The sequence below is a fragment of the Chrysemys picta genome, chromosome 1 (genome assembly GCF_011386835.1).
Source record: "Chrysemys picta bellii isolate R12L10 chromosome 1, ASM1138683v2, whole genome shotgun sequence".
NCBI lineage: Eukaryota > Metazoa > Chordata > Testudines > Emydidae > Chrysemys > Chrysemys picta.
In genome coordinates, this window is record NC_088791.1 from 56,215,672 (window position 1) to 56,287,760 (window position 72,089).

Genomic DNA, 72,089 nt, shown 5'->3' on the forward strand with positions numbered 1-72,089 from the left:
CAGACCCACAGCCCTCACCCCTGCATCCCCTCCTATCCCCAAACTCCCTCCCAATCCCCCTCCCTCTTCCCACACACCCCCTCCTGCCCTCAAACTTCCTCCTAAAGCCTGCACCCCCTCCCTTTGCACCGCCTCTCACCCCCAAACTCCATCCCAGAGCCTGCACCCCTCACCCCCTCCTGCACACCCACACCCTGCCCCAGCCCGGAGCCTGCACCCAGCACCCAAACTCTATCCCAGAACCTGCACCCCTCCTGCACCCTAATCCCCAGCCCAGGACCTGCACCCCAGACCTCCTCCCCCCACCCAACCCCCTTCCCAGAGCCTTAGGCAGGTGGGGTGGGGGGTTCTGGGCACCACCAAAATTTCTACAACCCTGCCACCCATGCGAGTGGATAAGGGTCAGGGCAGTCAGGGGACAGGTAGGGTCCTGGGGGGGGCAGTTAGGGTAGGGGGTTCTCAGCAGGGGACAGTCAGGGGACAAGAAGCAGGGGGGGTTGGGGTTCTGAGGGGAGCAGTCAGGGGGTGGGAAGTGGGAGGGAGTGGATGGGGCGGGGCGGGGCTAGGGTGGGGCTTCCCCCCCCAGTGTCCTCTTTTGTTTGTGGAAATATGGTAACCCTAGGTTCAAGCCCCCGCCCCAAGCATGGGGCCGAGCTGCTGGCCCCCTCACCCCTGAAGCCCCCGCCCCAGCCAAGCTGCCGGCCCCTCAAGCCACTGGGCGAGGCTGAGCTGAGCGCTGGGCCAGGTTGGGCCAGGCCGAGACGCCGCGCCCTCCCCCGAACACCCGCCCCCAGCTGAGCTGGGCCAAGCTGCTGGCCCCTCGAGTGCCAGCGCCGGACCAAGCCACAAGCCCCCCAAGCGCCAGCACCAGGCTGAGCTGCCAGCCCCCCCGAGTGCCAGGCTGGTCCTAGCACCAGGCCGAGCTGCTGGCGCCCCCTCTGACTGAGCCCCCAGCACCGCCCCCCCAGCACCGGGCTGACCCCAGCAACTGGACGAGCTGCCTCACTCCCCCCGCCAGATGCCCCCGCTTCCCGCTGGCTTGCCGCATCCCTCCTCACTTGCCCTCCCAAGAGGAGAAGGGACGTGGTGAATAGCAGGGACTTCCAGAGGGTGGTGGTGGTGGAGTGGAGGCCACTGAGGCAGTGGGGGCCTCAGGAAAGGGGCAGGGCCACTGTGGCCCAAGTGTCCAGTGGTGGGTCGGCGTCAGCTGTGCCAGGAAAGGTTTAGCCTTCCCTGGTCTATTATACCTGCCACCTGTGACATCAAACAAACCAGTGTGGAAGATGGCTACTTAACACTCTCAATAGGGTAAGGAAGCTGCAGCTCCAGGAAAACTTCCTGCCTGCTGAAACCAGGTCATTGAACTTTGGAAGACATTAGCAAGGACCGAAAGCCATTTTGGCACCCACTACTGGGCATATACAAGAGGCCAGAGCTCTCGTACATCTCAGAAAAGTAGAACCTTTCAGCCCAGGGGGTTGAAAGTCTCTGGAAACTGAATATTAGTGAGCAACCTGCTTAGACCAAGGCTGTAATTCGCTGAAGTTAAATTTAGTCACTAGAAAGCATGTTGTTTGTTGTGATTGTAACTTTTCATTTCGCTTTCACTCTTACTAGAAATCACGTCATCCCCTGGTGACCAGACATATAAAGTTTAAACCACAACTCTCTTTATTAGTTACACAACAAGATGGCCCCTACACACTCTCAGCATGCAGCCCCTAAGTCTGTCTCCCCCTATTGAGAGACCTCTGACAGTGACTAATTTAAAAGAGACAGTACCACAATATACTGCATCTCCCTTCATTCTTAAAATCCCTCCCAATAAAAAACTGAACTTCCCAATTAAACAATGTCCTCAACACCAAGCCTGCGGCATGAGTAGAGGATACCAGCACAGCTGACTACTCACTGTTTAATCTTCATCTGTGTGTCGGTCAGAGCTTCTTAACACTTCACCCCATTGGAGCCCAGTTTTTACCAATCCCAGTCTGCTTTTGCTTGTAGCCCCTGAACAAAATTGTCATACAAATATCAGTACTGTGCTGGCACGTGCCCTGACATCCACTTCTTGTGAATTTACTTTTTGATGGTTCTGATACAACCCATGTCTCAGAAGATGTTGATGCTGATTGCTGGTTTTCTGGTACAGGTATTGCTGCTGCCATGGTGGTGTAATCTCGCCCTCTGTTACTCAGCTGCAGAGTACTGTGCCTTAGTAAAATTGCACACAAAATGGATACTGATCTCAATCGATCCTGTTGGATCAGCACAGAGACTTTGAAACCAACTCCCATGCTGTTGCTATACTGCCTTGCAGTGGTATTTGACAAAGGCACTGTTTTCAATCTTCAGAGCCTATCACTTTTGAAACCATGTCTATTGTACTGGGAAGGACAAGATTTTCAGCAATGCTATGCTTCGTACTGTTGTACAGTTTGTAGATACCAGATTAGGGTGTTCATGCTCAAAGGCAGATTATGGGTTTGTGGGGCCCTGGGCCAGAGCAAGTGGGGGCCTCTCCCCACCCTTTCTGATTGCAGTCCTCCCCACTGCCCCCCGGAGCTCATGCTGGGGAAATGGGGTCAGAGCGCGGGCAGTTGGTTCATCCCCCTGCCCGGCGCTCCTGCCAGGGAGCAGCACCGGGGCATGGGGCTTCCTCCACCTGCCTGGCGCTCCTGCTGGGGAGCACAGTTGGGGCGCGGGGGTCCCCATTTTTCCAGGGGCTCCCCAATTGGCCAGGGCCCCTAGGCACAGGCCCTGTTAGCCCAGTGGCTAATCCGCCACTGTGCATGCTGACATAGTCATTTTGAGTAACCAAGTTTTACTGATTTTTTTTCCCAGGGTTTCAGATTCTCTCTGAAAAATTGTTAGGATTTCCCCTCTTCCCCCAGTGGTCACTGTTTGGTTTCTAAATATTGCAACAACTTTCAAGCGTTCAAATTTTTCAGAACACACTACCCAATGCAGTTTGGAATCAGTCAATGTAAAATCATACCACATATATTTGTCATAGTATTTTCACATTTATTATTTCTTTCTGAGCTGTCATTGGAACAGCTTGCCACCATCCTTTTCAGTAAACGATCTGCCGTGCAGTTGGGTGAGGTTCAGACTGGATCTTTGGGCCTTGATGAGTACAGTTGACATGTCCGGCAGTCCAATTCAATTATACATTTTTTCTGAGCCCCCGTGCATTTGCACTTTGTGTTGTACATAATAATGTTTTTTGTATTTGGTATAGGGTAAGACCAAATACACACAGGGTATGTGAGTGTTCAAATAGCGCAGGCAGATATTTTTGACATCACTTCTCTTAGAGCACAAGGGTACGAAGAAAGAGGGAAAACATTTAATTTTGGATGCTGCTAAATTATCTTGCGAAGAAGAAAAAATAATTTTGCTTATTTTTCATGGAAAGATATTGCTGTACAATTTGATTTGATTGATGTAGCTTGCATATATTTCTGTTGGATGATATGTATAAATTATTAAACCACTGAAATACCAGCAACAAAGCACGGGCACAGATTTGTCATAATAGTGCACTGTTATTCTTCTGAGATAAATTTGTTAATAATTTATAACTCTCAGCCAGTTGAAGTTTGGCTTCTGCGCTGTTGTCAGGGTATGGAATCCCAGCTTTTATATATGCGTGTGTTATCTCAGATCTTGCATTTGTCTTCCTGTTTGTACATTTTGAGGTTTTTTTCCCTTTCTTTTTCTCTCCAGTTCCCATGGAGCACTGCTATACACCAGTGACCAATGTCATTTCTGTCTTCTAGGAAGAATCTGGGTCTGTACTCTGACCCCTCAGCAGGGTGAATGATGTTTTACAGTGGCTAAGAGACCAACCAGGTGGAAAATAGAGAGTTAATTCACTTTGAATCACTAATGCCTTCCACAAGGTGACTTTTGTGGACTCTGAAGCACCTTCTGTAGGTAGAGAGAATAGTAATTTTAATAAATTTTATGCAATATGTGCCAGTTATACCACTTGCTGTGTGGGACTTATATTTAAGTTGAGATGCCTTGTATAAAATGAACACATTTGTAAAAAGACATGTGGGAGGCATGGTACAGATGTAATGCAGCCAGCTAATTAAGGGTTTGGTGATTGTACCTTTCACATACACCTTTCAGCTTTCATCTCCGCTTGTGTACTTGACACAACTGTGCCCTTTCCTTAGATTACAGTGCCTCAAAAGTCAAACAAAACTGTGTTCTTTATGCTACTTAGCCTTCTATATAATGACACCTTTTGGTTTAAGCAACAGAGGATTATAAACCTTTTCCCCCAGACTGGAAATGCACTTCTGCTCAAGAACACATTTGAAAAGGTTGTTGTTCATTGCACATTGGATACTTACTTGAAGATAAATACAAGTTAAAACTTATTTTATAGGTGTCTTCTGGAAAAAACTAAAATAAGATCAATTTCCACATAAAGCTAAATTTTAGGAAACTACAGTAATGCACCTCTTCAGGGAGCATATGTAAAGATTGGACTGAAATGAAAATAATGATTGCTAAAATATTGAAGGTACTGTACGTACCAGGATATTTTCAATATTTACTACAAGTGTAAAGATGAGTTTGACTTTCCTCTAGACATAAATCACATGCTGGGAAACTGTCTGCTACTTTATTCAGTTACTTGGTGTACATTCCCAGCACTCTTTTGCAGCTTAATTTTCACTTTTTAGATCAGGCCAGCACCTGCCAAGAGATCTACTTTTATTTGTAGATATCCATAAACAGAAATCTAGAGCCACGTTCCATCCTGGAGAAGTTGTTTCAGCCAAAAAACCCTTTACAAATTATTTTAAACCAGGGGTTCTCAAACTGGGGGTTGGGACCCCTCAGGGGGTCGCAAGGTTATTATATGGGGGGGTAGTCACGAGCTGTCAGCCTTCTCCCCAAACCTCGTTTTGCATCAAGCATTTACAATGGTGTTAAATATATTAAAAAGTGTTAATTTATAAAGGGGGGGGGGGGAGTTGCACTCAGAGGCTTGCTATGTGAAAGGGGTCACCAGTACAAAAGTTTGAGAACAAGGCCTTGGCTACACTTACCCGCTAGTTCGGCGGCTGGCAATCGAACTTCTGGGTTCGACTTATCGCGTCTAGTCTGGACGCGATAAGTCGAACCCGGAAGTGCTCGCCGTCGACTGCGGTACTCCAGCTCGGCGAGAGGAGTACCGCGGAGTCGACGGGGGAGCCTGCCTGCCGAGTGTGGACCGAGGTAAGTTCGAACTAAGGTACTTCGACTTCAGCTACGTTATTCACGTAGCTGAAGTTGCGTACCTTAGTTCGAATTAGGGGGGTAGTGTAGACCAAGCCCAAGTGTTTTAAACCTAGTTGCACATTTGAAATAATTATGTGGCTGGAACATACTTCTCAGGTACTGAATATGATTTGAGCTGTTGGCTATGACCCTCTTCAAATAATTACTTTGCATCTTCCTGGAGGTTTTATTGTGTGTGAAGGTGTGAGAACTGAGGGGAGAGGGATAGCTCGGTGGTTTGAGCATTGGCCTACTAAACCCAGGGTTGTGAATTTAATCCTTGAGGGGGCCATTTAGGGATCTGGGGCAAAAATCTGTCTGGGGATTGGTCCTGCTTTAAGCAGCGGGTTGGACTAGATGACCTCCTGAGGTCCCTTCCAACCCTGATATTCTATGACTCCCAGAGGTAGTGCTGGGAATTGGAAATGAGCCTGGACCAGCATACTACCCTGTGGGGTTTTTTGTTTGTAGGGGTGAATTTTGAGCTAAGAATCCAAACTCCACATCATGGGGAGGAGGGATAGCTCAGTGGTTTGAGCATTGGCCTGCTAAACCCAGGGTTGTGAGTTCAATCCTTGAGGGGGCCACTTGGGGATCTGGGGCAAAATCAGTACTTGGTTCTGCTAGCGAAGGCAGGGGGCTGGACTCGATGACCTTTCAAGGTCCCTTCCAGTTCTAGGAGATGGGATATCTCCATTATTATTACGATTTTGATCTATTTCAGGAAGGAATCCTTAAGCCCCTTTTGCCCTGAAATGAGCCATGCTTGTGGGCAGTTGTACCCTACACCAGATGCTATCTACAGTCTCCTCAGGACTCTCTCCACCACCAACAAAACCCGTCAGCTCTTGAGTGCCTGAAATCAAGTGACTGAAATCATACACAGGAGAAATTTTTGAAAATCTGGCCAATTTCTTATCCTAGGGTATAGCATGTTTTCTAAACGCAGTTATATCACAGCTTGGTCTCACCAACATTGGTTGCACCGCCTTATGCTACAAACTGGCTTGGCCATAGTTGAGTCTGGCAGTTATTGTTTTAGTTTTGCAGATGAGGCCAAAGAGAGAATAGAGCCATAAAGGTGACTCTTTAAAGCTACATTTTGTCTTTAAGTATGACTTGCATATCTTATGTTTTTGTATAACATTCAGCCATGTCAAAGAAAACATGATGTTATTTGGCATTTTTCAGTCAAATGGGAAGTCGGAAAGCAAGTCAGAGAATTTCATGAGCTTTTCAGAAACTTTTTGCAAGAGAGGTAATGAAAAAGGGTCAGAGCAAGAACCCGCCCAAATAAGAATGTTCCCTGTCAGAAATATTCTGCATTCTTGGAAAAATTGGGTATGGTAGTTAATGTTGCTCCCAGGCAGCTCTAACTTGCATGAACAGCACTTACTCAGGAGATCTCTACAGATGTCACTGACCTTGGCAGAATTACAGGGATCATATTTTCACACTGAAAATTTATTTGGATGTTCTTTGGGAAGAACATTGTAAAACCAATGCCCACCCACCTAGCTGTATAGAAGATCCATGAGAAAAGAAAAATACACACATACAAGCAAAAAAAGCCACCAAATGCTGAATATCCCCTCCCCACCTCAGAATGTTATTTTAGCAACCCTACGTGAGCATTACTCTAAAAAAAAGTTGGACAATTGAATTTGTCATGCCAGTGGGTAATGAAGTAACCTTCTCTGAAACAGATGTGTCACTTGCACACAACTGACCTCTACTTCATTTTAATATTCACATGGGAAATAGATGAAATGTGATGCTGTTAAAACTGTCTCACAGCTCTTAGATTTTTGTCTTTGCAGTTATAAAATTTCACAATGTAACTAAACTCCTGACTAGGTCATGATCCAGAAATTAAAATCCTGTAAACTAAAGTAGACAACAAATAAGGCAAGGCAACCATTGAAACAGAACCTTTATTCTAAAAGTCTTTGGCCTTTTAAAAAATACCAGACTAACTTTGATTTATGCTTTTGTATTTTATGTATGTATGACTTCTTTATTTACTTATTCATTTTTCCCCTAGAAAAATCAGCATCAAAATCATGCCTAGAGGACATGTATAAAAATTGAAAACCCAAGGCAGACAAGAATAAACAAAATCCATGCGTATCGTTGTCAGTCATGTGCAGGATGGTTTGGAAATGCTGTCTGTAAATATTTTTTCAAAAGCTGAGCTGGATTTATCCTAACAGTGTCTAAAGAATATTGTCACGTCTGAAATATTGATGAAGTTGTGTGTTCTCCTCCTTCCTCATCTGAGTTCTAGCTATTGTTGGGAACTCTAACCCTTACCTCTGAAACACCCTTCTGAAGATACTTCATGGGCAATTGAAACAACCATGACTTTGGACTTGTCTGCATGGTGCATTAGCCCACCCTACAAGGGTATAAGTTCTAGTGTGCACCAGTAACTGGCCTTTGTGGACCCTTCTGGCACACACTAAAAGTTCATCTCTATGCATTGATGTATATACTGTTTGAAATGGGACTACGTTAACATGCCTGAGGGACCTTTTAGTCCATGCCAGCAGGGTTCACATAGGCCAGTGAGTGTGCAACACCTAGTGTGCACGAGAATTTACATCCTTCTAATGCAGACTAATGTACCATGTAGATGAGCCCTTTGAATCCATTTCTGGCTAGAGCCAGCACTCGGATCCATTCTGGCACTTCTGGAGGCAACATAAGACTTTGGAAACATTAGTTGCACTGGGGCCCTGCCTCTGGCAAGAAGCAGCCAGAGGCCTGGCAGTGGTCCAGAACTGATTATTCAAAGTCACTGTAGTTCTTTCTCTCTAGATAGTATTTTTATAGGAGACAGGGAAGGGGAAAGATAATTTTGAGCTGTGCATTGGGCCAAAATGTGTCCTTAATATAGACCTGCTCAAATCTATTCTTTACCAAAATGCTCTCTAACTGTGCAACAGAGTCCTATAAAGTCATTTGTATAGACAGAAGTCTCTGTAGCGATCATGTATCTGGCACATAGGATTTATTTGGATGGCTGTATAGAATACTTGTTGTAAGAAAGTGTTCTGTAGCAATACCTACAGTATTCATCTTAAACTAACTTTTCTTTAGGATCTTGAAAAGTTTGCAGGTTTTAATGGTATTTTTATTATCTTAGCAATAAACTTAAGCTGCAACTCACTGACCAAGAAAAGAAGATTGTTGTTACAGTAGAAAATTCCTTTAAATTTTTAACCCAGCGGATGGTTGTAGTACAGAAGGCAAACAAGGTATTGGACTGCACAAGAAGAGGGATAGTATATAAATCAACATATGTGATATTGGCACATAAAACAATAGTCAGTCCCCTTTCAAAATACTGTTCACAAAGTACTGTGTTGGGCCTGATTCTGCGCTCCATTACACCATCACACTGTAAAAACTTTGATTTCACAAGAGTTCAGTGAAATTACACCAGCATGGAACTAGTGTAAGGAAGTAGTGAATCATGCGTATTGGCGCTAATCTTGCTCCCTTTGAAGTCATTGGCAAAACACCCATTGACTTCGACCTGAAAAGGGTTAGCACCACCCATGGGAAATAGCCCTGGAAAAGGTATAGTATAGGACAATGATAACATGTCTCAAGAATCTATGTTTTGAGTAAAGATTAAATTAGGTTTAATGAGTCAAATTAATCCTTACTGTGTTTCTATTGGCTTCAGAATCTGGTTTCTTTTACCTATAAAAGAGAAGGAACCATAACTTTAACTCTTCACAATTAGAATGGCTTGTGATAAAGTTAACCTATGTAAATTATTTACTTTTGTGGCATGTTCAGGATCTAGGCCATATTCTCAATAGCTCTATGGTACATTGTATAGAAGCTACATAAAATTATTTTAATTGAATGTCTGTAAAATATCATGCATTTTATAGACATTTATAATCTATCTTTTCAGTCATTTCCTTAACTTCAGGATACTTTCTTCTCCCAAACTGTCCACTACTATTATTAGTATGTAATATACTGGTAGACAAACAGTAAACAAACTAGGACACCCGGTTTTCTAACAAAGAGCATGCACATCTATTTATTGTGAGGTAGTCACAGCTGATGGTATCTGCAGAAGCAGGTAGATATGCAGCAAGAGAGTGTGAGAGTATCACAAAATTAGAATGCAGTCCAGAGTCCTAGGATAGATAAACACAAACAATTGAGGTTAATCAGAGGTCTACAAAAAGAAACACTTAGCTGATTTGGATGTGAGTGTATGCAAACAATGGTGCTATGTACCATGATGAATAGCAATGCACATAAAGTATTAATTTCTGCTGCACCAGTGCATACCTGCCAGCTCTGGAATGGTGATCAAACCCCCACACATGTTTTTCATGTAACCTAATCTAGATCTGAATGCAGGTCTTTAGAGGTGGAAGGATAATGCATTTTTACTTTTTATTTATTAGGGCTCAGTCCACATCAGAGAAGGACAAACCTCTTAAAGTAAAGAAATCTGACAATGCAGTGGGATGATCTGTCTAGAAGAAAACCTGGCTCTCCAGCACCAGGTCATACAGAAAACAGCCCTTCTGTTGTTGCACAAGTGTCCAAATCACAAGTAGCACAAAGTGATACCCTGGTTCTCAGTCTCAGGAGAGACCAATGATAGAATGTACATGCAAACCAAGCCTAGAGGTGATTATGCCAGCCTGGAGGTTTGGGGCAAATTATTGCAGGATTATGGGGCAAGTTTGTATTGCTGTTCCCTGTGCTATACCAGTTCTGTGACTTAATAGTCTCCAATACTCTTAATCTATCAGTTTGCTCCATGACTAAATCCACATTACAGAATAGAAATTAAGAAGAAACCAAACACCTGTGACAAAAAATCCCGGTGAAGAGTGAGTGAGGCATGAAGAAGATGCATGTGCACTGAATGTGCAGCATTGCCAAGCAGTTTGAGAAGGAGACCAACATAAGGGATAGAGAATTAGTTATCTCTGGATAAAAAGGTGAGGTGTAAAACAATCCATAGGAGGACGGTAAAGGTGAACAATGACCTTAAGAAGTCACTTAAAAAGTGATCATCTAATACTGGGGTGAGAACCATCAGAAATGCAATAGGGACTCAGGTGAGTAGGTCTGGGGCAGGGCTACACATACTGTCATAAACAGCACTATTGTGCCTTGTAATCACATAGGGCCAGATTTTTAAAGGGAATTAGGTGCCACTCAGCTGAGCAGAGTATTGCCTAGCTCGTAGTGGCCTGCCACCTAGTGGAATTTTCAGCCCCACATTAGGTGGCCCCATGCCACCTATGTTCTCTGTAGACAGGGCCGGCTCTAACATTTTTGCTGCCCCGCCGAAACACCCCCCCCCCCCCCAGTGCCGCCCTGCCCCGCCCCGCCGAAACACCCCCCCAGCGCTGCGCCCCGGCCAAAACAAACAACCCCTGAGCGCCGCCCCAGCCCAAACAAACAAACAAAAAAACCTCGAGCACCACCCTGCCAAACCAAAAACAAAAAACAAAAAAACCCGAGCGCCACCCAGCCACCCGAAGATTGGCCGCCCCTTACAAGGTGCCGCCCCAAGCATGTGCTTGGTCGGGTGGTGCCCGGAGCCGGCCCTGTCTGTAGAGTACATGGGAATAGGTAAGCACCCGTGAAAGGGATTTTCAGAAGACAGCCAGCTGAGTGGGGAGCTGCCTAAGTTAGCCAGGAGTGAAAAGGGGAGAGGAGAGGAGAGGAGAGATGCTTAGCTGCCTGACTGGCTGACGTGGTGCACCTGGCTGATGGGCCAGACTTAGATCCACTGAGGATCCTCAGCTGCAAACCCTCTCCTAGAGTTAGGCACTTACGCCAACACAGCCACTCGCATAACCTGTAACCTAACATCTAAAACTGTCTCTCTGTCTCCTACCCATGTGCGATACTTCTCATGCTCGCCTTATGTCTCCCTCTGTCCGCAGCTGTCTTTTGTGTGGGTGCTGTGCTGTGCCCGCTCCCAGCCCCCAATTGGAGGCCCAGAAACAGGATTTTTAAACTAGATGAGAGAACACATCTTTCCAGTGGAGCCCAATCCTAGATGCATGCTTTGAGCTTGCCTAAGGCTTGATACCTGCCGGACCCTGCAGCAGAAGAGCTGCATCTAGGATTGGGCTCCACTGGAAAGACGTGTTCTCTCATCTAGTTTAAAAATCCTGTTTCTGGGCCTCCAGGGCTTTGGCTTGAGCTAGGGCTCCAGGCAGCTTATTAGCTGTGGAGCAGCAGCAGCACTCGGTCTACTTTGAAAATGCCGACTGGCAGAAACGTAGGTGCCTAGGGCAGCGCATGAGCTGAGGCTTTGAAAATGTCCCTGGTGCCCACTTTTCTGCCTGTTTAGGTTCCTAAATCTCTTTAAAAATCTGTCCCAGACATGCTTTCAGCCAGTGTCAGGAGAAAATATGAAACAGAAGATGGTCAGTCAGTTATACATTATTGAAATATTACAGCCCTCAGTAGAAAAATATCATCAATACAATGGGGAAGAAACAATCATTCTATAGGCTGAATGCTAAATATAACTGTACATTGCAGTGAACTGGCAGCCCTTCATTTGTGCCGAGTGCTGTAGTCCTCCTTACTTAGTTTTCTTGATTGAAACTCCCAGTGATTAGGATGGTAGTTTTGCCTTAATGAGGTAGTTAAAATGATAAAGTAAAGGCTCAGGCCATGTCTACCCTAGAAAACTAAACCGTTGGGAATGTAACTGGTGAGATATCATAGACTAAAGCTAACAGTGCAATGTATCCAGACTAGCCATGCTGTTTTGATTTAAGTTTTGCCCCATATCCACTGTACTAAATTGTTGTACAGATCTCTAGGTACCTATCGCACAATTTCTGGCACAGCAATGGCTCCTGAGAGATTTCAAAGGGCTTTCTGGGAGCACGAGTGGATTGTAGGAGAAGAGAGATCAAATGCCCATAATTCCCAGACTGATATTTTATAAAATCCCCTGCTACCAATGCCATTTCCTAACCATTTCCTCAAGATGTTAGCCAGAATGAACACTACATTCTCCCTCCTTGCTCATCAATGAAGGTTTCTGCTTGAGCTTTGCAAAGCAGTCTCAGGTTATCTGCAGGAGTTGTTACAAGGTAATGGAGGATATTCCAGAAGTGAGATCAAGCTGTTCAAACAGTGCAATGGTTGTGCATGTGCCACTGCCCAAGTCGACAGCTGTTTGCTGTGTTTGCACATAATTTCCAGTGGGTGGATCTCTGTTTTTGAGTCTGAACCACAACACAGACTGGTGAGAATGAATTGTTGTTGAGACCTGAGATGGACAGCAGTGGCTGCAGAACTTCAGGGTGATGGAGACTTTTCTGTACCTCTATGGTTAGCTAGCCTTGCATTGCAGAGCCAGATCACGCAGATGAGACCTCCATTACCATGGAAAAGAGAGTGGCAACTGCCCAATGGAAGCTGGCTACCCTGAAGAGTTATTAGTCACCTGAGCACCAGTTTAGGGCCCTGAAGGCCATGGCAAGTGCATACAGTGTGGAGGTTTGCAAGACAATGTAAAGTAGGTTGCATAGTATGTTCAGTGAGGCTCTGCATGGACTTTTAGGGTTGTTGTGTGGATCCCTTGGCAGAACTGGGGCTTTACAATTGTATGTTTCAGTGAACATATAGTTTGACAGTCCATTGTTTTACTGCTCTGTTTCATTTTTTTCTAGTTCAAAATATATAACATCCAATTATATTTCTAAAATATTGACTTCAATGGGAATCTGTTCATGCATCTGAGGGCAGAATTTGGCCTATAAAGTTTAAAATAAAATACATAGGTATATTATATATAGTGGACAAATACCTGTTTTAGCTCTGTGCTATATTTTAAGAGATCTATTCATTTCTTTTACATGCCATATATTGGGTCAGGTTTTAGCTGGTGTAAATCTGTGTAGCTTCACTGATGATTTGCCCCATTATTTCTATATCAGTTTGCTTTGGTTTCTTTTTGATTTCTTCCATAGTAATAATTTAAGGCAACAGTTATCAGTCATGCATTCTCTCCTTTGTCACTGAATGTTTTGAGTAGAGATCAGGCTAAAATTTCATATGTGGTCAGTTTCTAGACGTTAGGCATAGCTATTAAATTCCACTTCCTCTTCCAGCACATTTGGGGAAACACTCCTGACACTAACAAGCCCTGTCTCCCATTGCTAACATTGATTTCTTTGAAAGAGAAGAGGGGGCGCTCCCTGTGATAATCCAGTGTTAGGACCTCCATTGAACAGCTGTGCTAAATGAACCTATACTTGATTACTTACTAAAACCCATCAATCTTGCTGAGGGTTTCCAAACCCTCCACAGCCATCCCAGCAAGCATAATGGCAATCACTGTGCTTAAAGGTCACGGTTAGGAGCTCAATTTAAAGCTCCTATAATAATGTAATTTAATTCTGGAAAATGCCACAGATATTGTCTTCTAAGGACTCCCTTCAGACAGAATACACTTAATAGTTATGTACTGCTTCTGGTTTCTTGGTCCCTTTGAATAAAATCTACATTGTTATCTTTTTAAGGTGCTAATATTTCCACTCATTGGGTGATGGCCACATTTTAACAGCCACAGAAAAAAATTCCAAATGGAAAACATCAGTTCCATTTAATTTCTGTTATGGAAAAAGTAATTTAGTTTTGCAAAACTGGATAATGCACACGCTGTGTAGCTAAATGCTGAAACAGCTCAAATGCCACAAAGTTTCATGCCTTGATTTTAAAAAGACTTTCACATCTAACGTAGCATACACCCATAATAAACAGATTTGCAGTATGTGGTTTATTTTGATAGCAGTAACAGCAGCTAAATAAAGCTGGAGGGGCAGCTTAGTGGGCTAAGCATCATGTTTAAAACACCTAGACTCACTGGAACCACCCTTTTAAATCCCAACAGGGTTGACTCAACCCTTTATTCCTCTGAGGCAGATAAACTGAGCTCCATGCAGAGTTGTTTTAGGTGAGACTTTATGAACCAAGGTCCTGGATACTCTGCACAACAGCGCAGCTCTTACAACACTCTCTTTTTTCCTATTGCCATTGGCTCCAATTCCTCCCTCCTCACTGTTGTGCCGTGCGGCCTTCTCTGTTCAAGCTGGTTGTTGGCTTCTACTCTTGAGATGCCTGTGTTCCAGCAATGCTGTAGCTATCTAGCTTATAAAGTGCTTTTGAGATACTCTGGAATGAAGAGGCACTAAGGACCAAATCCTGGTCCCACTAAAATCAGTGGTAAAGCTCACATGACGTCAATGGGGCCAGGACCAACTGTAAAATATTATTATTGTAAATAAACATTTGCCTAATAACTGTTTGCAGATTCAGTGTTGTGCTAGCTAACAGAATGTGAAATTCTTCACCGGAAAGCATTATCTACACATAAATATTTATAATATTGCTCATCATGGAACTTGGGGAAATTTGGTCTTAATCATAATTTTTATGACTTTGTTTTGAAGTTCAGCAGTGCATGTTACTTATCAAGTGGGGCTTGAGATTTCTAATTGTACATGCAACCCTTAGCTGTTTAATAAAGGACATGTGAAAGGGAAAGAAAAGAATCAATACATGTATTCACACCTAATTAATCACAGCAAGGAACATAAAATATAAAGAATGTTAAATTTATAAAAGACTTGTTCTGACTCTGAAGTGACACACTATAAAATCTATTTACATTACATCAATAAAGGGTGAGCTACAGCTTGGTTGTTGTGCCATGTGGCTTAAGAAACATGCCTATCAAAACTGACCAAAATACTAAACTGTAGCACAGCAGGAGAATAAAATATAACTTTTGTGCCTTCGTGGCCAAGATGGAGTCCGCTCTGCAGGCAGTTCTGGCCAAGAGAAGGCGCCCGCAGCAATGCAGCAGAAAAAGTGCCTTCCAACCCAGGGGCACCTGTTCCAACCCCCCCAGAGTGAACACACACAGAGTACAATGAATATAGGAAAGAGAAATATTTATTTACAGAGGGTTGAAAAGAGAAAAGCAACAGGGGGAAATATAGGGGGAAATGACAAACCAGGGTTGCATTCAATACAAGGCCCCACAGGCCCAGTGGTATCACAGTCTGAAGGGGCAGACACCGAGCAATGTGTCTGCACACAGAATTCAGGAGTGCTGGGCAAAGTTCCAGTCCAGTGGTGAGTCTTGGGTGCTCCTGTTGTCTTCGGTGCCAGTAAACTTTCCCCAGCAAACCCCTCCGGTGCCCTCTTCTGCTAGGGTTACCATATTTCAACAATCAAAAAAGAGGACGGGAGGAGCCCCGCCCTAGCCCCGCCCCCGTCCTGTCCTAGCCCCGTCCCCGTCCTGTCCTAGCCCCGCCCCTGCCCCTTCCACTCCCTCCCACTTCCTGCCCCCTCAGAACCCCCAACCCTCCCCCCCACTCCTTGTCCCCTGACTGCCCCCCAGGACTCCACCCCCTCCCTAAGCCTCCCTGCCTCTTGTCCCCTGACTGCCCCCTCCTGAGACCTTCCCCACATCCTAACTGGCCCCCTAGGACCCTACCCCCTACCTGTCCCCTGACTGCCCCAACCCTTATCCACACCCCCACCCCCTGACAGCCCCCCCCAGAACTCCTGACCCATCTAAACCCCTCTGCTCCCTGTCCTCCCCCCTCCTGGGACCCCTGCTCCTAACTGCCCTCCAGAACCCCACCCCCTACCTAAGCCTCCCTGTTCCTTGTCCCCTAACTGCCCCCTCCTGAGACCCCCCCCACCTGTACCCTGACTGCCCAAAACCTTACACCCCCAACCCCCAGACAGCCCCCACCCGAACTCCTGACCCATCCAACCCTCCCCCCTGCTCCCTGTCTCTTGACTACCCCCCCGACCCCAGAACCTCCCTGCCGCTTCTCTGGCCCCCAGCCCCCTTACTGTGCTGCAGAGCAGCGCGCTCGGCAGCGGGGGAGGGGAGCAGGGTCGGAGCTCCAGACGAACAGCCGGCGATCTGTGAATGCAGGGAGGGAGGGGGAGGGAGAGAGAGGAGGGGAGTGGTGTCAAGTTTCAGGAGAGAGGAGGGGGGAAGTGCAGGAAGGGCTCTGGCTCTGGCTGTCGGAGCCCAGGCTGCTTTGTAAGCCGCGTGCACGCTCTGTATGGGGGGGGAGGAGGGGAAGTCCGGACATTGACAAATTCCCCCCGGACGCTATTTTTAACTCGAAAAAGCCGGACATGTCCGGGGGAATCCGGACGAATGGTAACCCTATCTTCTGCCACTCTCTGCAAAGCAACAAAGAGTGACAACCTCCCCACTTAACTAGCTAACAGCCTCCCTCCTTATTCCCAATGCAAAGTCCCAAGCCCCAGTATGCATGGCCCCATACAGCTCTGGGCAGTAGTGATACTGGGTTCAGCTCCGGTTTGTCCTTTTTGGGCGATTCCTCCCTGGCACAGTGCTCCTCCTGGATCCTGTCCTGGGGTGTCCCTGGTGGGCCGCTCAGTCCCTCCCAGGCTTCGAGCAGGTTCTTGGCTGCTTCACTCTGTGGGTGCCTGCTTGCTGCAGCCCTTCCGTCTGGAGCTCCAGACAGTCACACCCAGTAGCTCTTCCCTCTCTTCCTGCTCCCTCTCCCCCAACAACACTTCTTCCTTCTGGAACAATCAGCACTTCCCTGCTCAGGAAAAAGATTTAAAAGGGCCATGCTCTCTAAACCCCAAAGGGGTTGCAAAAATAAAATAAAATAAACAGCTCTGATGCAAAACTGCCAAACTGCCATCAAAAATTGTGCTGACACAGTTGTTTAAAATTAGAATTTTGCATAAGACACAGAACAACAGAACTTTCTGTAAGAACTTGGAGGAACGAGAATGGAATATATGATGGGCCTGAATCACCACTCTGTTATTCCAGTTCTATGCCCATGGATCTAAACTGAAATCAGTGGCGTTACAGTGGTTTAAAACTGGTGTAACAGGAGATTCTGGTCCCTTCTTACATTTAATCAACAAAGCGGGCACATAGTGTATTCTCCCAACACCTGTTGAAGTATGAATGTAACACTAGACATAGAAAGTGCTTTATTTTTGTGTTGGTCTGAAATTATATTGAAAACATTACTATTTCCTGCCTTTGAGTACAATACGTAGGGTCTGATCCAACGTCCACTGAAGTCAGTACAAGTCTTTCCATTGACTTGTGGACTTTGGCTCACTGCAGTTGTGCCTAGATAATAATAACAGAGAACTCAGTACGTTGAAAGTTATCTTTCAAGTAGATATATGTGCTCATTTAAATCCCTTAACTCAAATTACAGGATTTTTAAAGAGTAGTTTCCTTGAAAGTCAGGAACAAAGCATGTATATTAACTACCCTGAAATAAAAAGAGCAACTAGCATAAAAAGTTATGCGACTCATCTGCTATTTAAAAACAAAACAACTGTTATTTTTAAATCTAATATATGATTTAAACACTCTGTCTAACTTCAGTAAAGGTAAAAATACTATGTCTATCAACATTAAAAAGACACCTTTAAATCAAAGATGTATAATCATAATGTAAATTATAATGTAAAGAAATAATATGGAAGACAATATAAGTCTCTCACTGCAGTTAACTGAGAAGGTGTGGCACAGAGAATAGGAAAACATTTGGTTCTCAATGATTATAGCTCTTCACATCAAAATATTCAAGGCTGAAATTAGTGTGATCCACAAGAGCAGGTGTTCTGAATGATAATCTAAGATATAATTAGAGTCTGTAAGGAGCACTGTGTGATGCGGTTAATTGAAAGGGACATTATGGCTAATCATGGACTGCTTGATTTTAAAAATATTTTAAAATAGACATATAAATCATAAAAAATCGTATCACACAAACCTTATTTTGACTGCATATACAGCTGCAATCCATTACTGCTTTGATTTGAAAAATTTAAACAGTTTTTACTTGTGTCTTTAAAATTGGTATGTAATTATCAAGTTCTTTATGATCTTGCATTTCATGTTATTTATATAAATGTTGTTTAAGTTTCTAAAAGTCTACACAGTCAAACTGTGGGAATTATTGCCAAGACTGAATATTGTCTTAATTGTCACCTAGATTAAAGGATTATATAGACTGATCTAAAACTTCTCCCTCTAGTATTACCTATTGCTTGCAAATATTTCTCTTGAGCTTGGGTATTCAAACCTCAATCCACATGCCTACTATTTACGGTCTAAAATTCTGAACTCAATGAGAGTCGCATTCAGGCAACTGAGGGCAAAATTTGGACCCTTGAGCCAAATTCCCGTTTCCTTTACACTGATGTAGATAATGTAGTTTCACCTGTATAAAGAAGAGCAGAATTTGATCTTGTGTGTTTGTCAATTCCTGCTTTGTCTCCAAGGTTGATGAAGCCCACCGAAGGCACCGAAGTTGGTATGTAAAGTAATTTGATAGATCCCATACTCCTAGCTATACCTATGATTGGGAGTTAGAATGACAGCACAATAGAGTAAAAAATTAATCACATAAAGACAGGCAGAAAACTTGAAAAGAAGCAGGTCTCAACTTTTGTATGTGCAACCTGAGACTCCTTAAAGGAGCCCAATAGACTTCAAGTGATGAGATGAGGCCCAGATCCTCAAAGGTTTTTAGGAACCTAAATTGAAATCAATGGTAATTAGGTGCCTAAACACCTTTGAGCACTGGGTGCTCAGCGTTTCTGAAAACTGGTCCAAGGCATTTCAAGTTGAACACCGAAAAATAAGTCGCCCCTAATCAGAAGTGCTTTGAAACTTTTCTCCCAAGTAGTTGTAACCTGGACAGTCCCTCTGGGCTCAGTGTACAGAAGGGACTGAGTTTGACAGTAACATTATATTTGTAAAACACAATTTGTCATTGGCTAACAGTGGTTTTGGATTATGGGCCAGAAGCTCCTTTAAACTCAGGCCACTTTGTCTTACCAGAGTTGTGTAAAAAGGGCCTTAGTATACATGAGAATTAGGCTCATTAGCTGCCAATTAATGTAAAGAACAAGAGACATCCCAGATAAATATGTAATTAGTATAAAGCAAACAGAAACACGGTTAGAAAATCTGTTCTTTTCTGTTAAGGAGAGATATTATTAATGAACTCTGTTAACATATTAAGCAATTATCCTCCAGACAGTATGAATATCAGAGAAACGTGTGTTTTATTAGTGCAGACCAGGGAAATGTTTCACTTTACAGACAATTCAGGTGACAACTTGCCTCCAGGTCTTCAATAGAAAGATAATGCCAACATTCCTTAGAAGATCACTTGCCAGTATCATTGCTGGTGGTTCAGGTCTGAGTGCCCAGAGGTCTGGTAATTAACGTAACATCAATCTTGGTGAGTCTTCTCTGGTAACAAAACTATAATATAGCCAGACAGCTCAAAAGTTGTTAACATTTCACATAACTTAAGGATGCTGAAAGTGATTCTTTAGTGTTCAAAGAGAACAGAGTAAATTCTGAATGTGTTTTGAACTCAGTCTAGAGCCCAGATGTTGTGTTTACATTTTGTTAGGGGGTAAAGAAAATTAAAAAAAAAGTTTTCTTCATATTTTTAAATAATTATTATTGAAAAGCAGAAGGGCACAGTTCAAACATGCTGTCTATGTACCAAATAGATCATACAGTGTAGATTAATCCTTCATACCTCAGACTTAGACATCCATACTCTGGGCCCTTTTATCACTGCCTGATGCAGATACCTGTCAGTCAAGGTGAGTAAGTGCTGCTTCTCAATATGCCATAGCAGAGAGAGGTGAAGATGTCTCTTCTCACTGGATCCCCACTTCCTTTTCCTTACAGCATTTTATTTGTATAGCCTTAAATAAAACACTTATCAGGGCAGGGATTTCTATTTTTAAAAAAATGGAGGGCTTGTTTCTTGTAGAAAAGTGTAGCTAAGAAATGTGTTAAATGTGCCTTCAGTTAGTTCCACTGAAATTAAAATCTGATTAAGTCATTTTTGGGTAAAATGGATTTCACTAGGTGACATGTATATAGAAAATAACTATATCCTCAGTACTTTTTTTCTGTTGCCATCATAATACCTTATCTATACTGGCTAGCCTACCGTATCTGGTCACTGGCTGTGAATAAAGCTCAAGGGGGTTGCTGTAATGAAAGGTTTCAGAGTGGTTGCCCTGTTAGTCTGTATCAGCAAAAACAACAAGGAGTCCTTGCGGCACCTTAGAGACTAACAAATTTATTTGGGCATAAGCTTTCGTGGGCTAGAACCCACTTCATCAGATGCATGAAGTGAAAAATACAGGAGCAGGTATAAACACATGAAAGGATGGGGGTTGCTTTACCAAGTGTGAGGGCAGTCTAATGAGATAAATCAATTAACAGCAGGATACCAAGGGAGGAAAAATAACTTTTGAAGTGGTAAGAGTGGCCCATTACAGACAGTTGACAAGAAGGTGTGAGTAACAGTAGGGATAAATTAGAATTGGGGAAATTAAGTTTAGGTTTTGTAATGACCCAACCACTCCCAGTCTTTATTCAGGCCTAATCTGATGGTATCTCATTTGCAAATTAATTCCAATTCTGCAGCTTCACATTGGAGTCTGTTTTTGAAGTTTTTTTGTTGAAGAATTGCCGCTTTTAGGTCTGTTATTGAGTGACCAGAGAGATTGAAGTGTTCTCCTACTGGTTTTTGAATGTTATGATTCCTGATTTCAGATTTGTGTCCATTTATTCTTTTGAGTAGAGACTGTCCGGTTTGGCCAATGTAGAGGGGCATTGCTGGCACATGATGGCATATATCACATTGGTAGATGTGCAGGTGAATGAGCCCCGGCTGATGTGGTTGGGTCCTATGATGGTGTCCCTTGAATAGATATGTGGACAAAGTTGGCAATGGGGTTTGTAGCAGGGTTTGGTTCCTGGGTTGGTGTTTTTGTTGTGTGGTATGTAGTTGCCGGTGAGTATTTGCTTCAGTTTGGGGGGCTGTCTGTAGGCGAGGTCTGGCCTATCTCCCAGGGTCTGTGAGAGTGAGGAATCTTCCTTCAGGATAGGTTGTAGATCCTTGATGATGCGCTGGAGAGGTTTTAGTTGGGGGCTGTAGCTGACGGCTAGTGGCATTTTATTACTTTCTTTGTTGAGCCTGTCAAGGGACACCATCATAGGACCCAACCACATCAGCCACACCATCCCTGTGAGGAATGGTGGTGGTATTATCCTCATTTTCCAGATATGAAATTGAGGCACAGAGAGCTTAAAGTTAATATTTTCAGAAGTTTCCACTGATTTCGGGTGCCGAACATAAAATACTTAGGGTCTGTTTTTTTCAGAGTACTTAGCATTTTTATAGCACTTTGTAACTTCAAAGCACAGTTCCCGTTGACTTCAGCTGCAGCTGTGAGCACTGATTTCAGGCCCCAAAGATCCCAAGCTGGGCAACTAGAAAAAGAGGAACACATATTTAATGTCCTCCTGTGAAAAGTTTGTTTTCAGTGATTTGCTCAGCATCACATAGGAACTAGGGATAGAATCTAGTTCTCCAGGACAAATTCAACTGTCATATCCCCCAGGCCATCCTTTTCTTGCAAGCCTGTTTCTCATTCAATTCACACCTTCCAACTTCTGCAATGAATGAGGCAGAGCCCTACAGACAGCAGACTCCTTCACCATACCACCCTGATTCATTCCCTGAGCACTATCCTTCCGTGTACTGAATGAAGTGAGGGTCCTGCCAAAAAATAGTATCATAATGCATATGCACAAAATAACATAGGCAACCTTAAATCTGACATTTCTTAACTTTTTGGTGCTTGTCCATGCAGCCTTAATGATCTTTTAATTTTTTTTAAGGATATAATTTCCTAAATTTAAATAACAAACAAATTGAAAAAAACAGAAATTCCATGAGGGTTTTCAGCAGGGTTGGAACTTTTACATCTACAGCACTCTGGCGTAGATCTCTATTACTTGTCTGTCCCAGGTTCTGAAGGGGTTACAGACCCTTCTGCCAATGTCCCCTACTTCAGCTAGCCTGTCTCCATCTGTCCCTATCTTTCCTGCACCTCTCCCTACCTGAGGCTACCCCAGTACCCCTCAACCTGTCTCTGGTCCATCTCTGCTCCTCATCCCTTGGTAAACTAGTCAAGCTGCTTCCTCTGGGTGCCAGGAGGGAAACTGTTGGGAGCACAGGATAGACAGTCTCCCTGCTCTCAGTTCCAATGCTGGGCAGCATAGTGGCCATCAGCTGCTGGAAGAAGCAACTGATGGGAAAGTCCTGCTCAGCTTCCATGGCACAGGGCTGAAGCATGGTCATTGCAGACGGAATCTTCAGAGAATTTATCTGCCAGCCTCTGACAAACCTCTGCTGAGGATGTGCAAATGGCAGTTTTCAGATGATTATAATGTGGCCAGATTTGGGTGGATTTTTACAAGGACAGCAAAAAGCACTTCCCTAACTGCAACATGCCACCCCTGATAAATTTCAAGTCCTTGTTCCAAAGTGTGGATGTGCTAGATCTTCTCAATGAAACTGTTGTAATAATTTTTTAATATTGGCAAAACAACATATTTTTCTCTAACCTTGTTCTCACAAATGGTTGATCTATTTCTGCTGGAGCTTTCCAGAAAAACTCAGCCTGAGGCATCCACTTAGCATGGAAAATTTCAGCTCAAATGTAATTAAAGTTTGGCAAAATTATAAGCAACTAAAATTCTTAATCGGAAAAGTTATGCAGCACTAACTATAAGAATTCTTGCTAGCCTACAACAGGATCAGATCTTGCATTCCGTGTACAACAAAAACTCTCTTGGGGCTCAATTTACACTTGCCATGCTGTCATCTTGGACTTCTCTAGAGCATAAAAATGTTTTTTAAAAATAAAACATTATCCAACACAATTTAATTAGGTACGGTGTGAATGTGTGTTAGCACCTACTGTAGATGGGTTTCACATCTTTAAAATGCGTTAGCTGGTCGTGATTGACACTAGGGGAGAGCACAAAGTTGACCGTGACCAGCTAACACATTTTAAAACCTGTCTGTGATGAGTGCTAATATGTTTTTAAACAGCACTTAATTAAAATGTGTGAGCTGACATGTTTTTCTATAAACCCACTTATTTTTCTTGTCTAGACAAGGAAAAGGCTATGCCAGCGATACCCATACAAAGTGATCAGAAAAAAACAGCAGGTTTCCCCGCAAGGAATGTCCCTGGTGTAGAAAGCCTTCCCTTCAAGGTGGAGAAAGGAGGGGAGTTGGCTGAGCAGACCTGTACTCTGGCTATTGCTCAATGACGGGGGCACTGAGAGTGGCCATGGGCAGCCAGCTACAAGTGAGAGAAGAGCCAGCTGCTAGCAGCCTCAGGATTGGGGTATGAGATTGTGCTGTCCATCTGTGACAGGGTATACCAGACCCTCTGAGGCCCCCTGCTGGAGGCCTTGTGGCCTTGCCACACCCCACTAGGGTGACCAGATCACCCAAGTCAAATATCGTGACGCGCGGGGGGGGGGGGGGGGGGGGGGGTGACGCGGGGGGGGGGGGGGGGGGGGGGCAAAAAAAAAAACCCTTCCTCCGCAAGCGCTGGAGGGAGGCCTGGGAGACTCAGAGGGAGCGCGGGGCCGGGGTGAGTAAGAGTCCGGCCTGGCCCCGAGCAGGCAGGACTCAGTTGGGTGGTTGGGAGAGGAGGGGGGCGGCCCGCGGGGCCGGGCGGTGGCTGTTGTTCTCCCCCCTGGGCAGCGGGACTCGGGAGCAGCCGCTGCAGCAGCTCCCACTGCCGCGGGGGAGGAAGCGGCCATGGCGCTTGGGGGCTGTGGCTCTGGCGCCTCCAAGCCCCCGAGCCGGGGCCTGCTGCGGGAACCCAGCAGAGCGCACGCTGCGCCCAGCCCCTGGCCAGTCGCGTCTGGGCTGCTGCCCAGCTGGTGCTATCCCGCGGCGGCCCCAGAGTGGGGGCAGCAGGCCCCAGCCCCCCCGTCCCGCAGGGGAACGAACGGGGCTGGGCTGCCGATGCCTCCGCCCCGGGGCCGCCGCGGGATAGTTCCAGCTGGGCAGCAGCCCAGATGTGACTGGCCAGGGGCTGGGCGCGCGCAGCGTGCGCGCTGCTGGGTCCCCGTAGCAGGCCCCGGCTCGGGGGGTTCGGAGGCACCGCAGCCGCCGAGCGCCATGGCCGCTTCCTCCCCCGCGGCAGTGGGAGCTGCAGCAGCGGCTGCTCCCATGTCCCGCTGCCCGGGGGGGAGAACAGCCGCCGCCTGGCCCCGCGGGCCGCCCCCCTCCTCTCCCTACCACCCAACTGAGTCCTGCCTGCACTGGGCCAGGCCGGACTCTTACTCACCCCGGCCCCGCGCTTCCCCTGAGTCTCCTGGGCCTCCCTCCAGCGCTTGCGGAGGGAGGAGGAATGGTGAGCCCAGGGAAGAGGCGGGGATTCAGGGAGGGAGCCAATCAGGGGAGGAGGGGGTGGAGTCGGGGCGGGGGGGGGTGCGAGCACTTCCGGGCTCCAGGCTCCGGCGCATTTCCTTGTTTGTCCAGTGTCCCGACCGCACGTCGGTCGGGACGCGGGACAAACAAGGAAATATCGGGACAGTCCCGATAAAATCGGGACGTCTGGTCACCCTACACCCCACCCCCCAAAAAGGCAGTAGAGAGGTCCTCCAAGCTGCCTAGAGTGGCTGTGCGGGACACACCCAATCAGGACCCAGCAACCTAGTATAAGAGCTGCAGGGCCAGAGGCAGGTCAGTTCCTTGCTGGAGCTGCAGGAATGGGGATGCTGTGTGGCTGGCTGATGAAGCTACAGAACCCCGGACAGGGCAGTGCTGCCAGAAGCTGGGGAGCGTGAGAAGGAGCCCTGAGCTGGTTACTGGGACTCCATTAGGACAAGGCCCTGAGGTAAGGGTGAAGATGGCATGGGGCCATGGGGAAGTGGGCCAGGGAATTAGAGAAGCCTAGGGTGACCATATTTCCCTATGCTGAATATGAGACACCTGGTAAAATTAGTTGTATTCAAGCAAATTTGATGGCAATCAATTGTACAAATGTTCAGATTAACAGCAAGTTGGCTGAGCCCTTGTTAACAAGAAATACTGTGTAGTTGGATTCTTTATATTTACATTCTTATATTTAAGGATTTTGGGCTCACATGGGGCGGGGTGACACACACATACTCATGTACACTTCTCTCACACAGGGGGGTGACTGACTGATCTGACCCTCACTGCCTGATGCTCTCTGCCCTTCATGCCTATCTGGGCCCCCAGGATGGACCCAACTCTACTGGTACCTGGTGCTGTGTGTTCCTGAGGCAACATGTGGGGGAGCATGCAAGGTCATATGCCCCCCTCCCCAGATTTATGCCAGGGTTCACACCAGAAAGTGGCCAGGAGCTGCTTTTCAGCACTGTGTGGAAGGGAAGGGATGGAAGCTGCTTTCAGCCACAGGGGAGGAGGAGGAGGGGAAGGGATGACCTGATCTGATTCATAGATTCATAGACTTTAAGGTCAGAAGGGACCATTATGATCATCTGGTCTGACCCCCTGCACGCTGCAGGCCATAAAACCGTCCCCGCCCCTTCCCTGGACTCTGCTGCTGAAGTCCCCAATCCTGTTATTAGTGACCTCAATCGGCAGAGACCCTCCTGCTAGAGATCCCTGCCCCATGCTGCGGAGGAAGGCGAAAAACCTCCAGAGGCTCAGCCAATCTGCCCTGGAGGAAAATTCCTTCCCGACCCCAAATATGGCGATCAGTAAGACCCCGAGCATATAGGCAAGAGTCTCCATCCTAACCCCTTTTAACCAGTATGCTATTTACCTACCATTGCTTGGTTTTCCTTGACAACTATGTTTTACCATTAAACCATTCCCTCCATAAACTTATCTAACTGTGTCTTTGCAGAGCTCATCTCTTCCCCTGACCCTACTGCTCCCATGTGGCTGGAAGCAGCTTGTCCCTTCCTGCCCACACAGTGTCAAAAGGCATCTAACACCTCCAGACTGCTGCTGGCCAGCTGTCTTCTGTCCCCTGGCTACAGTGCAGGCAGGAATGGGTTAAGCCCTAAGGATGCCTTGTGCACCAGGGAACCTGACTCCAGGGGCTTCAGCAAATCTGGCCAGAGAGGTGGCTCAGCAGAGGAGGGTGCCTAGGGGATGGAGCAGCCCCATGGTCCCAGGGCTGGGGGGAGGGAGGGGTTGAAGAGGGTGCTAAGCCTCTGTCTGGGGTGCTGCTGTGCAGCCTGCAGGTTTGGGGCATGAAGAAGCTGGAAATCGCTTTCCCCCCACACCATTCCAGAGACTAGCTGAGGGGCAGAAAGGCTTCCCCATGCCAGTGCTGTGTGGGGCTTTAGAACATGCAGGGCTTGGCTCTTCCTGGCCAGACCAAAGGGTCTCAGGCTCTTCTGGGGTGCTGGCCTAGCCAGAGGTAAGGAAGGAAGGAACCTGCCAGCCAGGCTATTGCTGAGCTCAGCACTCCAATCAGGGGCTGGTTCTCCACACAGCACTGGGAGTGGGACATGGCCTGCTGGGGGGGGATATGGAAGAGGAGCAGTGAGGCTGGGCGGGGTGTGAAGGGGCAAAGCAGGGAGAGGACAGCAAGAGGGGAAGCAGGTAAAGGGCCGATGGGTGGGCAGCAGAGGTGACACGTAACCAGAGCCGGCGCTTCCATTTAGGCGACCTAGGCGGTTGCCTAGGGCACCAGGATTTGGGAGGGGGGGCGGGGGGGCAGCATTTTGCCACCCTTGGCGACAATTCGGCGGCGGGGGGTCCTTCCGTGCTCCGGGTCTTCGGCGGCAATTCTGCAGCGGGTCCTTCACTCGCTCCAGGACCCGCCGCCGAAGTGCCCCGAAGACCAGGAGCGTGGAAGGACCCCCCCACCGCAGAATTACCGACGACGACCGGGAGCACGGAAGGACCCCCGCCTAGAGTGCCAAAAACTCTGGCGCCGCTTCTGCATGTAACTAGCTGCCACTTGGCACCTGCCCACAGTCACCAGCCACTGCGGCTCCCAGTGCACAGCCAGCACCGGCTGGGACAGGGGTGGGCCCCTGCTCGCCAAGAGCTGGCATGCAGTGGGGACTGTGCTGATGGACCAGCAGGGGGAGCAGCTGGCCCTGCGCACTACATCTTTGCCCTGCCACCAGCCTTGCACACCCACACCCACTGTCGGCCACTGGACCCCTCCACTCACCACTAGTGGGTGGGCAGCTGGCGAGCAGCAATCCAGCCAGCAGCAGGACCCACCAGAACTGATGATGAGACAGAAAATACAGGGCAATTTGCCTGTTTTTTAAGAAAGTCAGAACACCTGCAGGAGGGTTTAAATATGGGACTGTCCCTTTAAAAACAGGACATCTGGTCACCCTAGAGAAGCTGTGTAATATAATTAAAGAGACACAGCAGACAGCTACTCTCTGCAGGGTCCCTGGGCTGGGACTGGGAGTAGTGGGTCAGCCAAGGTTCCCCTCACCCCCATTAGCCACTAGGGGCAAGTGGCCTGGATATTGAGGCACCCCAGAGGGGGAACTGAACTATAGTGGGACATCTGGAGAGCTATATCCAGGAAGCCCAAGAAGGCAAAGACATTGTCTCCAGGGAGGGAGCCCTGGGGCGCTGCTCTATCCCAGAGCAGGGACAATCAGAGAGAGAGAGCAGGCACATGCACTTGGCCAAGGGGGTGCTCATGAGGGGTGAGTGGACCCTATTACACCATTCCTTTGTCAAGCTCTGCACTGATACAGGGGTGAATTCCAACATTGACTTCAGGGAGAGTTTGGGATGTCTAATGAATGCAGAATAGAATCCAGACTGTAGAAGTTAACCAACCCATGGTGTCCTTAAAGGACACCAAGGTACTAAAAAGTTAATTGCTGTAATTTCAAGGAAGGAGGAAAAACCTATTGAAGAGAGAAATTATTTAGCAAATATCAGTCTACTTTTTTTAGGTTAAAGGTGTTATATGTAAGATAACTGCTGATCATGAGTCCTTAACCCCCCTCCCCATTTTTTTGAAAATAGAACTTGAGACCTCTGTTGCAGAAAACAGACCTAACATGGAATGGCATATTCTTGGCAGTGAACCAGGAGACGGTAAGAGAGCTGTAAAAGTAATAATGTGCTTTATGAAAGTCTGTTCCAAAAGAATTTTTTGACAAATTCTTCAGTTGAGATTGATCACAAATGAAAGTTACCAGGGCCATTCATGTCTTTAAGTGGTATAAACTGGCATGTTTAATTGAAATAAACAGGGGGCTTTTCTTCACCACCACAGCTACATCAGCACAGGTGAAGATGCACTATGTTGACTGGAGAGCATTCTCCCCTCGACGAGAGGTGGAAGGGCGGGTTTTCACATTCCAAGCTTAGTAAATTACATCAACTAAAGCAGTAGTGTAGACAAGCCCAGAGCTTCTCCAGTTTGCCCCAGCAGACAGTGGCCCACAAAGATATTCTAATTCCAATTTTCATTATTTCATAATGTATAAGCTTGTCTGTCTTTTCTCTAGTCATTTAATATTTCCAGACACTGCTGAATATTCTGCTTGTAAGTTTATTGGGAACATTAACTTGACTAATTGGTTTAATAGATTACTGATTTCCTGACACCTACACTGGATCCTCTTGTTTCAATTGTCAAATAAGACAGATGATTCTGAAGATCAGATTTGGGGGGGGGGTAATGGAATGTTTTGGTGAAAATAAATTAAAAGGGTCTGTTCTCCCAATACACTAAGATAATTTAGGTTAATGTTAGTTACATGTGTACACTGAGTGCATGTGTGTGCAAAGGGAGCTCCTTATGTTTGGATCTGCAATCTTAAAAAAAATCTTAAACAGCTCCCTGTTTATGAGCTGTTGAGGGTCTAATTTCAAATTTCAAGTGGCATGTGTCAAGTCCCAGTCCTTAGGAATACACCAATGAGACTTGTCCATTGCACCTGTACAAACAGCAACAAAAATAAAACATGTGAGTGTGAAAAGGGCCTTCAGTTTCTCCCACCAACTCAATTAAACTTCATTGCTTTTTGCAAGCAGATGAAAGACAATAAATTACACAAGAGGCTCTCTAAACTGCTATGGCAGCAGGAGTGATAGGAGTGTCCTCAGTGATGCTTAAACAGATAAGACTTATATGGTGGTACCATAAAAACTCCTGCCAGGATGTGAAAGCTTGCACAAAACCAGGCAGTTCATCAAGCTCTGTATTTTTAAACAAAGTGCTTGTCATGGACCTTGTTCAGTATATCAAGAGACAGATTCCCAGCTGGTGTAAATTTGTGTAACTCCATTGATTTCAATGGTGCAACACTTATTTCTATCAACTGAGACTCTGGCCCAATGATCTTATTCTCATTTATGCCACAGTTCCTTTACACTGCCTGGCCCTCTTACATTGCCAAAGTGATGTAGAGTGGTCTTAGTATATAGTAAATAGGGTCCAATATATGCCCTGAATAATTATGCAAGAACCTCTTGTGCAGCAATTACACCAGCTCTGGTGCTTCCTGCAAGGAAATGATCCCAGCCCCTCACAGGGTCAGGTCCAAAAAGAAGTGGAAGATCTTGGACAATTGTTGCATAACAGGTCCTGGCATAATTATTTAGTACAAATATTGTCACTGGAAAGTCCATCTCTTCAGCCACAGGGAAAATTCTGAATATCTTCACCTTTCATGAAATCGGCATGTTCGTCAGTCAGTCCTGGCTATTGTTCTACATACTACCTGGAATAAAATACAATTGAAAACTTTGGTCTCAGGTAGAGGCAGCCCCTGTAAATGGATTTCTCAAAGATTTCAGGTGTTTGTATGATTGTCTGTAGGTAAAAGTTATCATCTCATAAGCTCAGTGCATGATTATAAAACAATACTGCACCTTTTACTTCAAATCTTATTATAGATATCCACCTCCCAGATAAAATCTTAGTCTTTCCCTTTGCAATAGCAATACTGATAAATCTGTGGATGTATCTTCTAGGAAGCATTCTGTATCTCTCCTTAATACCCCAGCGTTCTCCTGTTCTGCTGCTACTATCTAGACTGTCCAGTTTCTGTCTTGGATGGCTAAATCTTCTTCACACCAGGCTCCAATACTACCTCAGTCTTTCTCTTTCTCTCCAATGACACTGTATATGTGGCATATCTTTCTCTCCAATGACACTGTATATGTGGCATACTCCAATGAGCCTATACACATAGCTGAGACATTTTCCTTTTGACTCCGAGTCCATAATCGATGGTCATCATTTTTTCTTTTCCAAAGAAATGTTTACTTGCATGAATAGCAGTTGCATAACATATAGTTTACTTGTGTTTGTTGTCCCAGTAAAACCTTTAGTTACCTCTTCTTTTCTGTGACTTTTTTGGGTTCATTTTATTATCATATAATAATCAGCTCCGGCAAGGTTTGTGACTTTGGCCTCAATCCTGCAAAGACCTATGCATATGCTGAACTTCACACAATGAGTAATCAATGGGACTACTCAGTTAAGCATGTGTGTAAGTCTTTATAGGATTGAGCCCTTGTCAATGATCATCAGTAGGTGTTCTTACTAGCTCATGCATTTAGCTCAATGGGCAAAAATGTCCAAAGTTTCTGGCTTTGATCCTGGACTCCACTGATTACTTTGCTTCAAAAAATGTCCAAATTTTAAATATTAACTATTGATTATTACACAAGCTGCGTTCCAAAGTCCATATATGTCCTTGCTGAGCCAGGTGAGCTCCATCACTAAAGTATCCCATATCCACCTGTAGCAAATCCTGTTAGTTGGTACCTCTCTCAATTTTCATGCAGTTTTAACAGCATACCTGGCTGCAGTTAATAAGGTTTAGTACTAAATCACAAGTTTTCATTCCATGGTAACTTTCACCAGACATGCAAAAAGGATGTTGAGAGAGCCTTATGGAGTCTTAGTTCCTATAGTTTTGATACAATATTATTGCAACATTATCCTAATATTTTTAATAAATGGGGGTTTCCTACAATTTTTTATCTTAAGTAGGGGCCTCGGCAACCTGGACACAGATATAAAATAGGTCAATGGAGGAGGTCTGGGACTAGTTTTATCAAGAGGGCCTAGGAGAGGCTTGTCTGCCAGAATTCTAATCTCTGGTAAACTGCTGATCTCTGCAGCACTTAGTCAAGACAAAGGTTCTCACATTTGATGGCTAGCTAGTCTACTGTGTATTTAACTATGAATGAGAATCCCAATGGAGGTTTCTATAGCACTTTAGTTAGCATATATAGAACTCCTATATGAATGCCTTAACTTTAAAGCTAGATATTGTTTAGACACTGGATGGGCAGATTTCCAGTACACGACTGGATGTTCACATTTTTTATTTGCTAAAGATTTCTTTGACCTTGGTGAAAACCAAACGAGAGGAAATAGCATTCAAAGAAGCAGAACTTAAAATGAAAAACACATGAAATAGGAACTCCCCATGGAATGAAAGAATGGAACACTGACTGAACTTGGTGATGTTTGCTATTCCACAGCTTTTCCAGTGTAAGATTTGAACTTTAAATTCTCCATACACAGAAGATAGAGAAAAGAAGTTTATGAATTTACCAACAAAATTATATATAAACTTCCTTCAGACATAAACATTTTTGACGATTTTTTTAATGTGTGAAGTGTTCTGTGAACTCACTAATGGATGCTATGTCCACATATGTCTTTCATTTTGAGACAGCAAATTAAATTGCCATTGATTCTGTGATCCCCTATTTTGCAGAAGAGAGAGGCTACTTAGTGAAAGGCATGTATTTATTTATAATTTAAAGTATAGAAGATTTGTTACAGGCGGTTCTCACTCTGCCTAGTTGAAGACCCTAATCTACATGTACTTAATCTCCAGGCTTAACTGCAGTGGTTTAAAAGTACAGGCTGGTACACTTAAACTAATTTAATAAAAACTCCTGTGTCATGCTCTCTGGAGCAGCTCACCATCGTGAGTGCCATCCTCAGGGCAAACTGTCAAGAAGCAGGGCAAATCCCCCAAACTGGTTATATGTTATATTATTCGATTTCACCAAACCAGCAATAAGGATGAACTCCTAAAGCACTATAGCAGTCTTACCATGGAGTCACAGACAGTCCCCTTTCTGTTCAAACTGGACTTCGTGATACATGGTCGCTTATAGCAAAAATCACATCAATATTCAGGTATCAGAGGGGTAGCCGTGTTAGTCTGAATCTGTAAAAAGCAACAGAGGGTCCTGTGGCACCTTTGAGACTAACAGAAGTATTGGGAGCATAAGCTTTCGTGGGTAAGAACCTCACTTCTTCAGATGCAAGAAGTGAGGTTCTTACCCACGAAAGCTTATGGTCCCAATACTTCTGTTAGTCTCAAAGGTGCCACAGGACCCTCTGTTGCTTTTTATCAATATTCAGGTTACTTCCTGTCCCAAAGGACCAGTCACTTATCCCAACTCAGTTGTTCCTCAGATCCCAAACCAAAGACCATACTTGTAGCCAATCCGATAACAAACTAACTAAAGGTTTATTAACTAGAAAAAAAAGTTATTTACAAGGTTAAATCAGGTAACCACATACACAAATGAGGTACAATCTTAGGTTCAAAAGGCAATAGAAACTGCTACAATAAGCAAGCTTTTATGTCCTTTAGGGCTAACCCAAGCCAAGCAGCTTGGGGATCTTTTGCTTATGTGTAGGAATCTTTGCCCCTCAGACTCCAGACAACATAAAAGTACCAGTTTCTCCTTGACAGGTATTTTTATTCCCTTCCCCCAGCATTCAAGCTGAGATAGGACATGGGCATGTGCACGTACCCTTTTCAAGAGTGTGGGGGTAGCAGTCAACAGTCTTTTGTCCACAATGGTTTGTTTGTCTGTAGAGTAGAGTTTCCTTCACTAGGGAAAAGACAACCGCTCTTGTGGTAAACTAGCATTTCACACTTGGTGATGTTTCTCCCCTGACTGTGGGGAATTAACAGTCTTAGGACTGGTCTACACTACAGTAAGTTGACACAAGGCAGCTTATGCCAACCTAGCTGTGGATGTCTACACTTAAATTTCTCTCCCACCAACATAACTCCCTCATTATGCCAACTTAATAACCTTCCTGACTAGCTTAGAGTCCCAGTTGATGTAGTTAGGTCGATATGTCAGTGTACACACTGCGTTACTTAAATCAACTGTTATTGGCCTCTGGGAGATGTCCCGCAATGCCTCAGTGACTGCTCTGGTCACCATTGTGAACTCTACTACCCAGGGGTCAGGTAGACAGGAAGCTGCCTCTCTCCTTTAAAGCCCTGCACATTTTTGAAAGTCCTTTTCCTGGTTGCCCAGCTTAGACAGCAAACCTAGCAGCTCTCCGTTGTTGTGTGCAACTGCCCAGCTGACTATGCTGGCTACATGCTGCAGATACACTTCTGCTTAGAGTACACAGGAGATATTGGATCTCCTGGGTCTGTGTGAAGAAGAGGCGGTGCAGGCAGAGCTCTGATCCAGCCATAGAAACATTAACATCTACAAGCAGATTGCTTTAGGCATGCAGGAGAAGGGCTACAAGAGGGAACAACATCTGTGCAATGTGAAAGCCAAAGAGTTCTGGCAGGTATACCAGAAGGCCAGGGAGGCCAATAATTGATCTGGTGCGGAGCTGCAGACCTGCCACTTTTACAAGGGGCTGCATGCCATCCTCAGCAAAGATTTCAACCACCCACAAGAACCCTATTGGTACTTTGGAGCAGCCAGAGTCACAGGCCCCCACTGTGAACAGCGAGGAAGTAGACGAGGAAGAGAAGTATGGGGACAGGTGCAGTGGCATAGCCAGATGGAGGGACCAGGAGAAGCAATCAGAAAAAAAGGCGCCACCTGCTGCAGTGCTTGTACTCACCTGGGTCTTTGGCGGCACCTCAGCAGCGGGACCTTCACTCGCTCCACAGGGCTTCAGCGGCATTTTGGCGGCAGGTCCTTCAGTGCCACCAAAGACACCTGAAGCTAGTGAAGGGCCCGCCACCAAAGACCCGGAATGCCACCCTGTCAGTAAAAGCGCCATCGAGTGAGTAAAAGCGCCGCAGCAGGTGGCACCTTTTTTTGTGAGTGAGTTAAAAAGGTGCCACTTTTGGGGAATGTGCTCAGGGGGAGCAGCTGCTCCCCCCTAGCTACGCTACTGGACAGGTGACTGGGGGATCCACCTGATCAGCAAGCCAAGACATGTTTTTGACTCCACCACAGTCCAGCCAGTCCTGGGAGTTTAGCACGGATGAGTCTGATGTAGGGGAAGGACCCTCTGGTAAATATGCAGTTTGCTTTGAAATTATCAGGCTGGAACCCCCAAAGTAGCAGGACACATCTGTTGATTTACTCTTTTACTTGTGGTAGTAGTGAAGCAACCAAGAAAGGTAAAGTTGCTATCTGCTTCTCATTCCCCTCTAGAGTTCTGCAGAGGGGGGCCACGTGGAGCAGTTTGTTTATGTGCACCGAGATGTCCCATGAATCCTCCGTAGAGATCTTGATGAAACTGTTAATGAGTCTTCTATTGTTAGGTCCCCAGTTCAAATCCAGCTCACATTGGTGGTAACCAGAAATTGTCTCAGTCCGACAGCTGTTTGGTGGTTTCCCTCATGTGAAATTAGTTGGAGACCACAGTTTCTTGTTAGAGATCCTCATCATCCCAAAGCACAGGTAGCACTAGCTGGTATCCTTGCTGGCAGTCTTGGGAGAAAGACCATGTGCTGGAGCTGAATGGAGATGGAAATGTTCTTTCCCTCCAAGAGGGTGGTCCCTTCAATACAGTGTAAGACACAGAATAAGACAGGTTGGAGGGGCAGTGTGTGGAAACTTGCACTGCTGCTGTACTTGTTTTTGTGGATAAATAGGATATTCCATATTTCCAAAGCTGTGAGTCCAGACCTTTTCACAAGCACAGAATTCACGTTTTAAAGAAAACAGGTCACTTTCTTTTTTTGAAAGCAGCCACTATAAAAACAAACCAACACCACCACCCCAAAGCAACTTGCCACTTTTTTGCCAGCTAGAATTTAAAAAAAGTTTGCTTAGAAGACTAAAATAAGGTCAATTCAAATCTTTTCCCTCTTTCCCTGTAAGACTATAAAAGACATTAACAAAGTTTCATTTTTCAGGAGTATGATTCTTCCCATTTGTCGTGCTGTGAAGGCTCTTCTTGATTAAGAGCTAGACTGAGTTTACTTGCAGACCATTTAGAGGGGCAGTGCTCAGTTATGTCCCCCTCATCCTTTGTGCAGGCAGGTAGGTGTGCCACAATCCTGCATGCAGGGCCTATTAAGAGAAACATGTAGAATAAATGGCACTTTTCAAAAAATGTGTCCAAAAATGAGTTTTAAGTAAAATATGATTATATATTATGATGTGCAAATATAGCTTGCTGCTCATTATGCTATGGGGGGATCATAATCCCCAAAGAAGCCATTATCATCTAAACAAACAGAAAAGGCAGTTCCATGCTTATATGCACAGATAGTAAGTCCTCTGGACAAAAAAGAAATCAGTTTATAAGTGAAACCTGCCATAAACTGGATCTTTATATTAAATGGACATGTACATTATTCACTCTGAGTGCAGCTAAAATGGCAGGATCTGATGTGAAAGTTCATTAATGTTGCAAATTCTTAACTGGATTTATTTGTTAATTTATTTGATGAAGGGGAGACTCAAAAATGCATGAGGGATTTAGGAACATTGCTTTTCTATAAGGTGCTTTTGGAATCACCCCGAATGTTAATTTGAGATATACAAGTTAAATTGAGATATACAAAACTTAATAGTCATCCATTAAAGCACAACTGTTTTCATTGGATCTGTAAAATGTATTGAAACAGCATGAGCTATCCTCACTCAATTTTTTTTTTGTTCACTTGGCTGGTGGTTGTGAGCCTAATCCTGAGAGTTGCTGAGCACATGCAATAATGATGGACTCAGCATCTCTCAGGATTAGGTCCCTAGCATGTCACAAAGTAGAACTAATGGAAAAATGAAAACAAATTGAATTTTTTCAGGGTTTGAAACATTTTTTATCTAAAATTTGATTTTTAAAAAGCCATTTTTAAATCAGACACAAATTAAAAAAACACATTAAACAAAATGAGATGTTAGTGGAAAAATATTTTTGATAAAATGTAGAGAAAAAATTGTGACAAATTTAGAAAAGTGAATAGGGCTTTTTTAAATTTTTGTTTGTTTTCAGAAAAACAAAGGTTTTTCATTGAAAAATGGCCTAACAAATTTTGACTAGGTCTACCACCAAGGACTTTGGAATAAAAACCTTGCTCCTCTTTGGACATCAGTGGCAAAATTAAAATAAGCCTGTCCCCAAAATTAATTTATATCAGCTCCACTCTCTCCTATGCTTGAGTTTCCTACAGATAGGAGAGGTGCTTCCATGAGTTTCAAATCCATTTCCTATTAATTCTTTTATCAGGCAGGGGGTTCCCCTTTCGGAAGAAGTTATGGATTCCCTTCTAATTGTCCTTACCAGCTCGTATTGGACCCTAAAAAGTCATGCTTAGAGGCAGTGCTTAATTTGTGCCAGTGCTGAGCGCTGGCACCTCTAGGCTTGCCATGTCTGTTATGAAAGGAAAAAAATTGCTTGATCCCTGGTACTCCTTTCATTACAAATTAAGCACTGCTTGGAGAGGCTTCCCCAACTGTGACTGCACCCTGGGCAACCGCCATATTGGAATTCTGCAGCACAGAGGGGGAAGTATAGGGTTACCATATTTTGTGCCTCCGAAAGGAGGACACTCCACAGGGCCCCGCTCCCAGCCCAGCCCACGCCCCCGCCCTAACTCCGCCCCTTCCCCAAAGTCTCCGCTCCCTCCCCTGCTTCCCGCGAACATTTGATTCGCGGGAAGCCTGAAGCAGGTAAGGGGGGGTGTGGGGGGAGGAGGCGCGGCCCAGGCTGGCCCCCCCGGCGTTTCCATCCTGGGTCGGCTCGGGCCCTGGGGTGCTGGCCCCCGGGCCCCCGGCCGAGCACCCCCGGCCCCCGGCACCGCACCGCTGTCCCGGCCCCCGGCCGAGCACCCCCAGCCCCCGGCACCGCACCACTGGCCCGGCCCCCGGCGCCCCCGGCCCAGCCCCCGGGCCCCCAGCCCGGCCCCCGGCGCCGCCGGCCCGGCCCCCGAGCCCCCGAGCCCCCGAGCCCCCGGCCCGTCCCAGCCCCCAAGCCCCCGGCACCGCTCCGCTGACCCAGCCCCCGAGCCCCCGGCCCAGCACCGCACTGCCGGCCCGGCCCCCGAGCACCCATACGGCCGGCCCCGCATGTCCCGATTTTCCCGGACATGTCCAGCTTTTTGGGATTTCCCCCTGGACGGGGATTTGGAGCCCAAAAAGCCGGACATGTCCGGGAAAATCCGGACGTATGGTAACCCTAAAGCATAAAGCTGTATTTCAGGGCACAGGGGGAGAACCCAGAGGAAACCACCCACTCCTCTGCCCTGCCCCTTCCTGCTCCCGCTAGATTTGTGGACCACACTGAGCCCTTGAACTGCAATTTCCACACTCAGCAGCAGGGCCGGCTCCAGGGTTTTGGCCACCCCAAGCAGCCCCCCCCCCCCAAAAAAAGCCGCGATCGCGATCTGCGGCACCAATTCGGCGGGAGGTCCTTCGCTCCCAGGGGGAGTGAGGGACCGTCCGCCGAATTGCTGCCGAATACCTGGATGTGCCGCCTCTATCCGGAGCAGCCGCCCCAAGCCCCTGCTTGCCAGGCTGGTGCCTGGAGCCGGCCCTGCTCAGCAGACTCCCCTTCTCATAGAAACACAGAGGGGAGCTTCGGCCATTTCCCCTCTATTTTTAAACAAAGCGAGCAATGATTGAATTTCTAGCTGTATCTATCTGTAGGATCACATTCGGTGGGGTTTACAAGTATTCAGAGTAGCAGCCGTGTTAGTCTGTATCCGCAAAAAGAAGAACAGGAGGACTTGTGGCACCTTAGAGACTAACAAATTTATTAGAGCATAAGCTTTCGTGGACTACAGCCCACTTCTTCGGATGCATATAGAATGGAACATATATTGAGGAGATATATATACACACATACAGAGAGCATAAACAGGTGGGAGTTGTCTTACCACCTCTGAGAGGCCAATTAATTAAGAGAAAAAAAAAAACTTTTGAAGTGATAATCAAGCTAGCCCAGTACAGACAGACAGTTAGATAACAAGTGTGAGAATACTTACAAGGGGAGATAGATTCAATGTCTGTAATGGCTTAGCCATTCCCAGTCCTTATTCAAACCGGAGTTGATTGTGTCTAGTTTGCATATCAATTCTAGCTCAGCAGTTTCTCGTTGGAGTCTGTTTTTGAAGTTTTTCTGTTGTAATATAGCCACCCGCAGGTCTGTCACTGAATGACCAGACAGGTTAAAGTGTTCTCCCACTGGTTTTTGAGTATTTTGATTCCTGATGTCAGATTTGTGTCCATTAATTCTTTTGCGTAGAGACTGTCCGGTTTGGCCAATGTACATGGCAGAGGGGCATTGCTGGCACATGTTCCATTCTATATGCATCCGAAGAAGTGGGCTGTAGTCCACGAAAGCTTATGCTCTAATAAATTTGTTAGTCTCTAAGGTGCCACAAGTCCTCCTGTTCTTCTTTTTACAAGTATTGTTTATCAATGAGAAATAGGGCAAAGTCTCTAAGGCTGTTTTTATAAATTTTGGGCTTAAAGAAATAATGTCAAATACTTTTTGAGAAAACTGTGGTTTCCTGTTGTAAAGGTTGCCAGTTTGGTTATCGGAGTTGAATTCAAATAAACTACCCTTTTGCCAAGTTTTACAGGCCCAAACAGACTAATGGAACATTTTTTGATTGACTCACAATGAAAATCTGGTTCATATAATTCACATGATTTGTCTTTTCTGTTTTTGCTATCTCCCTTTCTATTGCCTTCGCCTTCTGATTCATGGGCACACTAGCCCCTGGAGACCAGGTTTTTGCTCTCTGTGCTCTGACTGCAGTAGCAAACTGTTCTCTCATTCTTCCAGGATCTTCCTGTATACAGGGTCGCAAGGGAGGAATCAGCAAGGTCAGCTGCAGAATATTTAGCTTTACTCTTGAACAGTCCATAGGAAAAATATCTGGGAACCATTATATTGTGTTCAGACAATTACCTGTACATCATTTGCAGTCTTCTAGCTGATGGGCCATGAATATCACATTCTGTTTCAAATAATTACATCATGTTATTTGATATATACATAACCTGATGTAATATAATTCATACAGGCACCCACTGCATATCACACATGCTTCTACATTTATTGAACATCAAAAAAACAAGACTTGTCTGTAGAACCATGAGGATGTTGGTCTGCATAAAGCGTAAAAATCCTTATAAATGGAGTGCAATGTTCAAGATAAATAAAACACTTACATTTAAGTAATCATAAGGCATATAAAAATCCACAGTGAAATCTCTGATTCAGAGAAAATAAATCACCAAAAAAAGTTTCTTCCCATAACTAAAAGCTTTGAATTAATGATGTTTACATATTTTGTATGAACAAATAAAGCTGGAAGCCAGCTAGAATTTTCATTAATTTTTTTCTTTTGGGTCTTTTGAAAATGTTTCTTATTGTTGAATATCATATGTCTTGCAGTGTTCCTGAATTCGTGAACATTTCCTTCTAGGAACATATGGGAAAGGGTAGATGGTCGAGTAAAATCTGGATGACATCACAAACTGCGAGAGAAACTTGAAGGATTAATATAGATCCAAAGACTGAAACTGTCTAATGTTAAGTACATGCCACCATTTTTTTCTTTATAGTGCAGACTTTTATGGGGCAGAAAAAGGAAAATATAAAAACCAGACTGCTGTAGAATGCTAAGGTTTTGTGCGTTTATATTCTGAGCTTTGTGGCAATAATAAAAAAATTAAATATTTGATTTTTTTTTTTAAATTTAGTGAATTTTTGTAGTGGCCTGAACCTGTGCAAATTTCCATACGTAGCCTCAGTCCGACTTGCAAAATCCTTTGCTGTTTCAGTACTTGGTCTCTCTTGGACAGCCTGCCAATCATCAATGCCTCTAGCATAAAAATTCTAATGCACATGCTTAGCTTAATCTTCATGAGTAGTCCCACTGAAGTCAACATTGTGAGGTAGAATAGAGAGCATTGTAGTGGTAAACATGGGCTCTAATGGTTGCTATACGTATAGTGGATTGATTAGACAAGTGGTTCTTAATGTTTCCAGTGTACTGTACCCCTTTCAAGAGTCTGATTTGTCTTGCATACATAAAGCTTTATCTCGCTTAAAAACTACTTACAAAAAATCAAACAAAAATGCAAAAGTGTCAGAGAACACTATTACTGAAATTGCATACTTTCTCATTTTTAACATATAATTATAAAATAAAATTGATTGGAATACAAATGTTCTACTTACATTTCAGTGTATAGTATATAGAGCAGTGTAAAGTCATTGTCTGTATGAAATTGTAGTTTGTACTGACTTCACTAGCACTTTTTATGTAGCCTGTTGTAAAACTAGGCCAATATCTAGTTGAGTTGATGTACCCCCCTACACATACCCCTGGTTGAGAACCACTGGATTAGACTATAAGAGACATGAGTTTGATCTCATCCTGTCCCTTACTAGACATGTCCATGTACTAAAAGCACTGTGGTCCAGATCCTCAAGTAGTGTAAATTGGCTTGAATGGAACCATTCAGATTAACACCAGTTGAGACATTTATGATTGTTGTCATTTAGGCCCTGATCCATCAAACACAGTTTACATGAGTTGTCTTATAGATGTCAATGGGACTCCCCACATGAGTAAAGCTAAGCATGTGCATAGTTATTTTCAGGTCGCAGCCTATATGACTGCAATAATGTTTTTAATATTTGGACAAATGTCCAGGAAGGAATTGTCTGAGATTAACAACTCATTCCCCTTGTAATCTAATCAATTCACTGTACGTATATAGCAGTCACACTTAGAATCATAGAATATTAGGGTTGGAAGAGACCTCAGGAAGTCATCTAGTCCAATCCACTGCTCAAAGCAGGACCAACACCAACTAAATCATCCCAGCCAGGGCTTTGTCAAGCCTGACCTTAAAAACTTCTAAGGATGGAGATTCCACCACCTCCCTAGGTTACCCATTCCAGTGCTTCACCACCCTCCTAGTGAAATAGTGTTTCCTAATATCCAACCTAGACCTCCCCCACTGCAACTTGAGACCATTGCTTCTCGTTCTGTCATCTGCTACAACTGAGAACAGTCTAGCTCCATCCTCTTTGGAACCCCCCTTCAGGTAGTTGAAGGCTGCTATCAAATCCTCCCTCACTCTTCTCTTCTGCAAACTAAATAACCCTGGTTCCCTCAGCCTCTCCTCATAAATCATGTGCCCCAGCCTCCTAATCATTTTTGTTGCCCTCTGCCGGACTCTCTCCAATTTGTCCACATCCCTTTTGTAGTGGGGCTCCAAAACTGGACACAATACTCCAGGTATGGCCTCACCAGTGCTGAATAGATGGGAATAATCATGTCCCTCGAATTGCTGGCAATGCTCCTACTAATACAGTCCAATATGGCCTTCTTGGCAACAAGGGCACATCGCTGACTCCTATCCAGCTTCCCATCCACTGTAATCCCCAGGTCCTTTTCTGCAGAATTGTTGCTTAGCCAGTCAGTCTCCAGCCTGTAGCAGTGCATGGGAGTCTTCCTTCCTAAGTGCAGGACTCTGCACTTGTCCTTGTTGAACCTCATCAGATTTCTTTTGGCCCAATCCTCCAATTTGTCTAGGTCACTCTGGACCCTATCTCTACCCTCCAGCATATCTACCACTCCCCCCAGCTTAGTGTCTTTGCGAACTTGCTGAGGGTGCAATTCATCCCATCATTAATAAAGATTACTATATTCTTGATTGTGGGTGCTCTTGTCAGCCACTAATGCTGTGTCTCCTATCCCATGGTGCATCAACTGTTGCATGACAGCCCATCTCTGCAGTCAAGGTGGCTAGTAGTATCTTCATTGTCAATGAAGATAGAGAGCATTACACATCCATAGGACATTTTAGTGCACTATTAGCAGACATATCCAGCTAGCCAGCCCTCTTCTAAACTAAAAATTAGAGAAATTATTTTAATCAGCAACAAAAGATTTGAGAACCATCTAATTTACAGCACAACTTTTGCAAGTACAATAGGTACTATTAAAATCTTAACATTTAGCACCCAGAGTAATTAAATTTACTGTAGTATTTATGATCGTTCCTATTCTAAGTGTAGGGAATAACAGAAATATAGAGTGTGGAAAATGTCATTTTTTCTATTTATATATTCAATATATTTGTAAGGATTTGAGGGCCTCCACTTCTGTGTCCACAGTTGATTGCTGGAAGAAATTATTAGATTAAGATGGCTAGCTGTCTGATTTGCAATAGCATCTTCCCGTTGAGCAATGTAGCAATGAAACTGCTTTTCTTGAAATCCATCTCTCGATACTGCTCTTGCCAAGTATCTAAGCTCTGAAAGGAGCACCAGGCCATATATGCTATCATAAAAATGATTAAACTACAATGCAAATAGGACAATGCATTTCCAACAATTTTTCTTCTTTGAAGAAGAACTGCTTGTCAAGATGAGTTCTGATCCTTGATTTCCTGTTCTAAACTCATAACGCAGCAGTAGGTGCATCATCTAGAGCAATGTAATGGAAACAGGACCGGCACAATGGCTGGCCTAAGCATATCACTCTTCTGTCTGTGACTTTTCAGTAGGAAATCTCCATGTGATTGTACTTTATCAAGACTGGGGTTGGAAAGATAGGAAATAAAGTTGTGTGAATAACTTGCAGCGTATTTAGTTGAATAAAACGTGTAGTTTAAAATGCTTTCTTCAGTCAGTCAACTTTCAAAGTCTGTTTTTATCTTATTCAGGTGATGCTCATGAGTTTCAGGATACCTTCTGGATAGTATCCTTGTGCAGTGGGAGGGTGCAGTTTAGCCATAGCCATGTCCTGGGTTCATCCTAAAACCAGTGGAACGCTGTAGTTCCTGAAGGGAGCAAATGACTGACAGCAAGGCCTGTAGGAATTGGGGCAGGATTTGCTTGTCTCAATTTGAGAGAGACCAGGGACTGGGATCTGGGAAATATCTGGTGAGGGGCTCACCACTAAAAGAGCTGGGGAAGCTGTCTACCAGGAGCTGTGTGGATGAAGAGGTCAGGCCTAGAGACAGGCAAGAGAAGAAGGAACTGAGGAAGGAGTAAGAATTTGCTTGGGTAAAGGACTGCGTGTGAGCACTGGACAACCCAGGGGCGGGGAGGGGAGATTTAAATGTGAGGAGAAAGCAGGAGAAGGAAATGGCTTGAAGCAAGTGAAGTGCTTGAGGCTTGGAGTGTGCACATGCTCATATTTAGGGGTCCCAAAGCAGAGTTTCCAGAGAGGATGGAAATCCTTTTGTAACCCCCCTGCTATAAATCCAATTAGTGTCCCCAGAGAAGGACCCAACTGAGGGATGCCTGAGCTGGGTGGAGGTATAGGGTTGCCAACTTTCTAATCGCACAAAACGGAACACCCCATGCCCCAATCCTACTCCAAGGCCCCACCCCCTGCTCACTCCATCCCTCTTCCCTGTCACTCGCTCACCCTCACTCACTCACTCATTTTCACCGGACTGGGCCAGGGGGTTGGGGTGTGAAAGGGGGTGAGCTGGGCTCCAGCTAGGGGTGCAGGCTCTGAGGTGGGGCCGGGGATGAGGGGTTTGGGGTGCAGGAGGGAACTCAGGGCTGGGACAGGGGGTTGTGCAGGGTGTGGGCTACGGGCGGGAGTTTGGGTGCAGGAGGGGGCTCAGGGCTGGGGCAGAGGGTTGAGGTGCAGGAGGGGGTGCGGGCTGTGGGTTCCAGGAGGAGTTTGGGTGTAGGAGGGGGTTCAGGACTGGGGCAGGGGGTTGGGGTGCAGGAGAGGTTTTGAGGTGCGGGCTCTGGCCAGTCAGCACTTACCTCAGGCAGCTCCTGATCCATGGCGTAATAGGGCTAAGGCAGGCTCCCTGCCTACCCTGGCTCCGCATGGCTCCTGGAAGCGGCCAGCATGACTGTCTCCTAGGCAGAGGGGCCGGAGGGCTCTGTGCACTGCCCGTGCCTGTAGGTGCCACCCCCGCAGCTCCAATTGGCCGTGGTTCCTGGCCAATGGGAGATCCAGAGCTGGTGCTCGGGGTGGGGGCAGCGCGCAGAGCTCCCATGGCCACTCTTGCGCCTAAGAACTGGACATGCCGGCCGCTTCTGGGAGCTACATGGAGCCAGGGCTGGCTTCTGCTTTAGCCCACTGTGCTACCGACCAGACTTCTAGCAGCCCGGTCAGTAGTGCTGACCGGAGTTGCCAGGGTCCCTTTTTGACCGGGCATTCCGGCTGAAAACTGGAGGCCCGGAGCTAAGGAGCTAGTTAACCCATGAAGTGGAAAAGTAGAAAAGCACAGGAAGAAAATGCAAAGTGTTGGATGACAGAAAGAAAGTGAGAGAGGGGAGAGGGAAACAAAGGGGCTAGCAGAACCAGGGTAAAGGGAGTTTTATATGTGGACAGATCTCTTCCCTCTGGCAAAAAAGGATGATGTTTATATGTTGTTGTAAATAGAACTGCAGCACAGGATTGTAAACGGGTGGTGGTTGAGATAACGCGGACTACATGTTGATGTTTAGAAACTGGAGGCATTAGTCATTTGTATGAAGTCATTAACAGAAGGCAATGCACTGTCACAAGGCCTTTGGCTGGCGAGCTAGACCACATCAAATCACTCAAGCAGCCAGAGATGGAATTGAGACAAAAACTACCGTGCCAGCAGAGGGCAATTGCAGACAAGAGGGGAAACCATGGTTTGATATCAGAGAGGTAAGCCAGATCTCTGCTTTTTGGTTTGTATGTTATAAAAGATTGAGCGGTATTGTATTTTATATCTTTTGTGTGATTGGATGATTTATGTAACTACCCAGGAAAGCATGAATGGTGAATTTAGAATCAAATATACAATCTGAAATTCACTTTTTACAAATATTCCATCTAAAATTCATTTTTGTGCGAATTCACACTAATACACCTCTACCCCGATATAACGTGACCCGATATAACCCGAATTCAGATATAACGTGTTAAAGCAGTGCTCTGGGGGGGGCTGTGTACTCCGGCGGATCAAAGCAAGTTCGATATAATGCAGTTTCACCTATAACGCGGTAAGATTTTTTGGCTCCCGAGGACAGCGTTGTTTCAGGGTAGAGGTGTATAATTCAAGTGCTCGAATATTCATTGGAAGTTAATATAAATCATATAAAAATTTGTGTACAATCAAATTGAATTTTGCTTTCAAATGAATATTTGTGGACAATTCTTTCTACTATTTGCTCAGCTCTATTTATGGCACATGCCTTACAATGAAATTCTTTATCATTTGGGTAGAACATGGCTTTGGTTATTACTGACTGTCAGTCTATATTGGTGTGCACAGTTGTGGAAGTCATTTCAAAAGGTAACATGAACTCCTGTAAGAATATTCCTCACTACAGGGATATTAGTCAGTTAATTGTATCCTTCTATAAACTCTACATATGTTTCTTTTAGTAGTCCTTAAACTTTAACATTATCCTAACTTGGATACCTAGGAAGATACTGGAACAAAATTAAACAATCAAATTGTAAACAACTAGAGGTGATTAGTAATAGCCAACATGGATTTGTCAAGATCAATTCATGTCCTAACAGCCTAATTTCCTCCTTTGACAAGGTTACTGGCCTGGTGGATGAGGGGAAGCTGTAGATGTGATATATCTTGATTTTAGTAAGATGTTTGACACAGTCTCACATGACATCCTCATAAGCAAATTAAAGAAATGTGATCTAGATGAAATTACTCTAAGGCGGGTGCATAACTGATGGAAAAAACATACTCAAAGAGTAATTATCAATGGTTCGCTGTCAAACTGGGAGAACGTATCTAGTGGAGTCCCACAGGGGTCTGTCTGGGTCTGGTATTCAAAATTTTTCATTGGATAATGGGGTGCAGAGTATGCTTATAAAATTTGCAATTGACAATCTGGGAGGGGTTGCAAGCACTTTGGAGGACAAGATTTGAATTTGAAAGGACCTCAATAAATTCAAGAACTGGTCTGAAATCAACAAGATTAAATTCAATAAAGACAACTGCAAAGTACTCCATTTAAGAAGTAGAAATCAAATGCACAGCTACAAAATGGGGAATAACTGGCTAGGTGGTAGTATTGCTGAAAAGGATTTGGGGGTTATTGTGGATCACAAATTAAATATAAAAAATATGTGGACAAACTGGAGCAAGTCTGGAGGAGAACAACAAAAATGATAGGTCAGGTTTTCTAAACCTTTTATGAGGAAAGGTTTGAAAAATGGGAATATTTATGTGATGCTTTCTCAGGGTACACAGGACTTGTTACACTCCTGGTGACTTTCCCTACAGAGTAGAATTAAAAACAAAAATAGATATCTTATTAAAGGACAAGTCCTTATCTTTATTTATACATTATCAGTCTCATGATGTTCAGTCTCCATTGAAGCACAGTTGCCATCGGGCTGGATTCATGAATTTGAAGTTCTGGAAGTTTTCCCCCACATAGCTGATCTGTCAAAACTGGACTTCAGTTAGTCAAACAAATTCCATGTGCAGCATGGAGCTGCTTGTAATTCATAAATTCTAAGTCAGAAGGGATCCTTGTGACCATCTTATCTGACTTCCTGTACAGCACAGGCCATAGAACTTCCCCAAAATAGTTCAGAGTATATCTTTTAGAAAAACTTCCAATCTTGATTTTAAAATGGTCAGTAATGGAGAATCTACTGTGATCCTTGGTAAATTGTTCCAATAGTTAATTAATCACACCATTAAAAATGTACATCTTCTTTCCAATTTGAATTTGTCTAGCTTTAACTTCCAGCTATTGAATCATGTTATACTTTTCTCTGCTAGAATGAAGAGCCCATTATTAAATATTTGTTTGCCATGTAGATACAGACTATGATCAAGTCACCCCTTAACCTTCTGTTTGTTAAACTAAATAGATAGACCCAAAGAACTCAGTTAGTATAAGGCGTGTTTTCTAATCCTTTAATCATTCTCCTGGCTCTTCTCTGAACCCTCTCCAATTTATCAACATCTTACACCCCTATTGGTCTTTTCCTCCAGTTATTAAATTAGTTTTCATTCAAATTAGGGTGGCGTTAGCTATACTAAAACTAGGAAGAAAGAAAGAGAGCTCATCACATTATGGTTACCTTCTAAAAACTCTTGAGTCTAATTTTAGTATAGCACCAATAAAAATATGCTATTTCCTGCTGGTGTGCAAAAAGAAGCTGTCTAATAGAACCAGTTTCCTGGCCATCAGAAAACGTTGACAGAGTAACGTTTCCAGCTCTATAAAAAAATAAATTATTAATATTAGAGGTTTAGATTTTTTTTACTATGAGGGGGCGTGCCAGCTCCCTAATGATTCATGAATCATTTATTGAATTATGACTAATAAAACTAAAATATTAAAAAGTTGTATCATTAATTACCAATTTATTTTCATGAACACGTTATCTATTGTTTCCCATGACATTAATCATGCATCCAATATGTTAATATGGGCTCAGTCCTTCAGTCCTCACTAATCAAGACTCCTACTGACTTCAGCAGGAGTTTTTCCTGAGTAGGGACTGAAGGATTGTGGCCTTAAAAACCACATACCCGTGCTGATCTGTGCTGAAATATAAAAGCATCAATAAAACTTGATGTTAATTTTGCCAAGACATTTCTTAATATGAAGGCTACTGGTCTCATATTCACTAAACCTGTCAAAGGTAATTTTTTAGCAGGATCTATTCTATGCAGATTGCAGTGCACACTTCAGTGTAGCCTAATCATTTTTATATCTTGTTCAATTATAAATGTCAAAAAACACTTACTGTATTTCATAGAGGAGATTATCTGAACTTCAGCTATGCTTTGGAACAATTACTGTTAAACTCAGTATAAAGTCCAGACAGAATTAGTTTCAGCGGGAAATATGCATCATTTCATTGCTGTTCTTCCTCTTGTCATGAAGAGTGAAAGATCTCTTCCAGACTTGTATTCACAGTCACAGTTCTTGCAATGAATGTCCTTGAACTGAAAACGGTTAGAACAGTCACTCCCTTTCTGCATATACTTAATTTGGTTATTACTACTTCTGCAGTGAAAATGCTTTTGGGGACGCAATAAATGTCTATCAGTCAGCTGACTTCAGTCTGTCTCAAGGTTTTATTTTCAGATATGTAAACCAATGCTGAGAAGCGGGATCACTAAGCCTTTCATTCTTCTGTCATCTTACTAACTCATCACAGAGAAGTACTTCTCAGCTTTCACTGAAGCCATTGTATTACTAATCCACTGCAGCTCAGGAAAATAACACCATGGCTTAATTATAAGAGCAGTGAATATAAACTGACTTCAGAGAGGATCTAAAATCTTTCTCTCTCCACTGGAGAATTGTGTGCTGAATGATGTGCAGCAAAAATCTCCTATAGCTGTCTTGGATGAAATGGTAGTACGAACTACTGCACACAGGCTAAGGTTCAGATTATAATTTCATCTGTGTAACTCCAATGGCATTCGTCTTTATTTACATCTGTGTAATTGAGGTCATGTCTATACTACAAACTTTGGTCGATGCAATTTATGTCAGCTTACAACCACCGAAGTTTGTATGTTGCTCATGTGTGTGCATACTTGGCTGCCTGAGTCGGCACTGTGCGTACACATCAGGAGAGCTTGTGTCAATGCAAAATGCTATGCCCCATAGGCAGGTATCTCAGAGTGCCAAGCACCACCATCTGAGAAATTTTGGGAATTTTTTGCCTTATCTTGTAGGATAGAATTGAGTTGCCCAGGGATCTCTGGGAGCTAGCGGTAAAGTTCCCAGCATGCATCTTTTCCCATCCCATCATGCCATCCATATCCCATAAAAATCCCACAAAGCCCATGTGGCACTTTTTGGTGTCCATCATCTCTGATAGGGCATTGAGCCGGCAGAGCTCTGCACTATTTTCATGAAAGATGCAAATACAGGATGCACAATTTTCCTGTATTTGCAGAGCTGTAGGAAGTACAGCAACAATGGGGACAAAATGATTTCTTCAAGGACAATTTGCTGAGGGACATAGCAAAAAACAATTCAAGGTTGTTGTTGGCATTTACACATGACCTATGAGGAAAGACTGAAAAAATTGGGTTTGTTTAGTCCGGAAGAAAAGAAGACTGAGGGGGACATAATAGTTTTCAAGTACTTTAAAGGTTGTTACGACGAGGAGGATGAAAAATTGTTCTCCTTAACCTCTGAGGATAGGAGAAGAAGCAATGGGCTTAAATTGCAGCAAGGGAGGTTTAGGTTGGACATTAGGAAAAACTTCCTAACTGTCAGGGAGGTTAAGCACTGGAACAAATTGCTTAGGGAGATCGTGAAATCTCCATCATTGGAGGTTTTAAAGAACAGATTAGATAAATACCTGTCAGGAATAGTCTAGTTATTACGTAGTCCTGCCTTGACTGCAGGGGATTGGACTAGATGAGCTATTATAGTCCGTCCCAGTGCTACACTTCTATGATTCAAAGAGCAGCTGCAGATGGGGAGCATCACTTCTAGACCTGAGAAATGAGCACTGACTGTTGGTGGGATTACACTGTAATGCTGGCTTGGGATGTTGAGCAGTGGCTGCTAATGTAAATTATTCCTGGATCTGTATGCGAGTTCACCCCAGCCCTCCAGCACAGGGCCAGCAGAATGAGAGCTGCATTGGCAGTGGAGAAGTGAGGCAATCACATTCTGGAAATTTACAACACCAGATTGCTACCAGTCAATGGGAAACCATTTTGCTTTTGGAAAATCCACTATGGGAGCCATTGTCATGGAAGTATGTAGGGCCATTTATCATCTTCTGCTATGCAGGACTGTGACTCTCAGAAATGTGCAGGACATAGTGAATGGATTTGCATCAATGGGGTTCCCGAACTGCCATTCGGTGATAGATGGCACACACATCCCTATTTTGGCACCAGACCACCTTGCCACAGAGTACATCAACAGAATGGGCTATTTTCTATGGTTATGCAAGTGTTGGTGAATCACCAGGGACACTTCACTGACCTCAGTGTGGGTTATTGAGGGAAGGTTCATGACACTCGCATCTTTAAGATCATAGGGCCGTTCAGAGAGCTGCAAGCTGGGACATTCTTTTCTGACTGGCTGATTGCCATTGGCAATACTGAAATGCCATTGGAGATGTTCTGCCACCGAGCCTACCCTTGGCTCCTCTGGCTCATGAAGCTGTACACCTTGACAGCATCAAGGAAAGATTCAACTACTGGCTCAGGAGGTGAAGAAAGACCGTTGAATGTGCTTTTGGTAGATTGAAGGGATGCTGGTGGTGTTTACTCACTAGATTGGATCTCAGTGTATTGGTGTTGGTGGTGGGAATATAAATAACTAACGTGGAGGTGCCACTCCCTGGAGAGTCTGAGAGGTTTCTGGGCATCAGAGGATAGGGACAGAGCCTGCCCTGTTACACTCCCTTCCCTTATTCCCATAACTTTTAATTAGACATGCTTATTGATGCTTCAACTTTGAAGTGCCTCAGCACAAAGCCTCTCTCCAGCCCCAGCCATGGTGAGTATAGCCTGCCAGGGGTAGGGGTCTGTGTATGAAGGAATTTTGGTTGCATGAAACAATAAAATTTTGGCCCCTATTCCATGGGTACAAGGCAATTGCACTAAATAATGGCACAGGCGGTGGTGGTTTTAGCTGATTATCTCACTTCTGAGGGTAACAAGGCACAGAGAGCTCCGCTGCTATTGGTATCATGAAGCTGACTGGGCTGATATGCCACTGGACCCTTTACTGCAATGGTGCCAGCCAAACTTATGGTGGAGTGGCCTGGGAAAGTGATCTCTGGGGGAGGAAGAAATAAGGCAGCCATCCCAAGGAGAGGATTGCAGAGTACTTCCATGAAAGTTTCATCGAGATCTCTCAGGAGGATGTAAGAGACATCCCTATGCACATAAACAAATTGCTCTTCATGACTCCCCCCAACCTTACCCAACAGGGAAATGAAAAGCACTAGCTGTTTGTTGTCTCTCTACCATGGGTGGTGAGTAGAGCCCCCCTCAGGGATGCTAGCGTCTGGCTCTTCCCCTTCTGCCCACGCCCCCCGTGGCCGGAGCCCCAAGCTCCCCTGCCTCCTCCTGTAGCTGGAGCCCTGAGCGCCCCTCCCCCCCCACACACACGGACAGAGGATCCCCAGGCTAGTCAGAGCCTCCCAGCCACACTGCACCTCCCCAGACCCCAAGCCACCCCACAGGAAAAGCTTTTGTTTCTTCTCTTCCGGAAGAAGAACCTGAGCTTTTGATATGCACCATACAGGTTCCAGGGTGGCTGAAGAGGTGGTATATGTTACCCGCATCCGGCAGCTGAAGCTGCACCAGGGCAGGCTTAGCCTACCCCGGCCTATTATTCCCACGACCCATGCGCTCTACCTCTTTTTTGCAAGTAAATTAATGAAGTCTTGTTAACTTGGGGATTGTGATGGAATGCTAAAACTGTATTTGGAAGTTCTGTAGCCAGTCCTTATCTGGCACAGAAGCCTGACCCGCTAGTAGCAGTACTGCAATCTACCGTGTACCAAGAATACATGACTGGAGAGAGGGGAAAGGTAGGGTGCCATCTTTAAATTTAAGCACTGAAAGGAAAAACGCATGCTCAGCTGGCAGTAGAGGCTAGAATGTGGTGGAGTGGGTAATAGGTCTGGGCTCATGGCATGGCTGGAGCCCCCACTGTGCAGGGCCGGCTCCAGGCACCAGCGCAGCAAGCTGGTGCTTGGGGCAGCCCATGGAAGGGGGCGGCACGTCCGGGTCTTCGGCGGCAATTCAGCAGCGGGTCTCTCAGTCCCTCTTGGAGGGAAGGACCGGATACCGAATTGCTGCCGAAGAATGAAGAATAATGTTTTTTTCTCTTCGCCGCTTGGGGCATCAAAAAAGCTGGAGCCGGCCCCGCCAGTGTGTCTCCCGCCTCCTCTTCCTCACTGTTTGTGGCAGGGATCTCTGCCTCAGGCTCCTCCAAGGTATCCATGGTGGTCTGAAGAGGGTTGGACTGGTCTCTGCCAAGTACGGCATACAGCTCGTAAAAGTGGCAGGTCTGTGGCTCAGCATCAGATTGATTGTTGGCCTCCCTGGCCATGTGGTATGCCTGCTGAAGTTCCTTCACTTTCATGCAGTACTTCTGCTAATTCCTGTCGTACCTCTTTGCCTACATCCCCTGTGCAATCTTTTCAGAGGTGCCCATGTTCTTACATCTGGTTCATAGCTGTGCTTGCACAACCTCTTCTACCCACAGGCTGAGGAGATCCAGTACCTCCTGTCTACTCCAGGCAGGAGTGCCTCTAGTTCATGGAACTTGCTTGGTCAGTGGGGCAGTTGCACATGACAAGGGAGAGCTGCTAGGTGTGTTCACTGAGGTGGGAAATAAAGAAAAGATTTAAAAAATACACAGACAGCGTTAAAGGGAGGGGTGGCTTTCAGTCTCTGTGACCCCTGAGCAATGGAGTTTACAATTGTGACCAGGGTGGTCACTGCCTCAGGGAATGGGACATTGGGGGACAGCTGCTAGAGGACTATTAGGGTCAACATAGGCCACGCAGTGTCTACATGTGCACTGCATTGACCTCAGTAGGTCAACCATGGCTCCACGCTATTTTGGGGAGGTGGTTTTACCGCATACCATAATGGGGCGCTTATGTCTACTGAAGACAAATTTAAGTGTAGACACATGCGCAAATAGCTTGATGCAAGGCAGCTTTTGTTGACCTAACTTTGTAACGTAGACCAGGTCTGGGGTCAGAATCTGGCCCGCTGCACTGCTGCTGAGACACTAAAACTGCTGCTGAGACACTAAGAAACCAAGTTCTGTTAATCTCATTTATATGTAAAAAGTAGGTCTTCTGAAAAGTGTATCAAATATATTTTAGCACTTCCCTTTTACTTTTCATAAGAGGATCTCAAAGTACTATAAATATTTAAAAAGTCCCACAATACCCTTGTGAGGTAGGTAAGGGATATAAAGATCTATCATTGGAATGGATTGGCAAACACTGTACACCTAGTTAGGCCGGAAACTGAAGAAAAACATACCTAATTGAACCTGTATGGGAATTCTATGCAGCCAGAATGTAATTGGAATTTGGCTAGGATACTGGGGCTAACATCCCACTCCTGCAGAAAAAGAACAGTATGTTTTGTATATGACCACATGTGGCCATATTAGCTGTTTTATGTCTCTCTCTAGAAAGGTGCTTCCAGTAGCAGTTATCTACTCCCAAGCAAACCCTGGTCCAAATGCAGTTTAACAGATACAGTTTGAAAACAGTATTCAGTAAATCAGCCCAATTCACCTTTAATCCAGCTGGAAACTGAATCTGGTACAGAACATGCCAGACCACATATTAAGTAGAGTATTGTAAAAAGTTTATTTGCTACTGACTCGGTGAGTGGGTGTTCCTTGGCACACATACCTATGGAGTGGCTCCTCCCATGTGGCAATGACTGCAGTTTCAGGACATAACTCTGAGAGGAAGTTCAGGGGTGGGTGGGTGTTATTCCTGCCTCAGGGAAAAGTGAAACTGTTTGTAACTCCAACTGGGGAGCTACCTCTGTATTCTCTTCCAGTAATAAATAGATGTGTTTTCTGTTTAACTGAGCTCATCTGGCATCATTGTTCCATTATTACTCTGCCTGGCAGTGCTGACCCACCAACCAATGAGGTGAGGTTGCGTAACAATATTTTTTTCATGAGCAGAGGATATTGGTGTTCCATGATCTTCAATGGCTGTGCATTGTTTTGAGTTTAAGGTGTTAGTTTTTTACCTATAAACACCTACTTGGCCTGGGATCAATGTATTTATGAAACTACTCCTTTCCCTATGTGACATTGCCATGAGTTATGATCATCAGAGGTGCTCAGACTAGAATCCCCTTAGAATGCAAAAGAGGGGGCTGCTGGAAAAGAATTCTCTGAGGACTCCTTGGCTCTGGAAGTCTTTCACTACTAGGATCTCAAATAGTTGGAATCTATTTGACCTGTAGGACAGGCTGGATAGACCATCTATTTTCTGGGGAAAGCTTGGGAAAGACTGAGGTAATGGGTGGAATGGGATATATTTTATTGCTTTGAATTACTGGCTGGTTAAGTTAATTTTGTTTTGTTGTATGTGGGCTGTGCTATGCTGCTGAAGGGTTATTTCAGTATGAACTGGTAGATTCATAGATTCTAGGACTGGAAGGGACCTCAAGAGGTCATCGAGTCCAGTCCCCTGCCCGCATGGCAGGACCAAATACTGTCTAGACCATCCCTGATAGACATTTATCTAACCTACTCTTAAATATCTCCAGAGATGGAGATTCCACAACCTCCCTAGGCAATTTATTCCAGTGTTTAACCACCCTGACAGTTAGGAACTTTTTCCTGATGTACAACCTAGACCTTCCTTGCTGCAGTTTAAGCCCATTGCTTCCTGTTCTATCCTTTAGAGGCTAAGGTGAACAAGCTTTCTCCCTCCTCCTTATGACACCCTTTTAGATACCTGAAAACTGCTATCATGTCCCCTCTCAGTCTTCTCTTTTCCAAACTAAACAAACCCAATTCTTTCAGCCTTCCTTCATAGGTCATGTTCTCAAGACCTTTAATCATTCTTGTTGCTCTTCTCTGGACCCTCTCCAGTTTTTCCACATCTTTCTTGAAATGCGGTGCCCAGAACTGGACACAATACTCCAGCTGAGGCCTAACTAGAGCAGAGTAGAGCGGAAGAATGACTTCTCGTGTCTTGCTCACAACACACCTGTTAATACATCCCAGAATCATGTTTGCTTTTTTTTTTGCAACAGCATCACACTGTTGACTCATATTTAGCTTGTGGTCCACTATAACCCCTAGATCCCTTTCTGCCCTACTCCTTCCTAGACAGTCTCTTCCCATTCTGTATGTGTGAAACTGATTTTTTTCTTCCTAAGTGGAGCACTTTGCATTTGTCTTTGTTAAACTTCATCCTGTTTAACTCAGACCATTTCTCCAATTTGTCCAGAACATTTTGAATTTTGACCCTATCCTCCAAAGCAGTTGCAATCCCTCCCAGTTTGGTATCATCTGCAAACTTAATAAGCGTACTTTCTATGCCAATATCTAAGTCGTTGACGAAGATATTGAACAGAGCCAGTCCCAAAACAGACCCCTGCGGAACCCCACTCGTTATACCTTTCCAGCGGGATTGGGAACCATTAATAACAACTCTGAGTATGGTTATCCAGCAAGTTATGTATCCACCTTATAGTAGCCCCATCTAAATTGTATTTGCCTAGTTTATCGATAAGAATATCATGCGAGACCGTATCAAATGCCTTACTAAAGTCTAGGTATACCACATCCACAGCTTCTCCCTTATCCACAGGACTCGTTATCCTATCAAAAAAAGCTATCAGATTGGTTTGACACGATTTGTTCTTTACAAATCCATGCTGGCTATTCCCTGTCACCTTACCACCTTCCAAGTGTTTGCAGATGATTTCCTTAATTACTTGCTCCATTATCTTTCCTGGCACAGAAAATACACAGAATGTGTATTTTACACAGTTGTTAGTATCCGTAGAGCTTATGGATAGGCATCTTTCCTTTGTATTTTAATTGAAATAAATGAAATTTGAGGTTTTTTGGAAGCTCCTTCATGGGAGGTTTTAAAAAGAAGACTGGATAGTCATCTGTCTTGGATGGGTTAAACACAACAAATCCTGCATAATGGCAGGGGGTTAGACTGGATGACCCTTGTGGTCCCTTCTAACCCTATGATTCTATGAAATAAGACCAACAGAAACAATAAAACTGGAGCTGACTCATAAATAACATCATCTGGTTTATAAACTGAACAGACAGGTTTTACTATTGAGAGAGTTTCCATGCTTATAATAAGAGTCATAAGGCATTCTAAAATGAGATAAATAACTGAGAAGTAAACAGCTCCTAGTTCATTACTTAATTACTGAAATTAAGCCAAATAATTTGTTTTTTTTCCTCATCCCACTGATTAAAAATTAATCTAAACTTTAAATTCAGTTTATTTTTTGTAAGTGAGTAAATGGAAGAACACACGACAAAGTAACAGGCTGTCCAGAGGAGGTGGTTGACGTCTGAAAGCTGGTAGGCAAAGCTGATACGAAGGTATGATCAGAAATCTCTGATGGAAATAGATAAAGATAATACTGTATCGTACTGAAAACAGGGAAAGCAAAGAACCTAAGGAACCTTCAAAGGAGGACTTGGCTTTGATTCTTTATATTGGAGCAGAATTGTCTCACATGATTGGTACAGTAGCATGGCTATGGTGTGAGAGTACCATTGTTTTCCCTCAGTATTTACGTTCAAAACAAATAGGCGAACATGTTGCCACTTCCACCTGTGAGTGTTAACATTGCTTCCTTTTGTCACACCCACACCGCACGATTACCTAAACCACAGGGGCCGACTTTCTGATTTCCCTGGAGGTGCTCGACCTCTCCCTCCCTCCATCCCAGGCCTCACTCATCCTCCCCCCCAGGCTCCATCCCTGCTCTGCCTCTTCCTGACCCCTGAACAGCTGATCAGTGGCGGGAGGCGCTGGTGTTAGGAGGGAGAGGAGCTGATCAGTGGGGCCTATGACCTAAATATATTATGGGGATGCTTCATCTTCCTCTGACATATATAAGGTGTCGGCCACTGCTAGATGCAGGACTGGGACTAGTTGGACTAGCGATCTCATCAACACTTTCCATGTTTTGGGCTGCACTGACCCCCATATAACTTCCCTCAAGGAGAACATGATTGTGACTACATCTGGGCTGTACCACTACCACCTTCCCCCCTGAAACATTACAGCTATGTTTTGTGTAGTAAAGTGGTCATCCAGGGATTAACTGGGTTACTCAGGGTATTATAGGATGGAGCTATGCTCCACCCCTCCCTTATTTCCTGTTTAGTTAGTGTGTGTTTTCCCCCACTGCGTTTGTACATATGTGAATAAAGCAGCATATTTCCAGCCTGCAGTACTGTGAGTAACATATGTTTCTTGTGTACTGAGCGGTCCATTTACAAAATTGGCAATGAGGAAAAAGCGGATGAATGGCAACTTATGGGGAAATTGCAGAGTTTATTGCAGAAAATGAGGATTGGCAGCAATATTCTGAAAGATTGGGTCACTATTGTATTGCAAATGAGATTATAGATAAGGACAAATAGAAAGCACTTTTCCTCAGGGCATGTGGCAGTAAAATCTTCTCCTTCTTAAAGAGTTTGTTGCAACCCCAAAACCAGGTGAGAAAAAATTAGAAGCACTATATACCAAAGTAGACCATTATTATGAAATGTTTCAAGTTGCATAGTAGAATAAGGAGGCAAAGTGAAAGTACCTGCATTTGTGATGGAGTTAAAAAATTAACAGAATTGATCATTTGGAAATGTCTTAGTGGATGTGCTGTGGGACAGATTTGTTTGTGATATTAACAATGAGAGAATTCAAAGACAATTGCTGGCAGAGGGGAAGGTAACCTGGCCCAGAGCCGTAGAATTAGCAACAGCAATGGAAGCAGCAGCAGAAAAACTTCCAAGATTTGGTATTAGAATGCAGGAAAAATCAGAGACTCAGTAAACAAACTGCAGAGCCAGGTGCAAGGGACTCAGGCTGCAGTGGGGGTATTTCTGCTGTGCAGAAGCTGCTTTTGCTTCCCCTTGTAGATTTAAAATGGTGTGGTGGCATAAATGCCTCAAGATTGGACCCTTAGCCATAAAATGCAAAGGTGACTATCAAACAGCATCTCAAGCCCAGGAAGGTACACCCCAACCGACCAGAGGAAAAGGAAGAAAGCAGAGGGCATTTTACCTTGAGGAGGATGAAGATGCAGAAGATGAGAGATGCTGTTGAAAGGAGACATACTAAAAGGGAAGAAAATACAGTAGAACGTAAGTTACAAATACGTCGGGAATGGAGGTTCATAACTCTGAAATGTTCGTAACTCTGAATAAAATATTATGATTGGTCTTTCAAAAGTTTACAACTGAACATTGACTTAATACAGCTTTGAAACTTTGCTATGGAGAAGAAAAATGTTGCTTTTAACCATCTTAATTTAAATGAAGCAAGCCTAGAAACAGTTTTCTTACCTTGTCAAATCTTTTTTTTAAACTTTCCCTTTCTTTTTTTAGTAGTTTACATTTAACACAGTAATATGTGGTATTTATTAATATTTTTTGTCTCTACTGCTGCCTGAATGCAGATTTCCGGTTCCAAATGACGTGTGTTGTTGACTGGTCAGTTTGTAACTCTGATGTTCATAACTTGAGGTTCTAGCGTAGGATCTTTTTGAAGTAATGGTAGACAAACACCAATCAAGGAGGGTCTAGATCAGTGCTTCTCAAAGCCGGTCCGCCGCTTGTTCAGGGAAAGCCCTTGGCGGTCCGGGCCGGTTTGTTTACCTGTCGCGTCCGCAGGTTCGGCCGATTGTGGCTCCCACTGGCCGCGGCTCGCTGCTCCAGGTCAACGGGGGCTGCGGGAAGCGGCGCGGGCCAAGGGATGTGCTGGCTGCCCTTCCCACAGCCCCCATTGGCCTGGAGTGGTGAACTGCAGCCAGTGGGAGCCATGATCGGCCGAACCTGTGGACGCGGCAGGTGAACAAATCAGCCCAGACCGCCAGGGGCTTTCCCTGAACAAGTGGCAGCCCGACTTTGAGAAGTACTGGTCTAGATAATACTTAGTTCTGCCTCAGTGCAGGGGACTGGACTAGATGACCTATCAAGCTCCCTTACAGGAGTGTGTAACAGCCAGGATTAATATCCAGGATAGGGTCAAGCAAAAATATTTTAAAGCAAGACCAGTTCCTTATGCCCCCCCGAGAAAAGTTTGAGTCTGAGTTAGATGAACTAGAAAAGGAGAGCATCATTTCACTAGTGCAGTTTTATGACTAGGCCACACCTATAGTATCTGTGATTAAACCAGACAAGACCATTCATATCTATGGGGATTATAAAATCACAGTGAATCAGTTCTCCAAATTAAACAATTACTCCATTCCACAGATGGAGGTCTTTCTGGCAGCGTTAGGTAGAGGTCAAATATTTAGTAAGCTGGACATGTAGGCATACCAACAGATGAGTCTGGAGATGGACTGTAAGAAAGTTACCACTATAAACACTCACCAGTACAATAGATTGCCATATGGAATATTGTCAACACCTGGAATTTTCCAGAGGGCCTTGGAAAATTTGCTGAAAGGTATCCTGTCTGTGGTAGTGAGAATTGATGACCTCGTCATCACAAGCAAAAGTGATGCTGAACATCTGTCAACATTTCAACAACTGGAGACAGCGGGGCTACACTTAAAACAAAGTAAATGCTTTTTTGTGAGACCGTAAGTGGGCTGTCTGGTCTACAAGATAGACAAGGAGGGGATTCACTCTAGGGCAGACAAGGTCTGGCAATTGAACAAGCTCCAGCCCCTTAGAACACAACTGAGCTTCGAGCATATTTAGGTATGTTAAATTATCACAGGCTTCTCCCAAACATTTCAGCCCTCTCAGAGTCTTTGCATCACCTCCTGAGGGAGGAGAACCCATGCTTTAGGGAAAGAGATGAGAGCTTTCCAGGAGTCTAAAAAGTTACTTAAGTCCAAGGAGCTCCTTGTTCATTTTGACCTGGGCAAAGAATTAATCCTGTCATGTGATGCTTCATCATAGAGCTTGGGGGACCTTTTTCACATAACATGAGGAATGTTGGAGGACAGCCAATTGGCTATATCTCCAGGGCACTGACTAAAGATGAACAGGATTATTCTCCGTTAAAAAAGAAAGTCTAGCTATTATTTTAGGAATAAACAAATTCTATCAATACCTATCTGGACAGCCTCTTACCATTCTGACAGATCACCAGGCATTTGTGGGACTCTTCAATGAAGACAAGTGTGTGCTGTCCATAGCAGCTGCTTGGCTACAGTGTTGGTCTTTGACATTAGCCATTTATGAGTACAGAATAGCCTATAAGGCAGGACATGAGCATGTCAATACAGATACCCTCAGTTGATCTCCGGTACCAGAACAATCTGGTGCTACAGCGCTCCCACGAGAAATTACTTTATTCACAGAACACCTTGACCAGACACCAATAAAGGCTTCCCAGATAAGCACCCTATACTGTCCCGGGTGCAGCAGCACAAACTGCAGAGCTGGCTAAATCAATGTAAGGGGTAGGGCCGACCCACAACATTTTGGCACCTGAGGCGGGGAGCTCAAATGACGCCCTCATGCCCCCTCACTTGGGCCAAAACTTTGAAAGGTCTCAATTCTGCCTTCTTCCTGTTCTACTCCTCTCATGGTACTGCTCTGCTACCTACCCCAATAAAGGAGAACTAACAACTTAAAATGCCTTGTTCAAAAATGTTAAGTAACACTTAACTTTGAAAGGCCTGAACAGCAAATGTAACTTTTCTTGTCTGCATAGTAAACACTGGTATTTTTATCTGTTTGAATACTCAAAGTGGTGCTTTCTGTGTCTTCTTGGTTGCAAAGATTTGAACTGCTTCCTGAAGGTCCACAGTCTCGGCCAGCTCATGCTCTATTGAGATTGTTGCAAGGCGGACCAGCCTCTCCTGTGTCATTGTGGAGTGTAGATGTGTTTTTTATTAACTTCAGCTTGGAGTTCTCCACTGGCAACTGTTACAGGAAGTGTTAGAAGTATGCGCAGAGCAACAAAAGCATTTGGAAAGAGGGTGGTCATCTTCTTTGTGCACATATATTCCAGAACAGCCTTTGGAGTTGATCCTGCTGAAATGTATCTTGAAAGGGCTTTCAGTTCATCACCTAAATCACTTGCATCAATATCATGCATGTCATCGTGTGTCAACACTGTCTCTAGTGCCCTGCATTGCTGGTGTAGGTCTTCTTCAGGTATAGTGAGGAGTTTTGGAATATCATACAACATCCCAAATATACTGCAGTGTTCCTTGAGCTGCATGAAACATTCTTCAACTGACTGTATTGCACATTCTAGGACCTGGTTAAAGAATTCAACTTTGAATTGTTGTTTGGGGTCTCTTATGGGATTATCCCATAGCTTCAGTCTGAAGTTCCTCTGCCAACTTCTGTGTGCTCATCGGAACATTTTGAAATCCCTTATCTGACCGGTAAGTGTGTAGGTATGACTTTGCTTTGTCCAGTTGTTCCATTGCTCCAGATATATCAAGATCAACACCTTGGAGTCTGTTGCTTACAACATTTATTTCACACAGTATGTCATGCCACAACACTAAGCCACACAGAAATTTGAAGTTATGTATGTTTCTGGTGATTCCATTTGCTTCTGCCACTGTTCTCGCACGAACAGTTCCTGCTATAGCATTATCCTCCATAATGGCAACTATGGCATCATCTATCTTCCCAGTCTGGTGTTTGATAAGCTTTATTGCCTCCGCTTGACTTTCCCATCGTGTGGCGCTCAGTGGTTTCAGTGTCAGAGAGGATGTTCCCAAATGTTGCTTCAAAATTTGCCATCGATGAGTTGATACAGAAAAAATACATAGATACTTTGAATTACATTTAAAAAATTCAGCAGCCTGACTAGAAGCTGATGCTGTATCACTGACCACCAAGTTCAATGAATGAGAACTGCATGGGACAAAAAAAGCTTGAGGGTTTAACTCTCAGATTTGTGTCTGCACTCCTCTGTTCTTTCCTCTCATGTTGGCACCATTATCGTAGCCCTGTCCTCTCATGTCAGCTATTGCAATTCCCATACCTTCCAGCTTTTTAAGAAGCACATTTGTCATACCAGCTCCTGTAGTATCATCAATGTCAATAAATTCTAGAAAATTCTCTCTGACAGTCACCATTGCAGGGACATTTTCACTAGGTTCTGTTACAAAACACACCATTAAAGTCATTTGTTCCATATGGCTGATGTCAGGTGTGCAATCCAGAATAACAGAGTAATATCTTGCTGACTTCAGATCTGCCACAATCTTCTGTTTGACTTTTTTTTGCCAGTAACTGTATGATCTCATTTTGAATTTTTCCAAGGTAGTGATGTGTGTACATTTCTTGAGTGGTGACTCTTCTTAGATGCTCCTGGAGTACAGCATCAAACTCAGCCATCAGCTCCACAATTTTAAGGAAGTTTCCATTGTTTAGCACATACAGCTGATCTGAAGTGCCACGCAGTGCTAGGTTTTGGGTAGCAAGCATTCTCACAATGGCAATGAGCCTTTTCAGAACGTTTTGCCAGTAAAGAGACTCCGATGCAATCTTCTCTTGATGCTGATCATCTATTGTGGCCTTTAACCTTAGTCTCATCTCAAGCTCTTTCCACTTATGGAATGCTCTCTGGTGATTTGCTGCCTTCTCATGGCATGCCAGATTTCTAGCCAGATTTTTCCAGTTCTTTGTTCCTGTAGAAGCCAATGTGGCTGGAACATTACACTGGAAGAGTTTGCAACAAAAACAGTATGCAGCATTCTGGGTTTTTGAGTACTGTGACAGACCCAGACCAGTGGGGTACAGGAGTCTGGTAGAGGGCAAATATACTGGTCACTGGATGAGTAGTTTTCTGTTCCTGAGTGACCAGAGCAGAGGCTACACTAGAGTAATCAGGAACCTGCTAGAACCAGTTAAGGCAGGCAGGCTAATTAGGACACCTGGAGCCAATTAAGAAGAAGCTTCTAGAATCAATTAAGGCAGGCTAATCAGGGCACCTGGGTTTTAAAAAGGAGCTCACACCAGTTTGTGGTGCGAGTGTGAGGAGCTGGGAGCAAGAGGTGCAAGGAGCTGAGAGGGTGTGCTGCTGGAGGACTGAGGAGCACAAGCGTTATCAGACACCATGAGGAAGATCCTGTGGTGAGACTAAGAAAGGTGTTTGGAGGAGGCCATGGGGAAGTAGCCCAGGGAGTTGTAGCTGTCATGCAGCTGTTACAGGAGGCAATATAGACAGCTGCAGTCCACAGGGCCCTGGGCTGGAACCCGGAGTAGAGGGCGGGCCCGGGTTCCCCCCAAACCTCCCAATTGACCTGGACTGTGGGTTCTTCCAGAGGGGAAGGACTCTGAGCTGTTCCCCAACCCACATGGTGAATCTCTGAGGCAAGAAAATCCACCAATAAGCGCAGGACTCACCAAGATAGAGGAGGAACTTTGTCACAGTACATAAGCCATGGCCTCTCCACTTTGTCACCATTGGGGATTTCACACCAGTAATGTGTTGGATGGAAACTTCTATTTTCGTTGTCTTTGGGGAACATGAAGTTTTTCACTTGCTATGGCCTATGTAGTACAAGGAAGTCCCTCAGGCTACTGCTCAAGTCCTGGATCATCTAGACTTAAGGAACTAAATGCAGCAGCAGCTCTTTCTTGTACCTCCACCATACTCTTCTCTGATCTACACTTTTTTCTTCAGGAATGTGCATGGATACATCCATTTGAGATGGAGATATGGATGCTGCAGTAGCTGCCAGGTCACCTGCACTCTGACTAACTGGAAGATTGGGCATCTCCTCACCACTCACATCCTCACTGGGGCCAGAAGGCTCCCCGTGAACATTTGTGTCTATATATCTCAGGAGAGCACCTTCCTGCTTAGATAGAAAAGCTTCCTTTGCTTTCTTTCTTTTTCTGAATGTTGCCCCAGAGGGGCGTTTTCTTCTTTCACTCATGACTGCTGTTCTGTGCCAGCAATAGTGGCTCTCACTATTGCTGAGAGTTGAAGGGGACAAATAAGCAGGCTGGTAGCAGGACCTTAGTGAGGGAAGATATCAGCATCTTAAGGACCTAACTGGCTCCTACTACTTCCGTTGACTGCCTGTTCTCCTCAAGTGGGTTCAGGGAAGCAGCAGGAAACAGGAAGCTCCCTGAGAAGCTGGTGTTAATCATTCCAGGCTCCTGGGGGTGCTAGAGAGGTACATAAGTGGCTCCTCCTCCTCTCTCTCCCTGCAGCTCGTACTGCTTTCTATAATTCCCTCCCTCTCACCTTTTCTTCTGCCTGCCTGTTATGTCTCTTGTGCCCGCCTTCCTCCAGCACAGCACTCCACCATCTCTGTGCATCTAGAGCAGAGAGTATACATATGCACCAGCAGCAGATGCCATTTTCTACACTCTGGGTCCTAGTGGTGCCGTCCCCCCACCCCCCAGTCTGGCACCTGAGACAGCTGCCTCAGTTCGCCTCATGGTAAGGCCAGCCCTGGCAAGGAGAAAGAGTTCTGCCCACTCTGCCCCAGTAAAGTGGTGATCAAGGGGGGAGGGATAGCTCAGTGGTTTAAACATTAGCCTGCTAAACCCAGGGTTGTGAGTTCAATCCTTGAGGGGGCCACTTGGGGATCTGGGGCAAAATCAGTACTTGGTCCTGCTAGTGAAGGCAGGGGGCTGGACTCGATGACCTTTCAAGGTCCCTTCCAGTTCTAGGAGATGGGATATCTCCATTAATTTCACTCAGGCCAGGAGTACAGTACTGAGCATAGAGAATGGCTGCATATTATGGGGCACAAGAGTAGTTATTCCTCCAGAAAGATGAGATCTTGTCCTGACACAGTAACATAAAGCACATCCTGGCATTTCACACATCAAATCTTTGGCTTGGAGGTATGTATGGTGGCCAAACATGGATGTGGATATGGAAAAAATCATAAAGGGATGTCACCAATGTCAGGTACCCAACAGACCCTGGTGCTGGCACCTCTTCACCCCTGGGAATGACTTGGAAGCCCATGGTCCAAATATATATAAACTTGCAGGCCCATACATGGCAAAAATGTTTCTAATTATAAAGGATACACATTAAAAATGGTTAGAAGTACATGTGATGACCTCAACAACCTCCATAGCTACCTCTGAAAAGTTCAGACAGATCTATGCCATACACAGACTACTGGTTGTACATGTCCCAGACAATGGACCAAATTTTACAGGTATGGCATTCAAAGACTTCTGAACAAAAATAGGATTAAGCATATTCATACTTCCCCATATCATCAAGTTTCTAATGGCCTATCAGAGAGAACTCTGTGAGCTTTTAAAGGCAATGAAAAAGATGACTAATGGGAGGTAGGAAATTAAGCCCTGTAGTCTTTGACTATGACGACCGTGAGCCCAGCCCAGCTGTTGATGGAAAGGAGGAAAATAACTCATTTACACTTAATCCATCCTAGCAGGGAGGGGGAAGTGTTAAGGAAGCAGGCTTTTCTAAACAAAACCATGACTATGGTGCTACAAACAGAGTTATGCCCAAAGAACCTAGTCTGCATCAAAAGTTTCAATACGAGCCAACATGGATTCTGCATACTATCCTAGAACAAACAGGACCCTTATCTTTTTTTAAGTCTGTTTGAGTGATGGTTGAGCCATAAGATGACAGTAGAGTGACATGCAAGCACCAGAGATTTTGTGCTTGGGTGATGACCAGCTGGAGGTGCTGAGGCCAAGAGAGGATGCAGTTTTGCCAAGAATGCCTGAGATGGGGGTATCTACAGAACTGCTGGACTAGGAGAGTGGGAAAACGTGTGTTTCTGCCCCAGAAGAGCTTCAACTGCCAAGGAGAGGCACTACCCCATGAGAGAGAGAGAGGAGCCCCCTGGTTATATAAAAGACTACCACCAGCCTGTAAATGAAGAGGAAAGGGATGTAGCAAAGTGGTCATCAAGGAGTTAACTGCGTTACTCAGAGTATTATGGATTGTGGCCATCCTCCACCTCTTCCTTACTTCCTGTTTAGTTAGTTTGTACTCCCCCCACGACTCTGTATATAGTTGAATAAAACAGCATGTTCCCAGCTTGCAGTTCTGTAAGTAAGTGTATTTCTTGTGCACTGAGCAGTCCCTTTACAACACTTTGCTTATCTTTTCCCTATAAACATTGGGCTTGATTATCCATTTTGTTTCACCTATTCTGTGATGGCACACAAGCATAAAACTAAAGTATCTGAGGCCACTTACCTGTATCTAGCTATAGTTTTGTTGCATCCCCATTTTGTTTCTAGTACTGTGTATTCCCCTTTGCAACCACATGTCTGATACAATATTTTGCACTTCCCTAGTGTTTTTTATAAGAGAATCTCAGAGTATTTTCTCTAATGCACATGTACAAGGACAAACAACTTATTGTGTAGTAGGATATATTTATTCCACATAAATTCCCTAAAGTTTTCTGTTGGCTCTTGTGTTGGGATGGTGCCAAATTATTATTAATTGTTGTGATTGATATGAATGAATGTGGTGAACATGAGTTTGGTATGGCTTGGTACGTCTGAATTTGCTAGAGGATTCTGGGAGCAGGGTTCTCTTAGCATCAGAAAGTTGGTATGGAAATTTACTGAGAGTGATTACAGGTTCTATCTCTGTGTGTGTGTGTGTGTGTGTGTGTGTGTGTGTGTGTGTTTCAACATAGAACTTTGTTCATATCAGCCGGGGGCCAGCCCACCAAGTAAGGAAAACACAAAAACATGCCGTCAGTGAGCTTGGCACAGACTGATCCAGGTCAAAATGACCCTTTTGGATGACACCATGCTAACAGCTCAAGTGAGGCCTGGTTTACACTGGGGGCAGGCCTGGGGGGGGGAGAAAATCGATCTAAGTTACACAACTTCAGCTATGTGAATAAAGTAGCTGAAGTCAACGTACTTAGATCTACTTACTTAGTCAACGGCTGACTCTCTCCCATCGACTCCCGCCTGTGCCTCTTGCCCTGGTTGAGTACCGGAGTCGACGGGAGCGCACTTGGCGGTCGACCCCCGCTGGATCGATCGCTGGCCATCGATCCAGCAGGTAATGTAAACAAGCCCTTAATGACTGATGAGAAGGTAAATGTCAACTGATCTTTGGTCTGTGTCTGTTTGCAGCCCCCTTCTAAAATATTAATTAGAAAAACCCATTAATGAACCGCCTACAGAGCGTATTTCTGGGACTTGTGATTCCTTTGAGAATAAGAGGTATAAAAGCAGAGTTAGTTAGTTAGTTCCCCAATGAACATTTGAAAAGGTCTGTGACACTGTAAGACAGAAGGTCTCTGGGTAGCCAAGACCGTGTTATGTGGGACTTTTGTAGGACTTTTGAACCAGAGGGCCTCGGGGTAACCAAGACCCTGCTTCGGGGACATTTGACAGATCAGGTACTTGACAGGGGAAAAGAAGAGAAGAAAATAAGTCTCCAGCTAGAACTGGTAGCTATGCCTGCTTTGTTTGCCAATCAGGATACTGTGTAAGGCCAACATAGTTACTGAGGGTTTATGCTTGTGGAATTGAGGAGACGTATTAGGGAGATGTATTATATAACCTTTTGCTGCTTGTGTGATTCTTTCCCAAATAAATTGCTGTGCATTGTACAAATTGAATCCAAATTTTCACTGGTACCGGTAACAATCTGCCCACCTATGGGTCATTAATGATTCGTTTCAACACCCTGTATCTACAGGGCTTGTAACTGCTATGAAGAACACCGTGTAAATCTTAATCAATTTGCATTTTTCCTAAGAAGTCCTCTACTGACTTCTGTGCTTAAATCGAGAAGAAAACTTTTTATAAATTGCTTGAAGGATTTAAAAAAATATATCCTGGTGGACATTAATTCTGGGTAAAAGTTCACAAATGTTTCCCATTAATATTCTGAGAATGAATTCTCATCTTTGTTATATAGCTTATCAAACAAAAGGCTCCAATGCTTTAGATTTAATGTTAGACAGATGTGAAAATGTTAAAGTACCTCTTAGAATTCTGCATGTTAGATAAAATATTTGCTTTGTAGTCTGTGCTGCACATTGTACAGAATCTTCATCCAGAAAAATACAAAATACCATTTATAAGCCCATAATATTCCAGAACCAAAGACTGCATTGCACATGCTCAGCCAAAGGCAAGTGAGGAGGCAAGTGATGCACCGAGGCAGGTGGAACTTAAGTTCTTCATTAAGAGCTCAATACTGCAAGGTGGTGATGAGCACTCTGGCCCCACTCCAGCAAAGCACTTAGGCAGGGAAAGTCTATGGGAGTTGGGTGCTTAACTTCCTTAAGCCTATTTGAAAATCTTAGCCTCAAGCATTGCCTTCAAGTGGGACTATTTGTGTGCTTGCTTTAAGCATGGGTTTAAGTGCTTTGCTGGATTACAGCCAGAGTGCCCGTCCCCTTTCAGAATCAAACCCTATGGGCCAGAGTCCACCACCCTTATTCACCATGAGTAATTCTGTACTCTTTAAATGGTTTCCTGGAAATGAAAGAACCATTTGGGGTTAGCATAGGTGGCAATGCTGACCCTAAGATAGGGAGGGAGTAGTGAACCACTCTGCAAGAAAAGTAGGGAGTCTGGAATGCCAGATGAGAGGAGTCATGGATGCAACAACTATCCAAGTACAGGAGGCACCCCATCTCACAGTGATAAGTGCATACAGTCCTCTATCATAGCTGCCAAACCCTTCCACAACCTCTAGTTCTTCAGCTTCTAAAGCCCTCTCATACTTCTAGGACAAAGACTTCACTCTCAAGGAAATACCTCCACCTGACCATAACCTGGCCCTACAGAGACCTCCCTTGCCAAGGTGGACTGGACGGGACTTCCTTTAGAACCCATCAACTCTGTTCCTCGCTCAGTTACAAGAGGTTGCTTCAGAATGTCAACGGGTGTTTTCTCCTCAGCAAAATCTCATCACAGTACTTCTGTAGCACTCCCAACCCCTGTTGCTTTGCAGAGTATTAGACCAAGTTTGGAAGTAAAAATGAGGGGGTGGGAGAAGGAACTACCACATCAGTGTGATGTGCTAAGCCCACAGTCCCTAGGCCAGTCATTAAATAGTCTCTTGATTTTTCAGATAACTGAGATATTTTCAAGGATAGTTAAACATAAGGTTAAGGCTATGTAGCTAAACAGTGTAGATAGATAGAAAGTTTTGAGGTCCTGCCTGTATCTTAAAGAAATTTGTCTATATATTTTGGTGCATCAGCCCCCATTCACTTTAATAAACTTACTCCTATTTTTCAATGAGACTCTTTCTGTTTTACAATAATATCTGGTAGTAAACTGGAGGAATTGGTGCCAAGTAAAACTAAAATTAAATGAGAGATCCCCACAGGAACCATGCAGATTTTTGCTAAAATGCTAATTGAATCCCAAAGGTTTAGGAAAATTCATTGGAGACTTTACCAAATTTCCTACTAACAGGCGAGCAGCAGACGCCACCGATTTGGTCGACTTAATGTACCTTCCCTACACACATGAACATCATACATCATTTGAAAGCATATTATGTTTGCTTCAAGATGAAGTAAGATGTGGTGCCATTGCCATAGAAAAGAGAAGTATACAATGACCCCATCAACATGTTAAAATGACCACTTTGAAAAGTTTGCATTTGTTTCTGTCGGTTTAATGACACTATGTATTATTTCAGGGTATAAAATTGGCTTTCTTTATGATCTCAAATAATCACAACAACAATCTAAAGGGTAAAACAAAATATAATACATTTGTACAGGTATCATTGAAATGTAATAGCGCTGGTAACATTTCTAGTCAACATCATTATCATCATCTTGCTCATCATTATGATCTCTATCGAGAGGTGTGTGGGTTACCACAGTCTTCATTACCTTGGCATGTACGCAGTTCTGTGCAGGGAAGATTGTTCTGACTGCAGACGCAGCTGGCTGTGCAGCAACCTCTACTAATGCAGGCACAAATAAGGTCTTGTTACAAGCTCAGATGCCATTGGGCCCTTGAAGAGTACAGGAAGTATGGTTAGTTTGACATCAAGAGACCCAAAAGCCATATTGGAACTTTCAGCATGCTGTAGCATCCTTGTGTCAGCTTCCTTTTGAGTACCGTACATATCTTGGGCTTCATCAACACCTCTACTGGCAATGGACTTTGCTACTTCACCATTGGAAAAACCTTCAGCAAGGAGGAATGATTGTGTTGGGAATGCACCTACACTATCAGATGCATTTTGAACCCATATATTCACAGAAGAATTTACAAGTGACTTGTTGAATGCCACATTTAGAAACTTTTTCTATGGAGACACAGGGAGTCCACCAATCACCTGGTATTTCTTGCAACCAACCTTAGATCCTTTCTGGCACTGTCTTTCTGCAGTTTTCACAGTTACTGGTGTCATAATCTGTCAAAGACTTTGATTCTAGTATTAGCTTTGTCAAATCCTTTTAGGACCTGCCTCAATTACTCAGCAGCCAATTCATTGAATGTGTGGCATTTGTCTCCAGCCATCATTTGTATGACAGCTATGGCATCTCTGATGTATACTGTGGTTTCTTTGTTGCTTGCTCTTAGCTCCTGAATTCTTCAGATTAAGCTACCAGCTAATGCCTTAATTTACCTTTGTCTGTTCTCATCATTCCGTCAGTATGGAAGAGGGATATATAGGCACAGGTCTCATTGAGTGACTAAGAACAGTTGCTATTGAAACATCATCTTGCTAAGAACAGGGATCCGCAGAAATAATTTCTGGACTGATAGCTGGATTGTCCCTCCCTTGCCAGACTTACATTTTGTGTACTTGGGAGTGTCAGCAAATGTTTTGATGCCAGATTTCCTGACTGGGCTGAAGAAGCTACATGTTCCATCAGAATCAAGTGCATGTTTCACAAATCTCTCCACTTGTTCTTCACCAACATCTGCTGTTTTCAGCAGAGACTCTCGTACATCTGATGTTACATGCAGTCCAGGAGATATGTGGATAAGCACCTCTGTATTCAGGGGCATATGGATTTGTCATATTGTTGATGACATGGTTGCTAAGAGCTGTAACATGCTCTTCATCCCCCTTCAATGTAGAGGCAAGGACTTGTTTGTAGACTTTTATCTTCAGTATTTTTTGTTAGGCCACTTCTTTTGCTCATAGCTCTTGCATAGTCACAATATGAAGCTGTGTAATGTTATCTCTAACAGTAATACTGATCTGTGCATAAGTGCCACTGAATTAAAAAGCTGGTTTCTGGAATATTTCAAAGGTGAGTTCTGCATGCATAGGCGATTACAAATTAAAATCTTCTACCAGGGAGACTAGATGCTGCATTGTAAGTACAAAAGCTTACAAAGGGAGAAATATTACCATAGGAATTCACATACATTTATATCTACCCACGATGCAATACAAACGGTGGGCACACAATCTAATGCTACTAATATACAACCTTCAGTTGGAGACTGATCTGGTCAGCAAATTTCATTGAAAACATAGAATGCTCTGATAATCTCTTGTGAGGTATTTTGACAATTAAGAATATGCTATATGAAAAAAATTCATGTTTGTATATTGCAAAATGGTGATATTTGCCATTTTTGCCAATAAAACAACTTCATGTCTGGGGGAAAAAATACTTTCTCATGCAAAACCAATAAAAATCATTTGAATACATTGTAGTTTGGTAGCTTTGACCAAGAAACACCACATAAAGGTATTGAAATTAGCGCAAATACAGTAAAAACTGTAATCCGTCATTTGCAGTGTTTCTGGAACTGTGCAAAAAATGACACTTTCTCATTTTGGGTCCCATTGTTTCACCTCGTCTACACACTTACAACACCACTTGACAGCTCCATGTCATACCCATCTAAACGTACATTAAATAAGCTTTTAAATGATGTAACATGGGTGTGTGCAGGGAGGGTACATTAAGCTCCAAAAATTCTGCTTTTTGGAGAATGGCTGCATACCTATCACTTCAACTGATTCAAATAAACTGAGTTTACAAACTTGCTCACAGCAAACAACTCTGCTTAAGATTGTATGAAACCTTGCTAAGAATATCCATCTTCCGTGCTTTATTTAAGAATTTAATTAAGAATAATACTTTCCACTTACTGTATCT

The 72,089-nt window shown here is 44.3% G+C and overlaps 2 long non-coding RNA genes across 2 annotated transcripts; one reads left to right on the forward strand and one right to left on the reverse strand.

Moving 5' to 3' along the window:
- Nucleotides 1-24,698: 24,698 nt before the first annotated feature.
- On the forward strand, nucleotides 24,699-40,730 carry LOC135973555 (uncharacterized). The gene is made up of 3 exons (XR_010590460.1): nucleotides 24,699-25,101; nucleotides 28,218-28,289; nucleotides 39,808-40,730. It is a non-coding gene; the product is annotated as an uncharacterized LOC135973555 (long non-coding RNA).
- On the reverse strand, nucleotides 32,687-48,294 carry LOC135973556 (uncharacterized). Its single transcript, XR_010590462.1, has 2 exons — nucleotides 48,119-48,294; nucleotides 32,687-35,471 (listed from the first exon to the last, which is right to left on the reverse strand). It is a non-coding gene; the product is annotated as an uncharacterized LOC135973556 (long non-coding RNA).
- Between the last annotated feature and the right edge of the window lie 23,795 nt (nucleotides 48,295-72,089).